The sequence below is a fragment of the Salvia miltiorrhiza genome, chromosome 3, assembly GCF_028751815.1.
Source record: "Salvia miltiorrhiza cultivar Shanhuang (shh) chromosome 3, IMPLAD_Smil_shh, whole genome shotgun sequence".
NCBI lineage: Eukaryota > Viridiplantae > Streptophyta > Magnoliopsida > Lamiales > Lamiaceae > Salvia > Salvia miltiorrhiza.
In genome coordinates this window covers 13,904,891-13,975,305 of record NC_080389.1, presented here as the reverse complement: position 1 = coordinate 13,975,305, position 70,415 = coordinate 13,904,891, and the positions used below count along the sequence as shown (strand labels likewise).

The 70,415-nt window shown below is 36.1% G+C and overlaps 9 protein-coding genes and 2 long non-coding RNA genes across 21 annotated transcripts in view; 7 read left to right on the top strand and 4 right to left on the bottom strand.

The window, feature by feature from the left end:
• Positions 1 to 1,606, top strand: part of LOC131017735 (uncharacterized) — a 3,268-nt gene extending 1,662 nt beyond the window's left edge. Inside the window, exons 6-7 of one of the 5 annotated variants that reach the window (XM_057946455.1) lie at positions 558 to 1,009; positions 1,078 to 1,606. In XM_057946455.1, coding sequence (XP_057802438.1) covers positions 558 to 1,009; positions 1,078 to 1,464 — 839 coding nt within the window. In that variant the 3' untranslated portion in view covers positions 1,465 to 1,606. The remainder of the gene's footprint in view (positions 1 to 557; positions 1,010 to 1,077) is intronic. The other 4 variants (XM_057946454.1, XM_057946453.1, XM_057946451.1 and 1 more) reach the window with 4 other exon arrangements.
• A 785-nt stretch (positions 1,607 to 2,391) lies between these two features.
• On the bottom strand, positions 2,392 to 3,370 carry LOC131017734 (F-box/kelch-repeat protein At3g23880-like). Its single transcript, XM_057946450.1, has one exon. It carries the CDS (start codon positions 3,316 to 3,318, stop codon positions 2,491 to 2,493), a length of 828 nt encoding a protein of 275 aa, XP_057802433.1. The 5' UTR covers positions 3,319 to 3,370; the 3' UTR covers positions 2,392 to 2,490.
• Positions 3,371 to 15,617: 12,247 nt separating this feature from the next.
• Positions 15,618 to 26,276, top strand: LOC131017492 (probable disease resistance protein At1g58602). Its single transcript, XM_057946242.1, has 4 exons — positions 15,618 to 16,214; positions 16,307 to 16,926; positions 23,926 to 25,704; positions 25,897 to 26,276. Exons 1-3 carry the CDS (start codon positions 15,745 to 15,747, stop codon positions 25,686 to 25,688), a joined length of 2,853 nt encoding a protein of 950 aa, XP_057802225.1. The 5' UTR covers positions 15,618 to 15,744; the 3' UTR covers positions 25,689 to 25,704; positions 25,897 to 26,276.
• A 2,316-nt stretch (positions 26,277 to 28,592) lies between these two features.
• Positions 28,593 to 32,984, top strand: LOC131017493 (probable disease resistance protein At1g58602). 7 transcript variants are annotated; one of them, XR_009099643.1, is made up of 4 exons: positions 28,593 to 29,852; positions 30,302 to 32,077; positions 32,154 to 32,286; positions 32,757 to 32,928. XR_009099643.1 is itself a non-coding variant. In XM_057946245.1 (3 exons), exons 1-2 carry the CDS (start codon positions 28,838 to 28,840, stop codon positions 32,059 to 32,061), a joined length of 2,775 nt encoding a protein of 924 aa, XP_057802228.1. In that variant the 5' UTR covers positions 28,593 to 28,837; the 3' UTR covers positions 32,062 to 32,077; positions 32,757 to 32,984. The 7 variants fall into 7 exon arrangements, 4 of the variants coding, with proteins under 4 accessions (XP_057802228.1, XP_057802229.1, XP_057802227.1 ...); XR_009099642.1 differs by lacking the exon at positions 32,757 to 32,928 and adding an exon at positions 32,472 to 32,678; XR_009099641.1 differs by lacking the exon at positions 32,757 to 32,928 and adding an exon at positions 32,472 to 32,678 and having other exon boundaries at positions 30,302 to 32,286.
• A 73-nt stretch (positions 32,985 to 33,057) lies between these two features.
• LOC131018408 (pentatricopeptide repeat-containing protein At1g62670, mitochondrial-like) lies at positions 33,058 to 33,756 on the bottom strand. The gene has a single exon (XM_057947133.1). The coding sequence runs from the start codon at positions 33,754 to 33,756 to the stop codon at positions 33,058 to 33,060; it is 699 nt and encodes a 232-aa protein (XP_057803116.1).
• Positions 33,757 to 38,341: 4,585 nt separating this feature from the next.
• LOC131017635 (uncharacterized) lies at positions 38,342 to 39,398 on the bottom strand. The gene is made up of 2 exons (XR_009099721.1): positions 39,087 to 39,398; positions 38,342 to 38,678 (listed from the first exon to the last, which is right to left on the bottom strand). It is a non-coding gene; the product is annotated as an uncharacterized LOC131017635 (long non-coding RNA).
• Positions 39,399 to 43,353: 3,955 nt separating this feature from the next.
• LOC131017723 (uncharacterized) lies at positions 43,354 to 45,801 on the top strand. Its single transcript, XR_009099823.1, has 2 exons — positions 43,354 to 44,148; positions 45,189 to 45,801. It is a non-coding gene; the product is annotated as an uncharacterized LOC131017723 (long non-coding RNA).
• An 808-nt stretch (positions 45,802 to 46,609) lies between these two features.
• Positions 46,610 to 47,334, top strand: LOC131017601 (6,7,8-trihydroxycoumarin synthase-like). The gene has a single exon (XM_057946408.1). It carries the CDS (start codon positions 46,657 to 46,659, stop codon positions 47,218 to 47,220), a length of 564 nt encoding a protein of 187 aa, XP_057802391.1. The 5' UTR covers positions 46,610 to 46,656; the 3' UTR covers positions 47,221 to 47,334.
• Positions 47,335 to 49,834: 2,500 nt separating this feature from the next.
• LOC131017553 (putative disease resistance protein At1g50180) lies at positions 49,835 to 52,733 on the top strand. The gene is made up of 2 exons (XM_057946349.1): positions 49,835 to 51,101; positions 52,170 to 52,733. Exons 1-2 carry the CDS (start codon positions 50,051 to 50,053, stop codon positions 52,511 to 52,513), a joined length of 1,395 nt encoding a protein of 464 aa, XP_057802332.1. The 5' UTR covers positions 49,835 to 50,050; the 3' UTR covers positions 52,514 to 52,733.
• A 253-nt stretch (positions 52,734 to 52,986) lies between these two features.
• Positions 52,987 to 55,355, top strand: LOC131017545 (probable disease resistance protein At1g58390). The gene is made up of 2 exons (XM_057946337.1): positions 52,987 to 54,963; positions 55,099 to 55,355. The coding sequence occupies exon 1, from the start codon at positions 53,432 to 53,434 to the stop codon at positions 54,932 to 54,934; it is 1,503 nt and encodes a 500-aa protein (XP_057802320.1). The 5' UTR covers positions 52,987 to 53,431; the 3' UTR covers positions 54,935 to 54,963; positions 55,099 to 55,355.
• Positions 55,356 to 57,752: 2,397 nt separating this feature from the next.
• On the bottom strand, positions 57,753 to 59,583 carry LOC131018407 (uncharacterized). The gene is made up of 2 exons (XM_057947131.1): positions 59,104 to 59,583; positions 57,753 to 58,985 (listed from the first exon to the last, which is right to left on the bottom strand). The coding sequence occupies exons 1-2, from the start codon at positions 59,581 to 59,583 to the stop codon at positions 57,753 to 57,755; spliced, it is 1,713 nt and encodes a 570-aa protein (XP_057803114.1).
• Positions 59,584 to 70,415: the final 10,832 nt, after the last annotated feature.

Genomic DNA, 70,415 nt, shown 5'->3' with positions numbered 1-70,415 from the left:
AATTTTAAAATTGTTACAAAAATATACGAACTTAACGAAACCATGATTGAGATTTTCGTCCAAATAAAATAAATCGTGTGAGTTAGCTTTGATTTGTCACTACTCCAATCGGACGACGTCGTTTTGGTTGTGAAAATTTATGCCACCGAGTAACACCAACTTTAATTTTTATGAAAATCTCATTAATTCGTGATAAAATTATTGCTGTTGTTAAATATGTACTCCCTCGACTTAGCATGTTTCTTTTTTTTAGTAACAAATTTTCACTACAATAGTTATGGGGCTCATATACTTTATACTACAATCTTACTCTACTTAATAATCGTGCCGAAAAGAATTAGGCGAAGTGAGGTAGGAAGGAGGGAGTGCATTTTTGTACAAATTTTGAAGTTTGTGTGCAAAATCAAAATCCAGCTAAAGTTAGTGTATTTTATGCCAATAACCGAACTTCAAAAAGGCCTTTTTTGTACCATTTTACACATATTTTATCAGTTTGTAATGTTATATTATACTAGTTTAGAATCTTGAGTCCAACTATTTATCATGCTCTTCAATAGGGCAAGGTTTGGTGATGGGAGAGAAATCAGCTTACAAGATTTCATCAAATCTTCAACCTATTACCTCTCTCTCTGCAGCCAAATTCTCTCCCATCTTCACACCAACATCTGCAGCAGCTTCTGCCCTTTCCAAATCAAAATCCGAATTAAAGAAAACTCAACCTTCTGCTTCATCTTCAACCTCCAAAATTTCAAGACTCTCATTTAGGAAAAAAGGGATTGGAAATATCAGTGCTTCAACTCATTCAACAAGCTCATTTGCGTCGCCTGCGAATCCGACCCGCCATTTCCCCTCTGCAACGCTCTTTTCGCCCGTTCACAAGCAGCGAAGATCCGTTGATTCGAAAGATGTGAAAGAAGCATCGAATTTGCAGAGCAGCTTGCAAATCCCGAAGAGTATGAGGCCTTCTGGACTGCGGCCACCTTCGCCCCGCCACAGATTCTTCGATGAGGTTTGTTTCCAAACAAATATTGATGGATTTTACATGTTTATAACAACCTGAATTAATTGGGATTGCAGAGCACTCCTCAGCACGCGGAAAGAAGCAGAAAAATGCCTCAGAGAAATCGCAAGAACCCTAGCTCAGAATCGAGTAAAAGGGATATTACAGCTGCCGCCATTGATGAGAAAAATGGGAAGAAGGAAGTGAATTTTCCCGTGCATCAACTTGATAATCTCTGCAGAAATTTTGAGGCCGTCGCTCTGGAAAGCGAGAAAATCAGTCGTGTGAAAGAAGAAAATAAGCAGCCGAGTTCAAGAATGGCTTCATCGAGGCCGTGTAGGAGAACTCCGCTCGCAGACAAAACACCCAAATGCAATTTCAGTAGAGCATTTGCATCGCCATTGATGGAACCAAAGAAAGATCAGAAGTTGGCGAGGAGGGCATCATCTGTTAGATATGCTTAGTGATATGATAATTTTTTCAGAACAAATTTAAAATAAAAGTTGTTTATTACTATCAAATTGGATTTGTTGGAGTTTATTACATGATGTTTAATAACCTCTAAGTAGGGGTGGTAATCGGTCCGGTCCGATTTTCCAGTTACCGGAACCAATTAGAGACGAAAATACTAACCGAAAACCCATTAACCGGATCGGTTAATCGGTTAACCGAATTAACCAGTTAAAACATGGCAGCTTATTCAGGCAGATCAGAATTTAAAAAAAATTGGACTTTAAGATTTCATGCCTTGATGTTTTCACTAGATAATTTCTGCTCAAATGCAAACATAGAATATTCACAAATTTGTGTGAAACTCTTTTAAACTAGTGACATTTGATGATGTAGCTAATCACTAATAGTTATACTTTAAAACGTCACTAATTTTTATGACACAAAAATTAACTACCAAGCCTCATGCCACTAATAATTTTTTTTTTTTTGTAGTGATAGGATGTGGTTTAATGTAGATAAAGCATAAACTAACAAAACAGAAAACCTACTATATGTCACCATATCCCCAGCTTCATAATCCAAATCAAGATTCCTGTGCTTAATTATTAATTACAAACAGATTATGAAGATCTATAAAGATATACAATGAATTCCTGACTTTGCTAAAGATGAATTGATTGCCAAGGATTTGAATCTCGTGAATGGCGACATTAATTCCATTGTTTTTGAAAACTTTTAATAGTGAAATCTTAATTTTTTAAAAGCAAATTCATGATGAAGTCATTTTATAGAATAAGTGGTTTGTATAATAATCACTCCCCATGCTAGATAAACTTAAAATTCGTATAAAGACCAACTAAAATAAATACATGAGATCTGATCCGTAGCTTCTCTAAGCAGTTGATGTGGAAGGATGATTAGTTCACAATAATAAAAGCATTTCAATAAGAAGAAATCGTAATAAACATCGTGTTCAAATTGTATTGTCCTACACAAACTAATTAACAAATCATAAATCCTAATTAAACAGCAAGAAATCAAAGATTCTGAGGAACTGGCGAGACTAAACTTTCAACGTAAACAAAATTATTCATGATCTGCAAAAACTCCTTCATTCTCTTGTTTACAATCGTGCGAGTCATGAAGGCGGGTTCATAACCGGTGTTCTCTTTCACCCTACGTGCCGTCCAAACCATATGCCTAAACCACTTGTTGGGACTTATATATTCAGCTCCAACTCCGACGGCATGGCACCCGAGCTTTACTGTTTTCCATGAATTCGTCTTCGAACTATAATGCTTACCTATCCACTCTCGCTTTTCCTCGGCATACGTCGACCCAACAACAAACACCTTGTATGCACCACTTTCATCGTCGTGGCCGAACCCAGATTTTGTGATTTTGAGGTCTATTTTGGGTAATTCCATGGAGATTCTAGTGGCTAGGTTCCACAAGAAAAAGCTCCCTGGTTTCTTGAGAATGCAAAGTAGCCCGTCACAGTTTCCGACGAGATAACCACCTGTCGTCAGATGATGATTGGTCGGATCGTCGATAGGGGAAGGATCGACGTCGGGGTCATCCAAGAAGGAACGCACAGAGCATTGCTGCAATCCAGATGTTGAAAATTTTGAACCACAGCCACAGTTGAACAGAACTTGCCAATGGGCGGCAGTTGGGTCATTGCTTGATTTCTCGAGTTGGGTTCTGATGAATCTCTCGCTACTCATTAAACAACGCCATGATTTCGAAACGCACCTGAATCTCAGCAGTGATTTCACCGCAAGTCTTGACAGTATTTCTTCGATTAATTCTTCGGGAAGATGGCAGAGTTTCCTGCTCGGAGGAGGAGCGTTTTCCCGATCCATCTGCAGCGGCGGCGGTGGTTTACAGATCTGTTAATAGGGTTTTGGTGAGTGTCTATTATTTAACAATCTATCTATATACCTATTATAAAAGAGCCTTATTTTACAAAATTTGATTTGGCTATTATGTCCCTACTTTTTAATTTACTTTACGGGCATTATTATTATTATTAGAAGAAGAATCCTACACTAATCACAATTCTTTGTATTCTTAAGTGATGCTAATAAATATACTCCCTCCGTCCACCAATCAACTTCCCATTTGCCTCTAAAATTTTGTCCACCAATTAACTTCCCACTCTGCTTTTTGGACTTATATACCCTCCCTTACTTTTTAAATTACTACACTTTATCAATTGGACCCACCACACTCTAACATTACTTGTCTAATTAATCCAATTTTGATTTTAATTAAATAGAGTAGGATATTTCAAAATTTTCAGTTTATTTTTTATTTTCTGAATTTTCAGTTTATTTATTTTCTGAAAATTTTATTTTCAGTTTATTTATTTATTTTCTGAATTTTCGGTTTATTTATTTATTTATTTATTTTCAAAATTTCAGTTTATTTATTTATTTTCTGAATTTTCATTTTATTTATTTATTTATTTACTAAATTTCCAGTTTATTTATTTATTTATTTTCTAATTTTCAGTTTATTTATTTCCAGTTTATTTATTTATTTATTTTCTGAATTTCCAGATTATTCATTTATTTACTTTCTGAATTTCCAGTTTATTTATTTATTTATTTTTGAATTTTTAGTTTATTTATTTTCTAGTTTATTTATTTCCAGTTTATTTATTTATTTATTTTCCAAATTTTCAGTTTATTTATTTATTTACATTCGAATTTTCCAGTTTATTTATTTATTTTCTGAATTTTAAGTTTATTTATTTATTTACTTTCTGCATTTCCAGTTTATTTTATTTATTAATTTTCAAATTTTCAGTTTTTTTATTTCCAGTTTATTTATTTATTTTCTGAAAATTTTGTTTTCAGTTTATTTATTTATTTTCTGAATTTTTGGTTTATTTATTTATTTATTTTCGAATTTTTCAGTTTATTTATTTATTTTCTGTATTTCAGTTTATTTATTTATTTATTTTCTCAATTTCCAGTTTATTTATTTATTTATTTATTTTCGAATTTTCAGTTTATTTATTTCCAGTTTATTTATTTTCTGAATTTCCAGTTTATTTATTTATTTATTTTCAAATTTTCAGTTTATTTATTTATTTATTTTCTGAATTTTCAGTTTATTTTTTATTTAGTTACTTTCGAATTTTCCAGTTTATTTATTTACTTTCTGAATTTTCAGTTTATTTATTTATTTACTTTCTGAATTTCAAGTTTATTTATTTATTTTCCGAATTTTCAGTTTATTTATTTATTTATTTTCGAATTTTCAGTTTATTTATTTTTGAATTTTCAGTTTATTTATTTTCTGAATTTTCAGTTTATTTATTTATCTATTTATATTCGAATTTTCAGTTTATTTATTTATTTTCTGAATTTTCAGATTATTTATTTATTTATTTTCTGAATTTCCAGTTTATTTATTTATTTATTTTTGAATTTTCAGTTTATTTATTTTCCAGTTTATTTATTTATTTATTTTCTGAATTTCCAGTTTATTTATTTATTTATTTTCAAATTTTCAGTTTATTTATTTATTTATTTTTTGAATTTTCAGTTTATTTATTTTCCAGTTTATTTATTTATTTTCTGAATTTTTAGTTTATTTTTTATTTTGTTACTTTCGAATTTTCCAGTTTATTCATTTATTTTCTGAATTTTCAGTTTATTTATTTATTTATTTTCTGAATTTTCAGTTTATTTATTTATTTATTTATTTTCGAATTTTCAGTTTATTTATTTTCTGAATTTTCAGTTTATTTATTTACCTATTTATATTCGAATTTTCAGTTTATTTATTTTCCAGTTTATTTATTTATTTTCTGAATTTTCAGTTAATTTATTTATTTATTTTCTGAATTTTTAGTTTGTTTATTTATTTTCTGAATTTTTAGTTTATTTAATTAAAGTGTAAAAAAAAAGAATAAATAAATAGCTTATAAAAAAAAATACTTTAAGTCAAGGCATTAAAATAATGTGAAATGTAGTTAGTGAAAGATTAGTAAAAGTAATCACAATACATTAACACTACCCTTTTAGTCTTTTACACCACCTTTACACCACATTTTTCAGCTTTCTTAGTTTCCGTGCCGACCACCAAATGGGAAGTTGATTGGTGGACGGAGGGAGTATAATATTATCATGCATATTGTATACGAATTTAACTCCAAATATGGTTGGAATAACTTTTTTTTCCTAATCCTATTTGTCACACGCGTACACTCAAGAAGAAATATGATTGAAATCACTCTTTTTCTAATCTTGTTTCTCTCCACACGAGTACACTTAAGAAAAATCCCACATTAATTGTTTGGTAAATTTTTCAAGTCACGTCCCCAACATAATTATATTGCATTGCATAATCTTGTACTTGAATCCAAGAGCATTTATCACCATCGACTCTCCTCACGTACATACAATATCTCGTATAGATCTTTTGTTTCTTTAATATTTTGATGAAACTTTAATTTAAGTGGAAGTTCGCCGCACTTGCTAGAGAAAAATTCAGGAGAAAATTACAGCTGTTATAGCTAGATAGACAAAGTTCATGTTATTGTATAGGGTTAATTTGCTATAAATACGCCAACTTTCATCGATTTTGAATTTAGACATGAGCTTGAAAATCTGCCTGACAATACATAGCCGTTGCACCCATTTTAATTTTTGGCCTGCCTAAATTTTCCGGCTAAATACGTGGCATAATCATCCGACGTGTTCAATTCTTATCTGACCTGTTAAGTTGTAGTGGTGACATGGCTTTTATTAATAAAAGAAAAACGGCCTCGTTTTGTATACTAAGGCTAGACCTACAAATTAGGGCTACAACCAAAAACTGAAACTTTGAAGAATCATTGAGGAAGTACGAAGCGGACAGATAGGTAAGTAAAGTTTGCAATTTTGTATGAAATTTACTGAATTGAGTGTGTGAATTTGTTGATTTAGCTGAGTTTTTCTTCTATTTTTTAATTTGCAGTACTTTTAGATTGTTTATACAACATGGTGGTCGATTTCATCAAATTAACAATGGGGGTGAAGCGTATTATGGTGGAAAAACCGAGTGTCGCAGTGGGCTAGGTACTTATTTCTTTGGCTACTTCGATTTAGTTGAAGAAGTCAAGAAATTAAGTTATGAGTCATTTGAACACATTTGGTGTAAGGATATGAATGGGAGTTCTTTTAGCTTAGTTGAGGACGACAATGATGTCCTTGCTATGTTAAGTGAGATGACTCCAACGTTAACTCGTAGATATGTTAGAATATATGTTGAGGGTTGTAAGAGAGCTGCATTGACAATTTCAGAGGGTAGTAATATGGTTATTGAGAATGAAACTGGGGATAACTTGGGTGGTGCACCATATGAGGCTAGTCCTGAAGTGCAATGGCCTACAAAAAAGTCTAAGGGAAATGAGAAGGTTGAAGAGAAGGGTAAGGTTAATGAGAAAGTTGTAGAGACAGTAAATGAGACTATCAATGAAAAAGTGAGGGAGAAATCAAGTGATAAACATGTTGAGAGGATTACTAAGAAGGTGAGTGAAAGCATAGTGAGCTTATGACTGAAAAGATTACAGAGAAGGTCAATGCAAAAGAGACTGAAACGGTTAGTGAGAAGGACACAAATAGAGTAACTGAATCAGAGAGGGCCGAATTGTGGAGAGAAGAGAGTGATACTGAAACTGATGATGAGTATTTTCCTAGGGATGGGGAGGAAATTGAGGACAGCCTAGGAGCAACGTCATTTTAAAATTTGGAGAAAAAATCGGTGTCAAAATTGAACAACTTACAAAGTTGGTGTATTTAATTGTAAAATCCTAACTTCACGTCAAATATGAATTTTGAGCAAAGTTTGTGCATTTACATGCAATTTTTCCAAATTTGTAATTATTAAAAAAAACTACTTTAGAATGAATTAATAAATAAAATTTACATTATTTGGGGGTTATGTATTTAATTTGGGGCTATAGGGTAAATTAATAAATTCATACTTATTTATAATATAAATATTATGAGTAAAATGAAGGCTATGAATAAAATTATCCATTCATTAATGAAACGCGACTACTTATCGCCCAATTGCAAAAGATGAGGCTAACCAATTTATTTCTCTCTCTTTTTTTTTAAAAAAAATATATTATTCTTCAAACCAAACAAGATATTAAATGTAGTCCCCACTTTAAATGATAAGTTTATACCTCATTATATTATCTCATAAAAAGCAAACACAACAGGGTAGTCTCCCACTTCCAATGCAGTGAGCGCCATGCCATCTTTGATCTTACGCCCAATTATATATACTTTTAAGCTAAATTTGAGCTAGGGCCCGATTAATAATTTAAATAAGCCCATGTCATCTTATAATCTTCTCATACAATTAATTGATCACTAATTAAGCCGGATTATATAAACTTTTATTTATTAGCCCAATTGCAAAGATGAGAGCAACCCAATTTCTCTCTTTTTCTTTCACTCCCTTTACTTTTCCCCCGGTAAATAATACTACTATTAAATCAAAAGGACTGCAACTACTCCACTAAATACTATTAAATCAAAAGGACACACTGAAAAGCAACTAAAGCGATAAACACTGATTTCTTAGTTTGAACTTTAATTACTTTTCAACAGCTAATACTAATAATTAAATAATCATAGTTGAGTGGGAACAATATTCAAGATGAGCTTGTAAATAAGAGATTGATTAATGGTTTTGTGTGTGATACACCGATCAAATTATAGCAAACTATCAAAGAGAAGCATCGAATATTTGTTGCAATGGCAGAAAGTGCAATGGCCTACAAAAAAGTCTAAGGGAAATGAGAAGGATGAAGAGAAGGGTAAGTGATAAACACTCATTTTGCATGGTTTATACGGTTTATATTCTGCGGTTTAAGTCGATTTTACGCCCGTTTTATTGTTGTTTGGAATTCATTGTTAAAACTTGGTATTAACATAATGCAGAGAATAAAGAGAAGCAAAATGATCTTTGTTGTATTGCTTGTTGTTCTATTGTATCTATTACAATCATCTGTTTTATAGAGTTTAAAGAGGAGCTGAAAGTCTACCAAAATCCCTATGATTAAGGGATTTTGGTTAATGTTTGAATGAATTTATTGCTGCTGTATTGCTGCTGCTTTTCTTGACTTCTATTTTCAACACTCCCCCTCAAGTTGAGTAACGGGATTCCCGATATTCAACTTGCCAAGAACTTCTGAAAAGCTTTTGAAGTCCACAGCCTTGGTTAGGATATCAGCGAGCTGATCTTCGGACCTCACAAACGGGAGCTCCACAATCTTTTCCTCAATCTTTTCCTTGATAAAGTGCCTATCTACTTCGACATGTTTAGTTCTATCATGTTGAACTGGGTTCTCAGATATGCTGATGGCAGCCTTGTTGTCGCAGTACATTTGGCACGTCTTTGTTGGGTGAAGGTCTAATTCCATCAACAATCTTCTTAGCCAAAGGACTTCGGTTAACCCACTCTTGATTCCTCTGAATTCTGATTCTGCACTTGAGAGAGCAACCACCTTTTGTTTCTTGCTTCTCCATGAGACAAGATTTCCTCCCACAGATGCAAAGTATCCAGCTGTTGACTTTCTGTCATTCGGGTTTCCTGCCCAGTCAGCATCGGTATAAGCTTGTATCTCAAGGTGTCCAGTCTTTTTGAACAGTATTCCATAGTCAAAAGTCTTCTTCAAATATCTCACAATTCTTAGCGCAGCTTCCATGTGGTCAGCCTGTGGTTGGTGCATGAATTGACTAACAACACCAACAGCATACGCAATATTAGGCCGAGTATGGGAAAGATAGATGAGTTTCCCTACCAAACGTTGGTATTTTCCTCGATCCGCCAATTCAGCTCCATTCACAATCTGTAGCCCATGATTGACAGTCATAGGCGTCTCAGCTGGCTTGCAATCTAGCATCCCAGTTTCTGCAAGAAGGTCAAGAGTATACTTCTTCTGATTGATAAAAATCCCTTTCCTCGATCTGAGTACTTCAATCCCGAGGAAGTACTTTAGTCTCCCAAGGTCCTTCATTTCAAACTCCTTGAAAAGATTTGCTTTCAACTTCTGGATTTCTTCTAAGTCATCCCCTGTTATGATCATGTCATCAACGTAAATGACTAAGCAAGAAATAAGATCACCTCGTTTCTTCAAGAATAAGGTGTGGTCTGAATTGCTTTGCTGGTACCCGAACTTCTTCATAGCTGTGGTGAATCTTCCAAACCAAGCTCTGGGAGACTGTTTGAGCCCATATAAAGTCTTTTTCAATCTGCATACCTTCCCTTCCTCGAACTCATCTGAAAAACCTTGGGGTGCATCCATGTATACCTCCCGTTCTTCTTCAAGCTCACCATGAAGGAAGGCATTTGTAACATCAAACTGATGAAGATCCCAATCCTTGTTTGCAGCAATGGAGAGGAGCACCCTGACAGTGTTCATCTTTGCCACAGGCGAGAAAGTTTCTGCATAGTCGATCCCATATGTTTGTGTGTAGCCATTTGCAACCAGCCGAGCTTTGTATCGCTCAATAGATCCATCGGGTTTTCGTTTGATTGTGAAAACCCATCTGCATCCCACAGTTTTCTTCCCTTTCGGCAACCGACACTTTTCCCATGTATGATTCCGGTTTAGGGCCCCTAGCTCTTTCTTCATAGCATTTCTCCAATGCTCGATCTTCAGGGCTTGCTCCGCTGTTTGTGGAATCTCCTCATCATATAAGGCTGCTTCATAGGCTGTTGCATTTTTGGACAAGTTTCCCTTGGCGATATTCCCAACTGAGTATCGGGAATTCCTCACAACTTTCTCTGGGGTATACCGTTTAGGAGGTACACCTCGATTACTCCTGGGTGGTAGCACATATCTCCCAGTATCTCCATCTACTGTATTATCCTCCTGTTCTTCTTCAATGACTTGAGAAATATTATCAGCGGAATCAGAAGCCACAATAGTAGGTTCAGAAGCTCTTACCTCAGATATCAGTGGCGGAGAAGATATAGGCTCATGCAGCGGACTAGATTGTTCTGGAGTGGATGAAACATGCTCGGTGGCAAGGCTAACTTTTTCTGTTGGGTCTGCTTCCGGGCCTGGAATTGGTAACCAACTTAACAGGTCGATCTCACTCTCCCCCTGACTGTTAAGGTGGGGACTGTAAAAATACTCAGTTTCAAGAAAGTCGCAGTTCATGGTAGTTATGATTTGACGGGTTTTAGGATTGTAACATCTATACCCTTTTTGGTTAACACCATACCCGACAAACACACACTTAATGGCACAAGGAGAGAGTTTAGTCCGTTCATGCTTGGGAATATGAACGAATACGAAACTACCGAAAACTCGAGGTTGAAGAGTAAGAGCGAGAGGTATATCAGAAAGAGTGGATAATTTCTGTAAAGGAGTTTGAAGCTGGAGGGTTCTGGTGGGAAGATGATTTATAAGGTAAGCAGAGGTGGCGACAGCTTCAGGCCAGAAGTGGGTGGGTACCTTAGACTCAAGCATCATAGCACGGGTCATTTCAAGGAGAATTCTATTTTTTCGTTCAGCAACACCGTTTTGTTCGGGAGTATGGGAACAAGTGGTTTGATGAATTATCCCTCTTTGTTGACAGAAGTCTTGCATGGATCGATTGACAAACTCCCCCCCATTATCGGTTCTAAGTGTCTGGATATGTTTTTGAAATTGAATTTGAATCATTTTAAAAAAATGAGTGAACTTTTCAAAAACTTGAGATTTATTTTTGAGAAAATACACCCATGTCATCCTAGTGCAATCATCAATAAAGAGTAGAAAATATCTAAAACCTTGACCCCCCACAACAGGTGAAGGACCCCAAACATCAGAATGAACAAGAGAAAATATGGAGTTCACTTGTGTGTCATTAGGCTTAAAAGTTTTTCGGTGGCTTTTAGCTAAAACACAAGTCTCACAAGATAGAGTCTCATTTTTCACTAATTTAGGAAATAAGAGCTTAAGATACCCCGTGGATGGATGCCCTAACCGACGGTGCCAAAGCCAGGCTTCCCGGTCAGCAGTTCCGTGAGCCAGCATCACCTTGCCTTGCTGAGCTATCTCATCCACATAGTACAATCCATCCCGCTCAGTGCCACGTCCAATAATCTCCCCCGTCCTGATATCCTGAAGAAAACAAAAGTGGGGAGGCATTATCATGGTACAATTGAGCTCTTTTGTAACATGGCTAATAGACAACAGTTTATGGAAAATAGATGGAACATATAGACAATTTGAGAGACGTAGTGTAGGAGAAATTTCTATAGTTCCGGCTCCTTCAACACGAGTCAAATCACCACTTGCAGTTTGAACATGTGTTCGGTGGGATATTGACGACTTAATAATATCAGTTTTATCAAAGGTCATCGAATCGGTAGCTCCACAATCAAAAATCCACCCTTCCTCTCTATCCCTATTATCACAAGAGGTTTGATATGCAGCGGAAAAATTTAGGGACTCTCTACATAATTGGGAAGTGATTTTAGTATTATGTAGAAGATTGGGGTTTTTCTGGAATTTTCGAGAACTTAGGGGGGCTGTTTGCATAAGATGGGGTAAGTTCTGCAATTTAACAAAACCTCGGGGTAGCCTTTGTGTTTTATTGAAATTTAGGGGGGCAGATTTTAAGGAATGGGGTAATTTTTGCAAATAAAGGAAAGGAGGAGGGTTTAGTGTGAAAACACTAAACCCTATACCTAATTTTAATTCATTATTTGCTGATCCAGGCGCCTCCCTCTCGTTCCTTCCATTCTGCCCAGCCGCGAGCTTTTCTCGTCGAAAAACCAATGGCCGAAGAGGGCGGAGACGACGTCGTTGAAGCAGCCGAGCAGCCCGCAACACTTCCTCTCCAGCCGCCTCCACCACGGGTCGTCGTCGTCGCGCGCCTCCCCCATCGGCTGCAGGTACGCCCATGCCGCGTGCTGCACCAGCAGATTCTTGATCGGGATCTTGCGCCAGCTGCCGCCCGTTGGCGACGCCGCAGCTGGCGGAGACGATGACGGCATCAGGTCCTTCAGGCTGGTGTAGCCCAAGCTCTCGAACGCTATCATCTCGATGTCGTCGGAGACGTCGGAGTGGTGGTGGTGGTGAATGCCGTTTTTCTGTGCGTGCACGTGCCGCTGCTGAAATGGCAGCATCAAGTTCTTTTTCTAAGGTCTCAACTCTTTGTTCAAGAACCTTGATCGAGCGGGCTTGTTCGGAGCTGAGCGAGGCTTTGGCAACTGTTTCATCGTCGACGTATACAGCTTTCTTGATGAGTAATTTCTGCAGAGAATCGAGATTCGACGCCATCTCTGTCAGATTCGCGATGGCTGTCGTCCATCGCTCCGCCCCTTTCACTTTCTCTCTCTCTTCCATTTTTTTTTTTTTTTTTTTTTGAGTTCCAAGGATTAAACCTGCTCTGATACCATGTTAAAACTTGGTATTAACATAATGCAGAGAATAAAGAGAAGCAAAATGATCTTTGTTATATTGCTTGTTGTTCTATTGTATCTATTACAATCATCTGTTTTATAGAGTTTAAAGAGGAGCTGAAAGTCTACCAAAATCCCTATGATTAAGGGATTTTGGTTAATGTTTGAATGAATTTATTGCTGCTGTATTGCTGCTGCTTTTCTTGACTTCTATTTTCAACATTCATTGCATATTATTTCATGATTTCACGGTCGGGTGTAGTTTTGACTATTTTGATGCAGGAATGAGTGGTATTGTAGCATGGATAGTAAGGAATATGCTTAAGAGAAGAGTTTTGAGAGAATCGAGTCCGAAAATCGAGAAAAGACGAAGATTCTAAAGTCGGGGCGAGAAAGATGGATTTCGGCGGTAAAACGTCGTTGACCGCCGAGTTTGGCGATGTGGAGAGTAAATTCGGCGACCAATTCGGCGGATGCCGAGTTGGCCGCCGAACTCTCTGGACGAATTTTGTGCTTGATTTTTATACATCGGCGGTCGCCGAGTTTGAAGAAGGAGCCGAACCGGTGTTGAGTGCGGGTTTATCCAATTTTTCAAGTTATTTTCGATTTCGAACTTTGTTTTTACCCTAAGACTATAAATAGGTCCTCTTTTGACCTATCTAGGGTTCCACACATTACATTCTAGCATTATAGCTTTAGCTTTACATGTATTTTCCAGTTTTCAAGGCTTGGATCAAGATTGAAGATTCAAGTCGCTACAATCGTTCTTATTCAGTTTTTATATAATTCAGTTATTTCAATTGTGTTCTTTTTTATTATGTTTATGCTTTCTTTTATTATGTTTGGCTAGTTTCGTTTAGCTGATTCTAGGGTTTGTAAATAGTTGATTAAATTCATGTGATTAATTTGTTTATACCTTTGTGCCTTCAGTTTATGATTCATAATTCCTTGTGCTTGTATTCTTGTGAATTATCTGATCAATAGTTTGCATGTTTAGCTATTCGGTTTGAGACCTAGTGGAGATAACTGTTTAGCGGATTCAGGAATGTATGATATAATTTTAACCTTGAGACCTAGCGGAGATAGGTGGATCATAGGGAGCTATTCTTAGGAGTTATTGGGAGTTAATTGATTTTCTTGAGACCTAGCGGAGATAGAGAATTTACTAATCTACGATCGTTGCTGCTCTAGCGAGAGTAATTGATTAATTAAGTGATCTCTCATCATAACTGGATTAAACTGGTACATAAGATTAATAGATTAATTGCATAAATTTAGTTAATGAATTTACTACCCTAGGATCAGTTGTCTTTAATATTTGATTCTTCTACGTGCTTTTATTTATTGCTATTTACGTTTTAGTTTAAGTCAATCAATCTCTACTTTCTGTTGCCTGTCTACTGTTATAGTCTGTTTAGGAGATAGCTAGAGTTGTTTCGTTGTGTCAGTCCCTGTGGATACGATACTTGATTACTGTTTATACTACGATTACACCGTGTTAGTTGCGGTATTTTTATTGCTAATAAAATAGTGATCAACTTTTTGGCGCCGTTGCCGGGGACTGATAAGAAGTTGCTTCAATATTTCCGATAGGACTTTATAGTACTTCAGGTTTTTTTATTTATTTTTATTTTTCTGTTCTAATTTATAAGTGGTGTTTTTGTAGGTTGCGCATGAACACAATATCTCACGGTAATCCTCTTTTTGAGTTTGATCCTGAAATCAACGCTACTTTGCGCAATCTCAAGAAGCAAAAGAATCAAGCTGAGTCAGATACGATGGCTACCCCCTGAGGAAATTCAAATTCGAGTTCTGCAAGAGCAATTGAAAAAGCTGCTTGATGAAAAGGATGCTGTAGAGGCTCAGAAGCAACCCGCTATTAATGAGGCGTTCATACCGCAGTATGTGTACCAGGAACCCCCACGAGTCAATGTTAACAATTTTGAGCTGAAAACGGGTTTGATTACAATGGTCCAACAGAGTCAATATGGTGGACATGCGATCGAAAACCCTAATGCGCACCTGGAGCATTTTTGGGGGTTATGTATTTAATTTGGGGCTATAGGGTAAATTAATAAATTCATACTTATTTATAATATAAATATTATGAGTAAAATGAAGGCTATGAATAAAATTATCCATTCATTAATGAAGCGCGACTACTTATCAGCCCAATTGCAAAAGATGAGGCTAACCCAATTTATTTCTCTCTCTTTTTTTTAAAAAAAATATATATTATTCTTCAAACCAAACAAGATATTAAATGTAGTCCCCACTTTAAATGATAAGTTTATACCTCATTATATTATCTCATAAAAAGCAAACACAACAGGGTAGTCTCCCACTTCCAATGCAGTGAGCGCCATGCCATCTTTGATCTTACGCCCAATTATATATACTTTTAAGCTAAATTTGAGCTGGGGCCCGATTAATAATTTAAATAAGCCCATACCATCTTATAATCTTCTCATACAATTAATTGATCATTAATTAAGCCGGATTATATAAACTTTTATTTATTAGCCGAATTGCAAAGATGAGAGCAACCCAATTTCTCTCTTTTTCTTTCACTCCCTTTACTTTTCCCCCGGTAAATAATACTACTATTAAATCAAAAGGACTGCAACTACTCCACTAAATACTATTAAATCAAAAGGACACACTGAAAAGCAACTAAAGCGATAAACACTGATTTCTTAGTTTGAACTTTAATTACTTTTCAACAGCTAATACTAATATTAAATAATCCGTCATAGTTGAGTGGGAACAATATTCAAGATGAGCTTGTAAATAAGAGATTGATTAATGGTCTTGTGTGTGATACACCGATCAAATTATAGCAAACTATCAAAGAGAAGCATCGAATATTTGTTGCAATGGCAGAAGAAGTGGTGTCGATTGCTCTAGGAACCTTACGTGATTTGCTGTTGGAAGAAGCAAGGTTTTTATCTGGTGTTGGCGATCAAGTGAGGGAGCTCGAGATCCAGCTCAAAGAGATGAAGTGTCTCCTTGAAGATGCTGACAAAAGACGGCATGAAAGCAAAACCATTTCTAATTGGATCTCGGAGATCAGAGATCTCGCATACAGAGCCGAATCCGCCATTGAATTACACGCAGCTCGAGTGTCTTCGAGGAGATCTAGACGAGGCCTCAGGCAGCTCATCCGCAGATATTCTTGTATTTTTGAAGAATGCTACTCGATCCACCAACTAGGCTCCGAGATTGCAAAAATCAAATCCGATCTTGGAAGAGTCACTCAAGACATGCGAGCCTATGGAATAAATAACATCATCGATCTCGGAGAGGGACACAGCCAAGCTCAAGGCACGACCCTGCCGTCGTCCGGGTATTTTTATTTTTATTTTTTATGGATAAAATAATAATTTTTTTTGTCTAAACTTGTTTTTTTTATAAAAATTTGTACTTTTTAAATCATAGCTCCATCTCTGGCGCGGGGGAAAGCTCGGCCGCGGACAACAACAAAACTTGGTCGCGGAAAACCTTTCCCGATTTCGAGATTGATGAGTGTTTCGTGGGCATGGAGGAAGAGCTGAAGCAGCTTGAATCTCTGCTAGTCGAGGACAAAGAGCATCGAGTTATCTCAGTATGGGGTATGGGAGGTTCGGGCAAGACCACCATTGCCAGAAAGGTGTACAACCACATTAAAGAGACCAAAAACGGTGGCTTTGAGTCATTCGCATGGGTTTGTATTTCTCAGCAATGTCAGATCCGATTGGTTTTGGAGGATATTCTGAGCCAACTAAGACCTCAAAAGGTTAATGAGAATATTGTGAGTGACACGGCGTTGATGAGGCAACTATGCGAGATACAAAGAGAGAAGCGATGCCTAATTGTCGTGGACGATCTTTGGGAGACTTCTCATTGGGATGGTTTCAAGCATGCCTTTCTTGTCCAAGATTTGCAGAGCAAGATCTTGCTCACCACGCGTGAGCGAATGGTTGCAGAGATTGGATTCCCAATAGAACATGGGCTTCTAAATATGGGTGAGGCTTTGGAACTACTCAAGAAGAAAGCATTTCCCCAAACAAACATTCCAGGTTAGTTTGTGTATGTGTAAATGGTGCTTTAGGGTTAATTGTGGTGCATATCATCATGAATTTGAGTGAAAATGTGCTATTCGAAAAAGTTTTCAATTTTATTCGGGAAAAATTATCCACCGAAAATGTGGTAAGAGTAGAAATATATTTTCACCCTTTTTCATTAGAAAGAACACTAGGTGTGTTATCTTTGATTGATAAATTTATCATTGAGAAAAATGAATAACAAAAATTTATCCCATTAAATGCCTCCGATCCTTTTCTTTTCCTTCATTTTCTACAAAGAGAATTTCATTCTTTCTTCACCCCAAGAATCGATGGTATTATCTTTATTTAAAGTGAAAAATGGTGAAATTCAATTTTGTAGAAAATGAGGGAAAATAAATAGAGAATTTAAAGGGATAATTTTTTGTTATCCTTCATTTTTTCATTACAAATTTATCAATTAAAGAGAATACATCCTTATAGTTTACAGCTCAATCTTTCAACAAATTTCAGGTTGTAGCCTCAATTGTAATTCATTTTCTATATGTTTTGAATTTTGATAAATTGTTTAGAAAAAATTAAGTAAACTCGATACTGTAGACTGAAATACTCTAAAAAATTCAGCATTAAGCTATAATTAACCCATAATACTATCACATTATAATGTAGCATCTCTTACTATATTCATTGATGATTGACATGTGGATCACGGTGTAAATTTCGGGGTGGGTCGGGTATTCGGGTACCCACCCAAGTTTTTGAAAACAAAATTAAAAATTATAAAACAATTAAAAAAAATACAAAATAAATAAATAAATATTCGAATATGCGGGTATACCTGCAAATCCGATATGGGTACCTGATACCCGATTTTAATCCAACTTAATACCCTCACCCGACCATCATACTGATTTTAGAGGATATTGGGTATCGTGGCAGGTGAGGGAGTACCCGATACCCAGGCCCGTACCTATGATGCACGGATTCTTCAAAAATTAGCATGTACGCCGAATCGGATTCTTTTAGGGTGCGATTCTCTCGGATTCTCGTCGGATTCGCACCCGATTCGCCATGTGGCGTATCTTTTACAATAATTTATAAAAATAAACCGGATTCGTAAATTTCATAGACGAAATTCACGTATCTCATGCACGAAAGGCCTACACAAGGTTATTTTGATAATTTTATTTTCAGTTATGACTTATATATTGGACTAATAATATTTGAATCGTTATATTGTTGCTCAATTAACTTATATAATTGAAAATGCTTAACTTTTGGGTAAAATAAAATGTAAATTACATATAATTTATTTAAGAAAATTTAAATTTTATATATTTTATAAGCATTATATATCATAAAATTTTAATAATTAGATGTATCCTTGCCGAATCGCACCCTATAATTTTTAAAAATCCGTATCCCCGTACTCGTATCATATCGCCCCCGCATCCGCACCTCCGCACCTATGCAACATAGGCCCGTACCTTGGCATAGGCACAATAAGCCATTGCCTAGGGCCCCAAATTTTTTTTGGGGCCCATTTTTTTAATATATATATATATATATATATATATATATATATATATATATATATATAGGGTTGGGCTAGGGTGAAAATACCCCTTAGTGTATAAAATAGGAATACATCCTAACCATTAAATTATAGATACAGACGGTCAAGATTAGATTTTAGATTAGTTTTTAATTCAAAATGGTGATTCGACTGATTCAAGCGAATCTGTGGACGAATGGGCATTATAGGCATTAAAATCAAGACCGTATATCTCCAAGAAACTCCTTCCCGAAATTAGTGTTGATTTAAAAGGAAATAAATCATGATATGATTGCAGATTAGTGTTGGGTTTTTTGGAATATCCTATGGTGAGAACTACGGATAAGTTATGTATGAATTAGGTAAAAAAAGATTGGACTCATATTGGGCATAAACAAATACGTGGTAAAATCAGATGGCAAAGTTTGAAACGCGAGTTAACACATAATCTCATCATTTATAACTTATAACAATATGAATTAATAAAAGTGAATATATGAATCACAAAAACAAATTCTAAGGAAAATATAAATTGAACGAATTCGTGTTCAATGCTAAATTAATTCATGCACTTATGTCGTGAACAAATATATTATCATGTATGAATTGAATATGTCTCTCAGCACAATTCGTGCTAAATCGTAATATAGTTCATAAAACTCATGTCTTGAACTACCACATCAAAGTGTATGAATTAAAAAAAAAAAACAATCAAATCACCCAAGTTGTATAAATTGAGCAATCCAAGAAATCTTTTTTGGCAATAATATGTATATATACTAAATAAATGGACACGGATAGCTTCAGCAGCGACTTCATATGAATCTTCAAGCAACGACGAGATCAAAGGAAATTATGCTTTATTGCGTTTTTGGTCTACAGAATTCTAATGCGCAGAAAAATTCGTAAAAGCTTAGAAGATAATCCACAGTTAGGTTAGAGATTTAATGATCAAAGAAGATTTGGTGTAGATATGGAAATAATTTGCTAATAAAAAACGTATCAAATTAATGATTTATAAAAAGCTAAAATGACATGAATATCCTCTAATCAATGGAGCGTGTATATTTGTGCTAGATTGAAGGAAAAAAATCTGACCTTGAGATCTATAAGAATCAATGGGTGATATGTGTTCCTATTTTATACAAAAAAAACTGTTTTTATTTTAGCCCAACTCTCTCTCTCTCTCTCTCTCTATATATATATATATATATATATATATATATATATAGGGGAGGGATAGAATAAAAGCACTCTTAAGTGTATAAAATATAAATGATTTTCAGCCCTTAGATCATCAAGATCTACGGTTGATTCGTAACCCTGTTTGATGAATTTGTGGTCCTGAGTTCGAACCCCAAAGGTAACAAAATTTTATTTTTCGCAATTCGTAACTCTGTTGGATAAATTCATACGTGTTCTACATAAAATTCGTACATTAAGAAACATTTATATTTTATACACTTAAGAGTGCTTTTATTCTAGCCCACCCCTATATATATATATATATATAGGGTGTGGTTATAATGAGAACCACACTTATCGTGAGAACATAAGAACCACTAAAATCAATGCATCTGCTATATAAATTAATGCATTCGCTATTAAATTTAATGCATCCGAAAATAATAAAAATTTTGCTCCCTTCAGGATTCGAACCCAGGATCTGCATTCATCCACCAAGATGATGCATCCACCGTAGATCTTGATGATCGAATGGCTTAAAATGGTTCTCCGTTCTAATTTTATTTAGTGGTTCTTATTTGAACCTCTCCCTATATATATATATATATATATATAATATAAACAATTTTCAGCCCTTAGAACATCAAGATCTACGGTTGATTCGTAATCCTGTTGGATGAATTCGTGGTCTTGGGTTCGAATTCCAAAGGTAAAAAAAATTATTTTTCACAATTCGTAACCATGTTGGATAAAATTCGTACATTAAAAAACGTTTATATTTATATTTTAAGATGTGTTTCACTGTAGCCCACCCCTATATATATATATATATATATATATATATATATATATATAGGGTCGCATTCAATGGAGACCATTTCTTATATAGAGAATGAAGATCAAATCAAGGCCATTCATCTCAATCCAATCAATGATCCAGATTATTTCATGATTTGATTTTTCATGTAATTAAATAATGGTTAATTACATTTATTTAATCCAGAAAGGGCAAAAACGTCCACTCAAATCTACTGAAATATGGGATCCTATTGAACAAATCCCGAAAATTCATCTTTTTCCATTCTGGGACCTAATCCGTCAATGAACATAATAGATGAACATTAGTATGTTCATTGTTTTCCTACGAACATTTCGACGAACATCAGTATGTTCATTGGTTTTTCTACGAACATATCGACGAATATCAGTATGTTCATTGGTTTTTCTACGAACATATCGACGAACATCAGTATGTTCATTGGTTTTCTACGAACATATTAACGAACATCAGAATGTTCATTGATATTTTCTACGAACACTTCATTGACGATATGCAGATATGCAAATCCGGCGACGGCGTGGCACGGCGGTCGCCACCACGAGCGTTCTACCATTGTCGTCTTCATCGGCTTCACCCTGATGACGCCGGGGCAGCACAGCCTCGAGAATCCTCCACCTGCGACGCCGACGGAGCAGCAGAAGGAGGAGGAGATGGAGGCGATAGGGGAGGAAGGCGGTGGAAGGAAGAATGGAGGGGATGGCAGCGGAGCAGCAGAGATGGGGAGGCGGCGGAGCAACAGGGGATTGGGGGAGGCGGCGGGAGAGGGGGGAGAGTGATTGAGAGAGAGAGATAGAGAGAGAGCGTGAATGAGAGAGAGTGAGTGAGATTAGGGTTAAATAGAAAATGACATGCTTAACCTTTTGATTATAAAATAAATTAAAATTAATAAATTTAATCAATTAAATTACCACCATTAGATTAAGTTAGATCAAGGAACCAGATTTGGTCTTCATTCTCTATATAGGGGAGTGGTCTCCATTGAACTCTCCCCTATATATATATATATATATGTGTGGGTTAATAGCCGGAAAATACACGAACTATCACCGAAATTGCATATTGCACATGTCCTTCAAAAATAGCTCCATAATACATCACCTTTTAATTTAATCGTGATTTGCACACGGCGAAAGTTCCGATTACCCTTAAGTTTGACCGGCGATGATGTGGACATTATTTAACATTACATGGCAGCCACGTGGGCAAAACGACGTCGTCACACACACACATACTCACATACTCCGGCGATGATTTTTGCCCAGAAACTGAATTTTCTTTTCTTCTCTCTCCTTCTTCCATCTTCTCTCAAATCTCTGTTCTCTCTCTTCTCTCAAATCTCACGCACACACTCACATACACGCACACCCTCTCACATCCTCACACCCACGCCGGAGTTCCTCCCCTCCAAACCGTCTGCTTCCCTTCGCCAGCGATCGTCTCCCATCTTTCGGCCGGAACAGCAGCCTAACAGCCACCGCCGCAGCCGCTCTTCCCTTTTCCAGATCTGGCGCCTCCCAGCCGCCTCATCTCTCCCTACTCTCTTTCTCAGCCAGGTCAGCGCCGGCAGCAGCGGCGCCCCCGCAAATCTGTTCATCCCTCTCTCGGCTCTTCCCATTAAGAGTCCACCGCCGCGAAAGCTCCATCTCCCTCGGCCTCTCTTATCTTCCGGCGGCGACGAGGCCGCCGGTTACCTCTCCCTATCCCAGTGTCATAGACGTCATCTTCTCTCTCTCTAATCTGTTTCTCCACCTTCAAATCTCCAATCTCTGAATTTTTGGGTGGATTTGATGTTTGTAGATTTGCATATCTAGGGTTTTTGTGTGGCTGAGGATTTGGGGATTTCCATTTTGGTTTGCAGATCTGTGGTGGTGTTGCGGCGGTGATGTTGTGGTGGCCGGAGATTCGTGACCACCCGGCACACCTGCAGCCAGCGGCGGGGGCGGGGGCGTAAAGCAACAACAGTTTTTTCTTTTTTAATTTTTTTTATTTAAAAAAGCTTGACAAAACGACGTCGTTTTACATGATCGCTGGTGCGTCCACGTCTGCAAATTCCGGGAGACACGTCATCTAAGATTTTAGGGATGGTCAACGCATGTGCAAATTGCAATTAAATCAAAAGGTGGTGTATTGTGGAGCTATTTTTGAAGGTCATGTGCAATATACAATTTCGGTGATAGTTCGTGTATTTTCCGGCTATTAACCCTATATATATAAAATTGAGATCAATTTTAAGAATATAAAATAGAAATAATTTTAAGTCCTTAGATCATTAAGATCTACGGTTGATTCATCACCTTGTTGGATGAATTCATGGTCCCGGGTTCGAATCTCATGGGTAGCAAAAAAAATTATTTTTCGCAATTCATACATTTATACATCGAATTCATACATGTTCTACATAAAATTCATACATTTTTGCTGGTTTGTATTTTTTATTTTAAGAGCTGTTTTTACGGTAGCCTCTCCCTATATTAATTGAATTATAGTATATTATATTTTTACAAGAATTCATCTCATTGTTTGATGAATTTACAGAGTATGGTTACTAAACTGGATAAAAATAAGAAATTTTTACCTTCAAAATTGCAAGACATATATTGTATTAGCTTTAAAGTAAGAAACATTTGTCTATTTTGGGTGAATTCATATTGTTTCTTTTACGATTACTAAAAGTTGGTAGTTTTTATGTTTTGCTAAATAGCAAATATTTTCTATAGTAATTGACAATATGAAATAAAAAAGTTACACTATATATGCATGTAATAGATAATGTCACACAAATTGGCAATTTAAAATCTTAAATAAAATTTTAATATTTTCCTTTCCCTCTCTTTTTATATGATAAGTTTGTCACTAAAATAAGCTCACCATAATAGGTAAAATAAAGGATTAATTGCCGATAAATTCACGAACTTTCATCATTTTCTGGTTTTTCTCACGATATTTAAAATTGACAAGTTTATCCTCCAATTGAAAATTCATTCTTAATGTTTCCACGGGGTATAATTATCCCAAATTAAAGCTGAGTTGGACTGTGGAAATGCCAACGTGGCGCGATCATCTGACGAGTGAAACAACCCTGGCCTAATACAATCAGGCCACGCTGGCAAATTCAAAGTTTTGATTTGGAGATAATTGTACGCCATGGGAACATTAAGAATGAAATTTCAATATGAGAGTAAATTTGTCTACTTTAAATATTGTGGGAAAAACTAGAAAACGATGATATTTCGTGCATTTATAGGAAATTAACCCAAGATAAACTACGATAGCTACAAATATTACATGCAAATTGAATCAATGTGGAGTATCTGCTAGATTTACCCGCTGGTAGTTTCTTTTGTTGCATCATCCAAATTAGATGAAAGGGTCTCACTAAGTTAAAGTTGTAGCACTATTCAATTAATTGTCATTTGTTATTATTTCAATGCAGAGTTTGTTTTGGAAGAAAATTTTGAGAAAATTGGGAAAGAAATGGTTAAGAAATGTGGGTATTTGCCGCTGGCAATTTCTTTACTCGGCGGTGTCTTGAGAAAGAAAAATTCGATGAAGGAGTGGGAGTTAGTAAATGAGGATGTCAAAGAATTCATATATAGATATGAAAAGGAGATCGATGGAGTACTAAATTTAAGCTATGAGAGTCTACCCTATTATTTGAAGCCTTGCTTTCTCTGCATGGGTTTATTTCAAGAGGACAAAAACATATCTCCTAAGGATCTACTTGGAATGTGGATAGCACAAGGCATGATTTCATACGTGAATATTCGAGACAAGGATAAAACTTTGATTGAAATCGCAAGGATCTACTTGGGCGAGTTGGCCTCCAGGTCCATAGTCCAAGTTGAAATTGATGATGCCAGCACACCTGGGGCAAAATATCTGAGTTGCAAACTTCATGATGTAGTAAGAGAACTATGTCTGAAATTGGGGAAACAGGAGGATTTTGGTGTCCTGAGTTTAGAGTATCAAACTGGGAAACTTAGTACCTTACTACAGAAAGCTTTATCGAATATGAAAATACGACATTTGGCTATCTATTTAAGAACAAGAGAAGTCAAACTGGAACCTGACGAGCTTGGAGAAGATACTAGCAAACGTTTAAGGTCTCTTCATATATTCAATTACATGAATCCAATTGAGTTTCCTCCGCAAAATATAGTTGATTTTCAGAAATTCGAATTGCTAAGGGATCTAGTTATGGTGGGAATTAAATTTGCAGGAAGAAAGTTAGAGAAAGGAATCACTAATCTTATTCACCTTAGACGTTTGTGTTTACAAAGATGTGAATTTGATAAACTACCATTGTCCGTAAAGAACTTTGTATACATGGATACCCTTGATTTATGGGCTTCAAGGAATGTTGAAGTTCCAAATGTTTTTAAGGAGATGCTACGTTTAAAACGCTTGTATCTTCCCTATTATGATGAGGAACATATTGGAAGTTATCAATTAACATTGGACGAGGGAGTGGTTGAGCTGGAAACCCTATGGAAATTGGATAGTAGAGTGCATGAATTAAAATTTATAAACAGAATGAAGAATCTGCGAAAATTTGGAACAATAATATACGACAATGAAAGCTTGTCAGTAATCATCGATGCCATTGCTATCTTGGAGAAGTTAACATATTGTATGGTTGAGATCAAAGAGGGTTGCGAGTTAGGAACAACTGAGTCGGTGTTAACATTGAAGAAGGCATTCACATGTCCCAATCTTCATGAGTTGGGTATTGGAATTAAGTTAGGGAAGGTGCTGGCAGAGTGCGGACGTGACATTATGAGCTCAAAACTCACGAAATTGGTCCTGAATAAATGTGAGATTGAGGATGATCCAATGTGGATACTGTCGAAGCTTCCTTGCTTAACAAATTTGTATTTATGGAAGAAATCATTTGTTGGGGAGGAGATGATATGTCCATCAAACAGTTTTCCTCGCCTCAAGGTGCTTTTTCTAAACATGTTACCAAACCTGAAGGAGTGGAGAGTGGAGACTGGAGCCATGCCCCTTCTCTCTCAATTACATATAGAAGCTTGTTCTAGTCTGAAGATGCTTCCGGATGGATTGAGTGGCATTTCTACTCTTCGGAAACTAGAGATCTATGGAATGGCGGAATTGGGGAAGAGGGTATCGGCATCAGGAGAGGATTTCCACAAAGTCAGCCATGTCCCTTCAATTATGATCCAAGACAATGTCTAGTCTAGTCTCCACCCGGGTAATATGCTTGCACCGATCTCATTCTCAATTCGCAATTCTTTTGTTTCAATTGTAGTTTGTCCCTAAAAGAAAGGTTAATGCCTAAGGCCTGAGGTTCGAGTCCACCGTCGTGCGGTCTTTAAATTTCTTTATTTATTTGTGTAATTCATCAAAAAAAAAAAGTTTGATTCGCTTTTTGTTTTTCCTGCAGTGTACTTTTTTTAATGGAAACTACCATGACATCACAGAGCAAGACTTCGGGGCTATCCCATTTGGATCGGGACGAAGAATTTGCCCTGGGATGTCTATGGGACTTGCAAACGTGGAGCTCACAATTGCTAGTCTTCTCTACAATTTCGACTGGGAAATGCGTCCAGGGTTCAAAGCTCAATATATTGATACCGTCTTGGAATCACTATGCATAAGAAAAACCCTCTCATATTTCCTTGTAGCTAGAGAATATGTTGTTTAGTTTGAAGCCTTTAATTATTTTTTCGAAATTAAGAGGATTATTAATGTTTTTCATTTCCCGTGCAATGATTCAAACCCTCAACTATTACGATTAGATAAGAAGTTTTTTACCATTTGAGCTACACTTCATTGTTTATTTAGTAAGCCTTTTAATGTAGTTTGTAGTTTGTACATTTTGAAGGTATTTTAATGTCTTTTTACATTCATTAATGATGATTTCGGGACGTAGAAAAAAAAATAGATTATGCATGCATATTGATGTATACATAGGTGGAGGCAGGGACGGAGCCAGGAATTAATTTCGGGGGGGTTGAAACTGTACAACCGCCCCCGAGAAAAAAAATTTGGGCATTCTGTATATTTAAGGTATTTTTTTTATTAAAATACGAGCATAATACTAATAATAACGAACAATATTTTCATAGATTATATAATTTCAATATATCACAAAACTTTTTTTGGACATTCCGTATATTTAAGACGTTTTTTATTAAAAGGCAAGCATAATAATAATAATAATAACAAACAACATGTTCATAGATTATATATTTTCTATATATTATAAATTAGTTTCAATACATTATAATTTTTTTTAGCATTTCATACATATTAGGCATTTTTTTATTAAAAGACAAGTATAATAGTAATAATAACAAACAATATTTCATAGATTATATAGTTTTAAATAACGGAATTATCCTTAAATTAAGTATATATATATGAGAGAATATAATAACCAAATACTCTTTTATAAAACAAAATTATTTTATAATAGGTATAAACATATATCTATATATTTTAAAATTTTTATAAAAAAAACTCAAAATTTGGGAGGGGGCTCTAGCCCCCCCTAGCCCCCCGGCTCCGTCCCTGGGTGGAGGTTGAAATGAAATTAATTAAACCTTATTTATTATGAGAATCGAGAACTATTCTCAGTCCTTTGTTCTCATATTCTTATGAAAAATGAAATTCTCACAATAACCAACTCGTATATATATAAATCATTCTATTTCAATATCTATCTCATTCTTTAATTTCTATTTCGAAGATATGTGATGGTTTTCTTTGTGAAATACTTGAAATAAGTATATATAATATATGTGTGAAATGTATGCATTCATGATCATGAATATAGAGAAGAGAGCAAAAGCAAACATTGTTCAAGGATTTTGCCATGAAGTAAGGATTTTGCAATAAAGTGAATGTGCAGAGATGATTTTGGTATGTTGTAAGGGATTTTGCTGTTAAGGAAATTTTGTAGTAAGGAATTATCCAACAAAAACGTGCGTCTTTAAAATTAAAATATTGAAATAATTGTAGAAATATCTGTAACAGAAAAGGTGGATTTTAAAAAATAAAAAAATTCGGCCCACTCTGAAAGATCCAACAAACTTAAATTTGTCCCACAAATTACAAGGCCCAAAGCACTTCAATTTCATGTTATAAAATCCAACTCAAAAGCCCAATGTGAATAAGAGGATTGTGTGTTCTCATAAGGGAAGATAAATGGATACTTAAAACACTCCATTTGCGGATTTGATTTGGTGGTGTTTGATGAAAAAAAATATATTAAAATTGAGTGGCAATTTTGTAGTTATAATAAAATTGAAGATTATTTATAAACTATTTTTTTTTCTTTTTCTTTATCTTCTTATTTTTTCTTATATTTCTTTATAAAATTATGAAATTATACTAATTGTAAAATATTTAATAATCATATTAAATTAAAGATCACAATAAGAGTTTTAATTTGATATATTTTATGTAATATTTGATCTAAAATGTAAAAATTATATTTATTTAAAGGCTAAAATTTAAAAAGTTCTCTCTTCTTTCTCATCTTTTTATGAATAAATCTAATTTTTAATTTTTTTTGCATTTTCATTATCAACTTTTATTATTGTAAATTCTTCTTTATTTTTTTTATTTTCCTAGCATTCAGCTTAAATATATTTAGTTAAAATTAATTTTTTATTATATTTATAAACATTATTAGATCAATTTTATAAAAAAAATATTTCCCGTGTATTTTACGAGATGCAAATGCTAGTTAATTAAAAGATCCAACAAAATAAATTCAACGCACAAATTAGCAGGCCCAACAACACTTCAATTTTCATGTTATAAATCGAACTCAAAACCCCAATTTCGTTTTCTATAAAATCGAAATTGAAAAGCCCAACAGCATCTTGCTCGTTGCTGTCGAAGAAATAATTGCAGGAGCTTTCGCTGTAACTGACCCCCGAGAAGAAATAACATTAATGAACTCTTATTGGCTTAATTACTCACAACATTTCATTATATTTATGCCAGCTAATGATAAATCACCTTATTATTAAGTTTAGTCGTCGAAGTGGTTGGGAAATGGCCTGAAGAGTTGCTACCTTGACTTAGAATAAGTATTTTTAATGCATATTCCCATTGAATGAGTGGAATAATGAGGTAGAATCATTGAATAAAGAAGAAGAAGACAAGGTAGAAACAGAACAAGTGGAATTAATAAAGATTATCTGCTCTCACGCGTTTCCCCACGAACCAAACATCTCTGTTCCAGAATCCAAATTCTTCGCAATCTCGATTGAAGAATTTGTATTCACCACAACGAGTTGAGTTCCTTATCCTTATTCCTCTCTCTATATACCCTCACCAATAGTTTATCAATTTGACCAAAGATATTTGCGATGGCAGAAGCAGTGGTGTCGACTGCTCTAGAAACCTTGCGCGATTTGTTGTTGGAAGAAGCAAGGTTTTTATCTGGTGTGGGCGATGAAGTGAGGGAGCTCGAGATCCAGCTCAAAGAGATGAAGTGTCTCCTCAGAGATGCTGACAGAAGACGACATGAAAGCAGCATGATTTTGAATTGGATCTCGGAGATCAAAGATCTTGTGTACAGAGCCGAAGCTGCCATTGAAAGACACGCAGTTTATCAAGTGACTTCAAGGAGAAGGCGAGGCCTCACTCAGCTCATCCGCAGATGTAGTTGTAATTTGGAAGAATACAAGTCGATCCACCAACTAGGCTCCGAGATTTCACCAATCAAATCCCGTCTTGAAAGAATAAACAAGGAAATGCAAGACAATGGCATAAAGAAGAGCATCATCAACAATACAGATGAAGGGGAAAGCTCGTTCGCCAACAACAGGGCAAGGAAGAGCTTCCCCGAATTCGAGATCGGAGAGTGTTTTGTAGGGATGAAGGATGAACTGAAGCAGCTTGCTAATCTCCTGAGGCACGACAACGAGGAGCGAGTTATTTCAGTGTGGGGAATGGGCGGATCAGGCAAGACCACCATTGCCAAAAAGCTCTACAACGAGAACAAGACTAGCTTTGATCTTTCCGCGTGGGTTTGCATTAGTCAGCAACGTCAGAGTTTTCAATCAGTTTGGAAGGATGTTCTCAAACAGCTAGAACCACAAACAAGTGAGGATCTGAGCGAGTGGGAGTTGAAGGAGCGACTATGCAAGATACAACGAGAGAAGCGATGCCTCATTGTTGTGGATGATCTTTGGAAAACTTCTGATTGGAATGAGTTGAAGCATCCGTTCCTTGTCCATGATTTGTTAAGCAAAATCTTGATCACCACACGCGAACAGGAAGTTGCCGAGATTGGATGCCCAGTAAAAGTTGGGATTCTAAAAGAGGAGGATGCTTTGGATCTACTCAAGAAGAAAGCCTTTCCACATACCAACATTCCAGGTCAGTTGTGCGTATGTATAATCTGCTGCTTTAGTTTTAATATTACAGTTAGTTGAATTTGACCTCTACTCTACAAATTAATGTTCTAAGTGGGCGTTTACTTTGCATGACTGATTAGATGCATGATTGATTATTTTTATCGTTCGTACTCTTTTAATTCCACTGTTTCAATGGGATATAAATAAAGCAAAACTAGCTCAAATGATAGAAGTTATCAAGGGCCTTGGGAGATAGCCCAAAGTTTCAAATCTAAGTAAACAAGGGATTAGACTTACAACTTTTATCTATCATGGTTGATCCTCCAAAGTAAATGCCCCCTAAAAGATTTATCTGCTGGTAATTTCTATTCTTGCATCATCGATTATGAATTAGTGAGAGGTTCTAATTAAGATAAAGTTGTAGACTAATAGTACTATTCAGTTAAATTGTCATTTGTTATTTTAATGCAGAGTTTGCACTGGAAGAAAAATTTGAGAAAATTGAGAAAGAAATGGTGCAGAAATGTGGGTATTTGCCGTTGGCAATTTCTTTACTCAGTGGGGTCTTGAGAATGAAAAATTCGATCATGGAGTGGGAGTTAGTAAATAGGGATATCAAAAAACACATATATAGAGACGAAAGTGAGATTGATGGAGTGCTAAATTTAAGCTATGAAAGTCTACCCTATTATTTGAAGCCTTGCTTTCTCTATATGGGTATATTTGAAGAGGACGAAGATATAAATATTCGGCGTCTATATAGCATGTGGATAGCACAAGACATGATTTCATATGAGAATATTGGAGACAAGGACAAATCTTTGATTGAAATCGCGGAGCTCTACTTGGGTGAGTTGGCCTCCAGGTCCATAGTTGAAATAAGCGACGACGATGATGTCATGCCTACAAGAAAATATAGGAGCTGCAAACTTCATGATGTAGTAAGAGAACTATGTTTGAAATTAGGGAAAAGGGAGGATTTTGGTGTGCTAGGTTTGGAGTATCAAACTGGGAAACTTAGAACCTTACTACGACAAGCTTCCTCGCATATGAAAATACGACATTTGGTTATCCATTTCAGAAGAGAAGTCGAAGTGGAACCTGGCGAGCTTGGAGAAGATAGTAGCAAACATTTAAGGTCTCTTCAAATGTTCAATCACATAAATTTAAGTGTTCCAGAGTTTACCCCACAAAGCATCGTTGATTTTCAAAAATTTAAATTGCTGAGAGATCTAGTTATGGTGAGATTCAAATTTGCAGGAAGAAAGCTACCGAAAGGAATCACTAATCTTGTTCACCTTAGACGTTTGCGCTTAGAAGAATGTGAATTTGATAAGCTACCGTCGTCCATAAGGAATATGGTAAACATGGATACCCTTAATTTAAGTGATTCGAGGAATGTTGGAGTTCCAAATGTTTTTAAAGAGATGCTACGTTTAAAGCACTTGCTTCTTCCGGAGTATGAGGAGGAAAATATTGGTAGTTATCGATTAACATTGGGCGAGGGAGTGGTTGGGTTGGAGACCCTATGGTGGTTGGATAGTAGAGTGCATGAATTAAAATGTATGAACAGAATGAAGAATCTGAGAAATTTCTCAACAAAAATACACGACAACAAAAGCTTGTCAACCATGATCGACGCCATTGCTATCATGGACAAGTTAGTGTATTGTGTGGTTGAAATCAAAGAGGGTTGCGAGTTAGCAACAAATGATGGAGTGTTGAACAAGACATTCACATGTCCCAATCTTCATTGCTTGAGTATTGAAGTTAAGTTAGGGAAGGCACTGGTAGATCGTGGGCATGACTTCATGAGCTCAAAACTAACGACTTTGGAGCTGTTAGCATGTGAGATTGAGGATGATCCAATGGCGATGCTAGGGAAGCTTCCTTGCTTGACGGCTTTGTGTTTAGGGAGGAAATCATTTGTCGGGGAGGAGATGACGTGTCCATCAAACAGTTTTCCTCACCTCAAGAGGCTTGAGCTATGTCAATTAGCAAAGTTGAGGGAGTGGAGAGTGGAGGCAGGAGCCATGCCCATTCTCTCGCTATTATATATCATTGAGTGTTCTACTTTGGAGATGCTTCCAGATGGACTGAGTGGCATTTCTACTCTTCAGAAACTGATACTTTTTAAAATGCCAGAATTGGGGAAGAGGGTATCGGCATCAGGAGAGGATTTCCACAAAGTCAGCCATGTTCCTTCAATTATCATCCGAGACGATGACTAATCTAGTCTCCATCCGGGTAATGCTTAATTGCACCAATCTCATTCTCAATTTTTAGTTGTAGTTTTCTAAATTGTATCATCTTTTGGTTGCAGGGTACCTCTCCCCCCCCCCCCCCCCCAATTCTTTTGTCTGAAACCTTTCTTGAAATAAATGTGTATATTTATTTTGCATGCGTGGTGGCCATATATATTCCATTCTCTGTTCGTTCCATATGGAGTTATTTTGGTAAGATTTGACTCTGGAGATTTAAGCTTTATTTCTGTTCTTGAATTGTGATTTAGTTTCTCGGTTGTTTAGAATCCAATAAATTGAAAACTGGGTTGCTTAATATGAATATACTATACTAATGGTAGTGTTGTGGTTTGAATTGATGGATATAAAATCACCATTGGTATATATGTAATTCTTAGCTCAAAGCTCAAGCATTTGGAGGAGATGGTTGTACTGCTGATTAAGCAAGAAAAATTGGGTTATGTTGAAGGATTTGAAGCTGCTTTAAATTGGGCTCTTTTTCCGGCCGACATGTAGGGAATTGAATTCGAATTCATGTTATGTTTGAACTGAATTATTGGTTTGTAATGATTCAAATGTGATTAATTGATAATTTTGTTTGTCAATTTTGTATTGTCAATTTTGTCAATTTTGTTAGCAGACAGTAAATTGTGATTAATTGATAATTTTGATGAATGAAATAGGTTTCTTTTAAACCTCAAGAGTGATGGCGATATCATCGATGCTCTTACAGTTGTTGGAGGAAGAGTTCAATACTTTAATTAATAAGAAGATGATCTAAACAGAGTCGCATGTATTTAGTTTGAACACACATTGTATTCTTGCCAGTTATACAATTATCTACTATTCTTCTCATATTGCAGGATCAAATGCATATTGAAACAAAAATCAGAAATATACGATTTATTTGAGAACTTTGCAAGTTTAAAATTGCTCCTGTCAGCTTGGTTTTTAGCAGTCTAAAGGTATTGAACATTACATTTTTTATACCTCTTTCATCCTTCCTTCCTTGTATAATCCATCAATTAACGCATTATATGCCTTAACGTTGGGACTCCACCCACTACTTTCTAATCTATGAAGCCAATCATGGGCTGCAATGACCTGTCCAGATTTGCACAACCCACCTATCACGTGCATAATCATAATATCATTAGGCTCACAAAGTTTTAAATCTAGAACCTTTTCAAACAATTTCACAGCTTCGGCCTCTTTCTCAACAAAGAACAACCCTTTAATGAGAGTCGCAACATCTGGTTCGTAACGGATCTTGAAAAAGAATCCCATTATAGAAAAATCAGAGTATATGTCTTTCAAGAGACAACAACAGTTAACAGCAATGTTCATTGTGTAATCATTAACCGGCACACCCATCCCAAGCATTTCATCGAACATGTCAAGGGCAAAAGAGTACTGCTCAATCTTTGCAGTAACACTCAGAAGATTGTTGTACATAAGAACACAAGGCTCTGGGGACATACTCTTCATTTTTTGAAACAATTCATTGGCATCCTTTAATTCTTTAACACAACTGAAATCGATTTTGGATGGCTTAGGTTGAAAAGCCTTGGAAGAGAAGAGAGAGAACGGAGGAGAGATGATACCCGATTCATGCGACCATCGATTGAGAAATCCTCTTCCATGAATGAGATCAATTGCAGAAACAGCTGCTCTTCTGCTCATCTTCCTTAATCGGTCACATTGGATTTGTAAAAAAGGATGAATGGAGTTTGCGATTACCCATTTCTTATAATGTGCTAAAAGCTACTGATTTCTTCAATTTAATATTTGGGCTTGAAAGTAATCTTTGGGCTGAAAATGTTTTGGGTTTCAATAATATGTTGGCCCAATCATAAATTTTATGAAATAACATTTTCAAACACATTTTCAAAGTTACTTTAAATTAGGGGCACGACTTTAAAATCATGATAAATATTTTAGGAGTATTAAATATATAATTAAATTTATTTTCATGAAGATTTTTAATTTAATATAAAAATCATACTAATATATAAATTTTAAATGAAGAAGTTATAATCATTCAAAGGTTCTTTAATTAATTAAAAAAAGAGTGGATTTTGAAAATAGCCACTTTTATATAGTAAAAATAAATTTTACCCACTAATATAAAAACTTAAAAAAATACCCACATTTACCATTTTACCCTTGCATATAAAATTTTTACAAATACCCACGAATTCACAACCAGTGAATTCACAACCAAAATAAATTTTGGTTGTGAATTCAAGCTTTAAAACTCGAATTCACAACTGAATAACAAGTATTGGTTGTGAATTCAAGTTTTAAAGTTTGAATTCACAACTATAAATAGTGTTAATTGTGAATTCGCGTGAATTCACAACCCACACTATTTCAAATGTGAATTCACAACCGATAAAACTTGAATTCACAACCAACATTTTTTCAAGTTGTGAATTCACAACCAATTAAACTTGAATTCACAATCAACACTAATCAACAATATTTCAATTGTGAATTCACAACCAACGCCGATAATTCAGTTGTGAATTCATAAACTTTGTTGTGAATTCAAGAACATTTGTACAAAATTGAGCGATTTTCATCAATTTCTTCAATATGTGATCCAATATACTTAGTATTCAATCAAAGCAAAGCTTACGCAGAAAATTTATTACATTTCCTTTCTTGAAACGAAATACATCGCTTGTAAACATCAAAATTCCCCAAAATAAGAAAAATTTAAAAAAGCCCCAAGTTCATCTCAAATTAGGGCACGATTTCCCCAAATCAGGAAACTAAATCACCAGAGACTTCGACCTCTGTAGATCCGGGGCGGCGCGGCGCTGAGGCGGCGGCGCGGCCGAGGCCAGGCTCCGCTGGACGCGATCGGAAGCAGAAATCGAGAGAGATCGAGAGAGAGAGAGACATCGGCGCCGACTGAGATCCGACGGCGGCGTCATGGACGAAGGCGTCGGCCGTTCGCCGGAGTTCGGAAGAGCAATAGCCGTGATTTCAGATTTAAGGGAAAGAGAAGAGAGAGCGAGAGCGAGAGCGGAGAGAGAGCGAGAAGAGAAGAGAGAGATAGGATTAAGATTTCAGTCTTTTCACCCATTTATATATAGGGGTATTTCAGTCTTTTTGCATAAAAAGTGGGTAAAATTTTATGTTTTTATTGTAGTGGGTAAAATTTATTTTTACTATATGAAAGTGGGTACTTTTATATATTGACACTTAAAAAAAACTGTTTGTTTTTTCATTTTCTATATTTTTGCTCTGCTCACATCCACGCTCTTTTTGTTTTTCTTTTCTATTTTGATTTTATTTCATTTTGTAGATTATTATTTGTATTTATTTTTATGCTTTTTTATTTTAACTATTTTTTTAGTTATATTGATTTTTAATGCAACTAGAGTATAGCAAATTCCAAGAATACTAGCAAGTGCTATACTTTTTGGGAGCGTTGGGTTTGGTGGATGGAATAGATAGGATTGATAAGATTGATATGATTGGAGGAGTGATTAAATAATCCATCCAACTTTGGAGTTATAAATAATCACTCAACTGGTTGATTAGATGCGGGCCGAATTATCAATCACGGGCCCAATCATGCAAACCAAACACTTGATTAAGGTGAATTATTTTATTAATCATACCTTATCACTCAAACCAAACACCTCCTTTTTGGATGGAGAGGGAGTACTAACTAACAACTTACGACCAGTCTCATGCGTGACGAGTGCGAAGAACGCCGAAATCTCCCGCTTCGAATCATCGGCAGAGCTTGCCGTCCCAAAATTCGGCTACAACCCGATTGCCTATAGAAAAGTGGAGCAGATATAGAAGCTCCGCCCCGGGCAACCCGACAGAGCCTGATTTGCTATCTCATTGTAAACACAAATTTTATTGTATTCAATTTAATGAAATACAAAAATGTGTACAATTCCAAAATATATGGATTGAAATGAATTTGTTGCGGGTTGCGATTCTCTACTTTAATCCTCTGATTCTCCTCTTCAATAATTTCGTGATCTCCTTGAACTTGAACGTTGACTTGAATTTGATTTGATAACGTCAATCCAGAGGGCCTCCATCTTATTTCTGAATCAAACGTTGACTTGGATGAATTTGATGAAGAACTCGTTGACTTCCTTGTAGAACGCCTTGAACCTTGAGCTTTAGACTTTATAACGTTGATGCAGAGGGCCTACGCCTTATTTCTGGATCGAGCGTTGAATTTGACTTGAGCTTTGGGTTGCTTCCACGAAGAACGCCTTGATTGTTGGAGATGACTTCGTCGTAGAGAATTACTCCTTCAATGCCTGAGCTCTCAAAATGATTTCTGTCCTTTGACTCCACAAATGACCCATATTTATAGGTGAAGAATGGAGTGGGCTGTGGGCTTTGGCCTGTCATATCGGGCTTTTAGGGCTGAGGTGGCGCGATTTGATTGGCTCCTCAATATTTGTATTTATCTACATAAAATATTTAATATTTTATGTAGATTTTCCACGTGTCAATTTCTGATTGGTCAATAAATCCACATAATCAAATATTAATTATATATTTATTTAATCTTGGAATAATATTTAATTTAATTCCAAAATATAAAATAAAATATATAATTTCAGATTTAATCTATAATTTCCACATGGCATGATTTAATAGGCTATAAATTTAATTGCATACACTCATAAACCGTCACAACGTCAGCAACCCTAACTCTGTTTTGGCCGAAAATCCATTTTTAGGAGGCCAGAGGTAGGGCTAGGAGCATGTAGGTGGCGAAGAATATCTTCATTTATTTGGAGATTTTACATAAGAAAATGTTGTTTTGGTGTGGAATGAGAAGGCAGAGATTGATGAGTATTTACAGTGCATGCATATAGTGAATAATTGATTAATTAATTTAATTTTTAAGGCATCTCTTTTTATATAGTATATTTCATGAATTAATATATTTATCTAAATATAAAATATAGTATTTTATATAATTACTTTTAATTGCAGATTTATAATTATTAATTTGGGGCTATAAATTTTTGAATTCTAGCGTATTTTTTTTGCTCTTAGAATTTAGCTTTTAAAGTTTTAATTTTGAGGGTATAAGGATAAAAAAGTCATATATTAATATTTTATTTTTTCAAAAAATTAAAGGCTATATTGAGTAAAATATGAGCTATGTATATAATCACCCTTTCAAGAATACATCTACCGGATTCGTAATGGGCCTATTTTAAAAAATTATGCACACCTCATACCTGTAATATTTGCATCATAGAACTCTAAAAAGAGTTTTAAGCTACAAGAAAAAATTAGGGAAATCAACCGATATTTCACGTGGTTCTTATATGTATTAACATTTTTCTTTATAACAATATGGAAAAGTAGCAAATAGCCCCTTATCATACAACCCCCTAACACGTTTACCTCCCTATCTTTTGATTTTGGGCTGTTAGCCCCTCAACATGTCATAAAGAGTGCAAAATGCCCCCTACTCTTAACGGACACTTAGCACCGTTAAGTATTTTTCATTTTTTTTTTATTTCTTACTAATATTTCTTACTATAAGTGATGGAATATTAAATTGAATTAACGTTCCGTTTGCCCGATGATCGTTTCTTGGATTATTATTAATTTATCATACAACGATTAATCTTAAACATGCTCCTATGAATTTAACAGCTGCACATAGGTGTTAGGAATTACTTACTTGAGAAGCGGATGCAGAGATCGTTGATGATCGTATCCAAAGACTACAGTTCTGATCTTCTGAACTGTATCCCACTCAGCTTTCACCGTTGGATGGACAACGAGCTATGAAAGTGTAGTAGCCCCACCGTATTTATACTATTATTGATTATATAATTAAGTTCATATATTAGATTCTAATATAGATAGTCGTCAAATAGAGGAATGTAGTAATCCAGCTTCTATATGTAGAGTTAATTGATTAAGTAAAATAGATTATTTTCTTTTATGAATCCTAATAAACCTTTTAACTGAATTAAGAGTTCTTTATTTTTTTTAGAAGAGGCACAATAATGTTGTTGGACCAATAATCTTATTTGGAAACCAAAGCCCAGTATCTATATATATGAATTCAGATTTTAATTGAGCCCAATAGCTGTTTTGGGTCAATAGTTGATAATGATAGTAGGAATCCAAACCAGTTAATTTCTATAAGCTTTACTGATTATATTTGATCATTAGAGCATATTTGATCATTAGAGCATACGTGACTCAGCCACTCCCTCAACCGACTTAAAACAATATAAGAAAAGAGGAGTTGAGCGTGAAACAATTTTTCCCCATTCTGCAAATTCCCAACAGCAAACAAATATTCATCAGAATACAAACATCCCGGCAGCAGTTCACAGCAAAGAAGGTAGTCTTCTTTTGTTCAATACATGTACAGAATGCTATTAGCAATAGGGAAGATGGACCGAACTACAACAAACAAGTTAAGTATAGCATAACTAACAACAGTATACTTTCTTCTATCAAAACTTTAGCTTTCCAGTAAGCAATAAGGAAAACAATCATAAAAATAGGATCTTGAGCTGATAAAGGACTGTTGCGCCGAAGACGTCTCAAGCAACGACGACGCCGGTCGATTCCTGAAACTGAAAATAATTTGAGATTTATTAGTTTGTGATGTTAAAACTGAAATAGAAATTAAATTGGAAGTTTGCTGGAATGGGATTTTGAACTGGAAATAAGGGAGAGGGGGATTAGCAGTAGCAGCAGCAACAGCCGCAAACCATCGCGGCGGAGGCATGGCTGACGGTGGTGGCCGTCGGCGCTGTTCACGCCACGGCGGCCGCGGTGGCTACTGACAGTAGAAGATAGAGAGGGGAGAGCCAGGCGGCGGTGACCGCCGGCGCTGCATGCGCCGTCGCGGCTCGCGGCGGCCGCCGCGATTATGGTGCAGAGAGAGAGAAATCGAGAGGGGGCAGAGAGAGGGAGTTCGAGGGAGAGAGCAGAAAGAGGAGTAGAGAGAGAAAGAGAGGGAGAGAAAGATAGGGGCTTACCTGAGACAGAGGAGGCGGCGGCGCGACGGAGACGGCGGTGGTGGAGGCAGACCTCGCCGGAGAGACGAATTCCAGAGGGGAGGAAGGGAGGTAGAAACCCTAGGAATTAGATTTTATGATTTGGGGATTTAGATATAGGGAAAAGAGGAAAGAAGGAGGGGGAAGAGAAGAGGCCGGCCTCGCCGCGCCGGAGGCAGCGAGGGCCGGCGACACTAGCCGGAGTACAGGAAAGAGAGAGAGACGGTAGGGAGAGAGAGTGGGGGAAAGTATATCTGCGTAAGAAAAAAAATGAAGGGGAGAGATAATTAGTTTGAAAGAAAATTCTAGATCATTAGATTATCAAATCAAAAAATAGTACTCCCTCCGTCCCAATACAAGTGGCCACTTTTTTTTGGGCACGGAGATTAAGAAAGTGATTGTTATGTTTTAATTGAGTGTGACCCATCAAAATTAGTGAATAATTTTTAAAAGTGGCCTACAATTGTTGACCAAATTAGTGAGTAATTTTGGCATTTTTAGAAAGTGGCCTACAATTGTTGACCAAATTAGTGAGTAATTGTTGACTTAATTAAAATAAACTTTTGCCATTTTTAGAAAGTAGCCACTTTTAATGGGACATCCAAAAAGGAAATGTGGCCACTTTTATTGGGACGGAGGGAGTAAATAATTGGGTTTAAATCAGTTCTTGGGCCTATTTATTTTCTTCTGATGGGCTTAGTTTAAATCAAATTACTAGTACCTTGATTATAAATTAGATGATAGATTAATTTATATAGTTGGACCTCTAACCTATTTAATTAAGCTGTAACTATTTTAAATATAGTAATTATCTATAATTGATTATTAACTGTTCACTAATAATTAGAACTAGTTCACTAAATTATTTAAACATATGGAATTATTTTGATTTATTGTCCTAATTATTTATGCATAAATTAGATACTATTAGACAACCAAGTTCTAAAAAAGAGGACTTATATCTATTTTAAGTTCATTAATTAGAATGGGTACAACATTTGAATTTATGTCGGTATTTGTTGATAAGGTTGCCAAATGGCAATTAGTCTTCAGTCCATATTTAAAAAGGAATATCCCCTAAGACCCACATAAGTATTCTTTAAGTTAAATCCATATTAATTTTCTCATTATTTACTTAGTTAATCTATATTGAAGGTCATATACAAAAGAAGGTGAATCCTTAGTTCAGAATCACCTGAATCATCAGACCACGATCAGGTGGGCTTTCTTATATAAAAATCAAAGTTTAGATTATGTTGCAGTTGAATAAAATCTTGCGAACTATTATCATTGCCTATCAATTTTAAGATTTATGTATGATACCTATCTGACACCAGCAGTTAATCGAATTCGGGTCCTATTCTATCCAGATGTTAGACAGGATTAGTGTACACAAGGGACCGTGAGCCAGTTTAGCGTATCGGCCGGTCTAGGACCGTGAGCCGGTTTAGCGTATCGGCCGGTCTAGGACCGTGAGCCGGTTTAGCATATCGGCCGGTCAGTGACCGTAGAAGGTGGCCACCTTCTCGGCACACAGTTATCATTGCAGATATGGTAGAGTACAAAAGAACATAGTCTGATCAGATGAACTTTAGAACAAATAAATGACTAGTGGGTGCAGACTTTCTACTAAAACCTCTGTACGCCATGAGAAAAGGCATGATAATTTACAGCTTTAGTATGCATGTACATATCTTTGGCATGTGTCCACTGAGTATTTTATACTCAGCCCTGTATGTATTTATAAACGTGCAGGTTGAGCAGAGACGATGATGAGATGGTGTCGAGCGGTCTTTTGTTTTGTTTGAATGTATATTTCGAGACGCATGTCTTCAACATGCCTCTCCAGTCAGTCTTCCGCTACGAACACTTATTTTGTGTAAAGATCACAATAGGTCTTCTCTATTGTGATTTTCTTATGTAAATTACATCTTTGACTTGTGAAATCCTTTCAAGTTTATAAAGAGTGACTTCTTTATACATTAAAATTTTCTTTCGGTTCAGTATAAACTTTCGATCCGCTTCTACAAATTAATCCCTTTCTTATTCCCGCTTCTTAATTCCGTCCATTGGTCATGATTCCCCGGATTAACTATCCTTAGTTAAGCCCGGTCGTGACAGAAACTCCCAAGCTAGAAATCTCCTACACGTTTTCTGCGCCTCCTACAGCTCTCAAAACCCTAATTTTTATCAGTGTGTTTCCCTTGAGAGCTGACAGCTGTATTTTATAATAAAATACAGAAGATGGGGCGCCAGTTTTGAGTGTTGGGCGATTTCTAGCCCTTCTTGGGCTAGGAGACTTTGGGCCAGTCCAGGGACCAGATACAAGGAATAAAGATGGGCCTCAAATAAATTAATTTATCCATGGTCAGCCCAGACCATAATTAATTTATAAATATCAGTTCATTCCACTAGAGAACCAATATTGACTTACCCCTTTATTGCCGGTGTTGAGTCGGGGCTTGTATTTAGACTTATTAAATCATTGTATTTAAAATATCCGACATCCACCAATTAATTAGAGCTCTGACAACTTAAATTAATTAATCTCTTTGTAATCTTTAAGCAGTACCACTCAAACCTTATTATTGCGCCTGAACTTAATCAACCTGCAGGGTTTAGCGCAATAAACATTATTGAGCTCCTTAAGGGGATGTCATTATCCTATACCGGATACGAGTACTAATACAGATAATCAAATATCATATATTAACCGCTATCACCCAAGATACAAAGTACTCAAGTTACTATATAACTCTCACTCATAGTAAATCAAAGTGATACACGAATCAACATATATATCTGAAATCTTATTAGTATTAAGATCTTATAAGTTACCGAGATCTTGATTCTTCACTTAAGTCAGATAGAAGAATGTATCTCACTGTGGTCCTATCAATACGTAATGACATACCAGTATAGATAAGTAATCAAGACAAACTACTTCCATCTATACCGCAGCCTAAACCAATAACTTGTCCTAGAGTTATTTCGGCTGTGATTATTTTATATCTCTTAAGGTTATTCCAATTATACGGTCTTCTGTGATCTACAACACACCATATAATCTACTTATGTAGAGATAAAGAACATACATATGCAATCATGAACACAATCAGATAGGAGATAAAACAGTGAACACAGGAATCATTGTATACAAGCATAAAACGTTCTTGCTTTCAGTATACAAATCCAACAATCTCCCACTTATACTAAAGCAAAACTTTTAGTATACAATGCGTCTAAATACTAGCTATTACAACAAACACTTCACTTCTTCTCCCACTTATACTGAAAGTTTTTTCTCTAAGTGGGTGGCATATTACTTCTACAAAAACATGCATTGTTTAGAATTTTGGTTATACGTAATATTTTAAATATATTAATATCAAAGATTTAGTCAATGTATATATATATATATATATATAGAGTCAGAGGATTTCTTAGGACAGTAACTTAGATTGATTTGAAAATTAGGACAATAACTTTTGGACTTGTAAAAATAGGACACTAATTTTTTTTAGAGTAAAAATAAGACACTAATTAATAAACGTCGTAAAAATAGGACATTTCTCGGCCGAAAAATGTCCTGCGGATGCAACACTTATTAATTAGTGTCACAGCCCAAAACCATTTACTACCTTTGCAAATTTTATTTGAAAATTTTTATATTTTCGAGATATTAAAAATATAAATCTATGAGTCGAGTTTGTGGAGAATTATCTAGTCGCGCCCCTAGCTAGATGTATGACTCTAAATTCTAGGTTATACCTATAGAAATAAAGTTTTATATTCCAAAAATATTTTTATATAAATTTGGGCCTAAATAAATTTATTTACTTAAATATATTTATCATGGACATTATATTAATTTTGGATTAAGAATAAAATATTTTCATAAATTTTGTTAGTGTTGGGCTTATTGTTATTAATGTGCCAAATTCTTTTGCAATGATCTTAAAACAATTATTCAAGTTTCAACATTTATAGTTTATTAATGATTTCAAGGATTTGGATACCTTATTTTCGTATCTGTAAATTAACAATTTCTACTCTATTTATTTACATTTGTTTAAAGAAGTCTCCAAGCCAGCCATTCCTATTTTTATTCTTATCAGATATCTAACCGCCCTAATTAGATAAATGACTTTGAACTATAGATTATATTTATAAAAAGATACAAATTTATATTATCAAATATTTTTAATAAATATGTTGGGCCATAGTTTTTATTCGTTTTCTATGATAATTGGGTTAAAATTTTATTATTTGAAAGCCCATTTATCATCTTTAAAGCCCAATTATTATTATAAGTCCATATGTCTTTCTTTAATTAAAATGAGATGTTACGTGGTTCAGTTTTTCCTTAGCCACATATTCGGATTTAATCACCTTCAGTCACCTAATTTTATTCAGCCACGTATCACTCACTGCTATCACATTTAAAATTCACCCAAATAACTTGCTAGGTTTCATTTCATCAAAATTTTCCAGAGCACAAATTTCATTCAAGTTAACAGACTTCTCATTTCTGATATTTCCTTCACAAAACTTCAGCCGGTAATTTTATTGTTTCTGTGAGATTTCATGTTTTAATTCATCACAGCAAATTACTACGTTTTTCTTTCATTCTCATTTATTTTGTGAAACAACAAGCCCATTTATTTATCATACATTACAAGCCCATATATATATTATTAACGTGTAAATAAATTTTTACGAAAATGACTTCAGCTACATATCCACATTTACTCAGCTTCAGCCATATATCACTGTAGTACCTTTCCGTCAGATTTGATCAAAACTACAGCAAAACTTTGATTTCAAAACTTTGATTTCAAAAGCAGCATGCAGCAGCAAAACTTTGATCAAACTTTGATTTCTTTCTTTCACACGTTTATGTTCAAACAAGTAAATTCAATCTATTTAAACCTCATTTATCATCCTCAAATTCACAAATCAACTCATCCTCAAATTCACAAATCCAACAAAAACTCAACTTTTATAATCCATCCGGTTTTCTTCAACTGTACAATTTCAACTGGTAAACTTTATTTTTCCGCAAAGTTTTCATGATTTAATTTCATTTTCATATGCAAAAACACAAGTGCATATAGACACCTCAATTCTTAAAAAAATCAAATCCCCAATATTCATTTTTTTGCTGAAAAGAAAATACAATAGATTGAAAGAGAAATAGTAGCTTAGAATTTAGACAGGAGATAGAAGGGAGGGGAAACGGTTGAGCAGCAATACCGCCGGATCCGACGGAGGTGGAGACAGGGGCAGCGGCGCTAGGTCTCGGCGTTCTGGTCGGACAGAGGAAGGAGGCGGCTGGGCGGCGCCGCTGTCGACGCAGGGGCGGCGATGGTGGTGCTGCTGTTGGCCAGGAGAGAAATAGACGGTGAAGGCGACGCCGGGCAGGAGACGGTGGCGGCAGGGGTCGCCGGAGAAGAGGGGCGCAGATGCGGCTGGTGCGGTGAGGACAAGGGCAGGGGAGGAGGAAAAGGACGAGAAGTGAGGGGTGAGAAGGAGATAGGAAGAAGGGGGAAGGGAAAGGAGGCAGAACCGCCGGCCGACGGGGCGGTGGCGTGCCGCCTGGTGGCGGCGGAAGGGGGAGACCGAGGGAGAGAAGAGGAGAGGGAGAGAGGGTGAGCTGCGTGTGAAGTGCGTGAGTTGTGTGTATGTGTGTGTTGGATGAAAGTTAGATTAGGGGAGTTGGAAGAGTGGGCTTGGGCCAAAGGGGGATTTTAATGGGCTGATTTTATTTAAATAGTTGGGTTTAATTTTTAATTACCTCATGGGCTCACTTTCACCTAAGTAATTGGGTTTAATTTTAATTATTTTGAGCTACATATTTCTTTTAATTAAGTTGGATTTATCCTTAAATTATTTTACTAATCAAAATTTTCATAAGAAATTATATCTTATTATTTAAATTATTAAATCATTTCTTAATCCAAATTTTCATGAGAAAATATATTTTATTACTTAAATTTATTATTTTTATATGATCCAATAATCTAAATTATTTTAAAGTTCAAATAGGCCCTTATATGTTATTATTTGAATTTATCTGACTAGGTGCGGCGCGACTAGGACGTGAACTTTAAATTCTTGCTGTTAATTTTCAAAACTCAAAAGTTCAAGTTTCAGGTGTGGGATTTATTTCAGTACATGCACGTGGTTAATATTTGTCCATTTTAATATTATGTGTTTACCGTATGTGTTGTAAAAATATTTATCGCTAGGGGCCAGCATAATTGGTCCAGGACTTCACCGTCCTTGGTATGCCACAATGCGATTTCATGTTACAGGGTTGCAACCATTATATTGTCGCCAGGGGCCCACATATAGGGTCCGGGACATTAAAGTCCTTGGATTGCCACAGTGCGTATGGAATTTATGTTACATTATGACAATATGTGTTACCATTTTATTAACATGGACAATTATTGCATGTTCCCACACTGAGTGTACCCTGTATGCTCATCCCATATTCAACAGTTTCAGGTGATTGATATCGGAGGCGCGTGGAGAGTCGAATGGGCGCGTCAAATCTATTTAAAGATAAATGTTTCTTAAAACATATTATGTTATTTCATGTGATATCTTTTGGTTATGTAAACTCTGAAATTCTATACTATTTGAGATTTGTGTGTGATTTATTTAAATAAATGTTGTTATATTATTTTAATGTCATGACTTGTTTAATTTATATTTTTAAATTCATTTCAAATATTTATTTAAGAATTTATATCTTTACGAAAATATATACATGGATACATACATAATTTTTAATTATATAAAGATTTTATTTTGTTATATTTTCCGCTGCTAAAAAGATATTATTTTATATTTAGAGTTTTTCCTTAGTACAAGTTTTATTAATTAGTTAATTATTTTTCTGACATCTTCATGTCGTGCTTTGAAAATAAAGTTGTTAAATTTATGAATTCAAAATCAAGTTTTATATTTGAATACATTATTGAAAATTTTGATATCTTATAAATTGTTTTAAAAGTGCTTTAAAAACCAATTTTATTTAAAGATTTATTTTTCTTAAAATTATTTTCGAAAATATTTATTTTAAAAGTGAGTTTTAAATTATTTTAAAAGACTTCCGCATTAAATATTTATTTAAATTTTATATTTAACTCCTTATTTAGATTAGGGTGTTACAATTAGTGTCCTATTTTACTCTTAAAAAAAATTAGTGTCCTATTTTTACAAGTCCGAAAGTTATTGTCCTAATTTCCAAATCAATCTAAGTTACTGTCCTAAAAAACCCTCGAACTCTATATATATATATATATATATATACACACATATAATTGTTATTCAAATCAATACTTTTATGTAGGTGGCATGTAAAGGAAGAATCCATAAGAAAGAATAGTATTTGAAGTATTAATACTCATTTTGACACAACACTTAGTATTTCTAGGTAAATAAATATTGGAACATTTCACTATGATCCGTTTCTTTTTTTTCTTTGCAGAATATTTTTATTGCTGCAACTGATACGACGACTGTCTCAATCGTTTGGACGATGACGGCACTAATGAAAGCGCCCATCGTGATGAAAAAAGTGCAAGCAGAAATCAGAAATTTGATAGGTGAAAAGGGTAAATTAGATGAAGGTGATTTGCCCAACCTTCCCTATTTGACAGCAGTGATTAAGGAGACATTGAGGTTGTACCCTCCAGCTCCACTGCTTGTACCAAGACAAACAATAGAAAAATGCACTCTAGAGGGATACGAGATTCAACCTAATACGGTGGTTTTTGTTAACGTGTGGGCGGTTGCAAGAGATCCGAAGTACTGGGAAAATCCAGACGAGTTCATGCCTGAGAGGTTCTTGAATAGCAATATTCATGATATCACGGGGCAAGACTTCAGGGCGATCCCATTTGGATCAGGACGAAGAATTTGCCCTGGGATGTCTATGGGACTTGCAAACGTGGAGCTCACGGTTGCAAGTCTTCTCTACAATTTCGACTGGGAAATGCCTGAAGGGATCAAAGCTCAAGATATCGATACTGATACCGTACCTGGAATCACTATGCATAAGAAAAACCCTCTCATCCTTGTAGCTAGAGACTACGTTGCTTAGTTTGAAGCCTCTTTTTTAAAAAAGAGGATTAATAAGGTTTTTTCATTTTCCCCTGCGATGACTCAAATTCTCAACTATTACGATTGAAGGAGAAGCTTCTTACCAAATGAGCTAGCTACACTTTATTGTTTATTTAGTTTGAAGCCTTTGTGTTCATCTAAATTATTAAATAAATTTATATTAATCACTGTCTAGCATCACGAATTACAATCTTGTAGTTTGTGCTTTTAAGCCAATAACTCGGATTGAGAGATTCAGTGTACCGCACCTGGTGTCACATTTTGTTTCTCACTTTCAATTTTATTTATTTCTTATATATATCAGCCCAATTTCAAAGATGAGCCCAACCCAATTTCCATTTTCGGTCCACTATGAAAGAAATGGACTCATACATTAATTAAAAGATCCAACAAATATAAATTCAGCCCAAAATTTATCAGGCCCGACAGCACTTCATTTCATGTTACAAAATCGAACTCAAAAGCCCAATCTGATTAACTCTTACGCAAATTTAATCCTATTGACTAGGAAGAAGACTGAAATTTCCATGTTTACAAAGAGGGTTTCTATTAATTGGGTATAAGGATTTTTCCATATGGAGTTGTTTTGGTGAGATTCCACCTATGAGCCTTTGTTTGTAATTTCTAGAGATTTAAGCTTTATTTCTGTTCTTGAATTGTGATTTTGTTGCTTGGTTGTTTAGAATCCAATAAATTGAAATTAAATTGGGTTGATTAATATAAATATGAATAAGCGAATTTACCCTTGGTGAGGTCAAATGACCAAGATCTACAAACATAAACTATACCTATTAAAAATGAATTTACCATACTTAATTAGTAAACACTACTGCAATATGATATTATAGACTATAGGTTATAAGGTAAAATAATAAATTCATAATTATTTATGAGTAAAACGAGGACTATGAATAATGCGGGAGGACCATTGAATAAAGAAGAGGAAGAAGACAAGATAGGAGCTTGGTATATATTTATATATAATAACAAACAGATGAATAACTAATACTCTCTCCGTTCACATTTTTTTTTATCATTTTGAGACGTCCAAAAAAATTAGTCCATTTTCATCTTTTAAAACTTGTTGTTACATGGTCGACATTTTTCTCTATTTACAATATAATTAATCATCGTTATTAATACTATATTTTAAATGGAACCTTCTGCACTCATAATACATTAACTATTTTTATTAAAATTCGTGTCGTCCATTTGTAAGACTATTTTTTATGGACAGTGAAAGTATATGTGCTTTTCTAAAAGGTGAACTGCTTTACTCACGCTTTTTTCCCACGAGCGAATGTCAAAGCTCTCAATATCCCTCTTTTCTCATCAGTAGTATATCAAAGTGTTCACCAATCAATTAAAATTAATGATTTTTTAAATTGACGCAAGTTGGGAAATAAGAAATTTATTAATTTATAGAGTAATATATTTTTAAAAAGGGTTTACTATAATTGTAGAATTAAATAGGCTAAATTGTGTAACTTCAAGTTGTGAATTGTGAGAATATAAAAAATAGTACAAGTGTGATTACTTTTTTATATTAAAAATCCACTCATTAATTAACCTTGTCTTAGTTGTCGTTTATGTCTACTCATGAATAATTCTTATTATCAGCAAATATTTAATCACAATGAAAAACTGAAAAGCATCTTTAATTGTTTTTACTATATATTCTGCTCCATACTTCAATATATTGACGGCTTCAAACAAACTGCAAGTTGGATTTTAGTACAGCAATAAAATTATTATAATAATTTTTTGTGAACAAAATTATTATAATAATTACTATAAAGACAAGTTGGCTTTCTCAAACGCGTATACAATGTCACAAAATCTATCATATATTGGTTTCGAAGTCAATTAAAGCGATAAACATTGATTTCTTATTTGAATTTTAATTACTCTTCAACAGCTAAGTAGGGTGTGAATGAGTAGAATAAGTATTTTTAATGCATATTCCCGTTAAATGAGTAGAATAATGAGGGAGAATTATGTTGAGCAATTTCCACTTCAATTCATGTGGAATGGCCCACAATAGCCAACAGTTTTTGACATAGATTGTGTAGATGCAATGTTGCATTTATTGCAACAGTTTGCAACAAAGACTTTGGACTTTGGAGTGAAATTGGTAGCAACAAATGAGGGATTCACATCTCTCAATCTTCAAATACATATGTTTGGGATGAACCTCCGGCTTCTGTGGAGGGTAAAATCATCTTTTTCATAAAAAAAATAATAATTTAATTTTAATTTGTGTGCCGACGGAATGGGATTCAGTGTACCATACTTTAAATCTCATTTTGTGTTCCACTCTCAATTTTGTATGCTTTAGTTTAATTTTATGATTATTAACTAGGATTTATTTTATCATTTAATTTCACTTTTATAAGCTAATAATAGGTTGATAAATTCAAAGTCATGGTATATACTTTTTAAAAAATTTAATTTTTATTTCAAAAAATTAAATATAATTCATAGTATTATAATTAATTTTATTTTTATAAAAAATATTTTTAAAATAATAGATGTACTTGGACAATGGATCTCATTCCGTGTTCCTGACTCTTTAGGTGTAATGACAAATTATTTAATATGTATTGACTATTGGCGATCGAAGGCAGCAGCTGTACAATTACGACCACAACTTCCTTATCTTTTCTAATGAACTTCCCTCTCACCACTACCAAATCAAGAGTGTTCAACCAATCAATTTGATATATCGGAGCTTCCCCAAATTAGCAAATCAAGAGTGTTCCACCAATCAATTAGACCAAAGAAATCTGAGCTTCCCCCAGATTATTGCAATGGCGGAAGCAGTGGTGTCGACTGCTCTAGAAACCTTGCGCGATTTGTTGGTGGAAGAAGCAAGGTTTTTATATGGTGTGGGCGACCAAGTGAGGGAGCTCCAGATCCAGCTCAAAGAGATGAAGTGTCTCATCAAAGATGCCGATAGAAGACGACATGAAAGTGAAACCATTTTGAATTGGATCTCGGAGATCAAAGATCTTGTGTACAGAGCCGAAGCTGCCATTGAAAGACACGCAGCTTATCAAGTGTGTTCAAGGAGAAGACGAGGCCGAGGCCTCACACAGCTCATCCGCAGATGTGCTTGTAGTTTGGAAGAATGCTACTCGATCCACCAACTAGGCTCTGAGATTTCACCAATCAAATCCCGACTTGAAAGGATAAACAAGGAAATGTTAGAAAGTGGCATAAAGAAGAGCATCATCAACAATACCAATGGAGGGGAAAGCTCGTCCGCCAACAACAGGGCAAGGAAGAGTTTCCCCGAATTCGTGATCGGAGACTGTTTTGTGGGGATGAAGGACGAGCTCAAGCAGCTTCTTCATCTCCTAGTGGAAGACGAAAAGCATCGAGTAATTTCAGTGTGGGGAATGGGGGGATCAGGCAAGACCACCATTGCCAAAAAGCTCTACAACGAGACAAAGACCAGCTTTGATCTTTGCTCATGGGTTTGCATCACTCAGCAATGTCAGAGTTTTCAATCAGTTTGGAATGATGTTCTCAAGCAGCTAGAGCATCAAAACACGAAGGATAGGCCAAAAATAAGGGATGATGTTACAAGTTTGAGCGAGTGGGAATTGAACGAGCGACTATGCGAGATACAAAGAAAGAAGCGATGCCTCATTGTTTTTGACGATCTTTGGGAAACTTCTCATTGGGATGACTTCAAGCATCCCTTCCTTGTCCAAGATTTGCAGAGCAAAATCTTGATCACCACACGCGAACGGGAAGTCGCGGAGATTGGATGCCCTGTGAAACTTGGGTTTCTAAAAGAGGAAGATGCTTTGGAACTACTCAAGAAGAAAGCATTTCCCCACACCATCATTCCAGGTTAGTTGGATTTGATTTCTAGTTTGCAAATAATCTATTTATTATATGAAAACACAATTTGTGGCAAAATTGTAATTAAAGAATCAATCAAAAGGTATTTATAAAACTCAACAAATCTCATATCTCATATATTTTCTCTCTCCTCTCTAGTCTCTTTCATCGTATGCATTCTTCAATTTTCTATTCTCTCTCTTTCTCTTTCTCTCATATTCTCTTTTTCATATTTTGATGATTTAAAAAAAAATCAAATTTTATTTATAAAAAATATTCTATATATATCTTAAATTAAAGATGAATGCAAGATCTTTGATTTCGTATCAAATAATTATTCAACTCTTTTATTAGTATTCTAATAAATTCTAATAATATAATTTATTTTCCTTTTATCAATTGAAGCTTTTCTAATAAGATGACATCGGTAATGAGCTAACTTAGAAAAAATTAATTTTATGCATGATTAGCTTATGTTTTAAAACTATATATTGACTATTGTGATGTGAAAACTCTTTTTTTATTGTTTCTTCGTTTCTTTTAATTTGAATGATGTGTTTATTCTATAATTTTAAGGAAGAAAATAAAGTTTTCAATCAAATAGATGGAAAATTAAAAATGATACTTTTCAAAATTATAAAATAAAATTAAGGATATTTATTGTGTAATTGATGTAGATTATTTTATTTTTTAAGAAAAAATAATTTACATTTACTTATATTCTAACTATATTTAATATTTATTTTTTATTTATTTGATACATCATTTAATTTATTTATTTTTGATAAATTAACATGATTAAATAAAGAAATTTACAAGCCGCGCCACAGGGGCTCGGACCCAAGACCTTCGGTTTTAGACATTAACCCCTAATCGCTTAACCGATACAAACGTTACATCGTAATTTTGATGCAAAACTATGTTCGCCGTGCATCGCACAAGCGAATGTACTAGTATTCTAGATTTACCTGTTGGTTAGTTTCTGTTCTTGCATCATCGATTCCAAATCAGATGAGAGGATCTGAATAAGTTACAAAGTTACTATACAATTAATTGTCATTTGTTTTTTGGATGTAGAGTTTGCATTGGAAGAGAATTTTGAGAAAATTGGGAAAGAAATGGTGCAGAAATGTGGGTATTTGCCGTTGGCAATTTCTTTACTCGGTGGGGTCTTGAGAAAGAAAAATTCGATGATGGAGTGGGAGTTAGTCAAAGAAATCATATATAGAGATGAAAAGGAGATTGATGGAGTGCTAAATTTAAGCTATGAAAGTTTACCCTATTATTTGAAGCCTTGCTTTCTCTACAGTGACGGAGGGAGGGGGGGTCCAGTGGGGGCACTGGGCCCCACTGGAAATTTCAAAATAATTACTATATATATAGTAATATTTATATTTTTAGTTAAATATATGTACTTTTAATTCTAAAAAAAATCTCTTTTTTTCCTTAAAACAATCATAAATTCACAATATTTTTTAATTTAGGTGGATGTTATTTTATATCGTTTGTTATTATTTTTAATTGAAAGAGTAAATTTGAATTTTCAATTATCTATAATGAACGATCATAAAGAAAACAGTAAATTTTGAATTTTAAATGTAATTACTTTTTTTATAATCACCTTGCAATTTACTTTCCTTGATTATTTTACTTTTTATATTATGTTATAGATTGTTTGTTTTAGTTTCTTTATTAATAATATTTTTTAATTATAACTTGATTTTATTATGTATTACATATTATAGTTTTCCTTAATAAAATTCCCATTTAATATTAGATATTATAGTTAATATATTTAAGTAATTAATCTTAGTTCAATATCAGTTATTAGCTCAAACCATATGCTAGTGAATTAGTTTTCATTTCATTTTTGTATATATGTTATTCGTATTTACATTATTAATGAGGATTTAGTATTTCTTTAGTTATGTGAAGTAGTGCGTTAGTGAATGAATCCAATTATTACTTTTATTTTCAGATATCAAGTTATTAATTATTATTAATAATCCTATATTTTGTTATGTAAGTTATTAGGACATATTTTGATTAATCTTAGTACCTCAAATTGAAAGAGATTTTTTTATTCCACATCGAAAGAGATTTATTTTAAATATTACAATGAAGTTTTTATATTATAATTTTAGAATACTAAATGTAAAAAAAAATACTATATGTTATAATATAGCAATGCCTAGCTATTAATTTTAAACGATGCATTATACATAAAATAAATTGATAAAAAATAATTTTATTTTAATTTATATATATATATTATTTTAAAATTATTACAAATTGGGCCCCCCTGAAACAAAATCTTGGCTACGTCACTGTTTCTCTATATGGGTATATTTCAAGAGGACGAAACCATAAATCCTAAGGATCTATTTAGGATGTGGATAGCACAAGGGATGATTTCATATGAGAATATTGGAGACAAGGACAAAACTTTGATTGAAATCGCGAAGCTCTACCTGGGTGAGTTGGCCTCCAGATCCATCGTCCAAGTTGAAATTGACGATGCTGTCACACGTGGAATAATATATAGGAGCTGCGAACTTCATGATGTAGTAAGAGAACTATGTTTGAAATTGGGGAGAAGTGAGGATTTTGGTGTGCAGTGTTTGGAGTATCAAAGTGGGAAACTACGGCAAGCTTCCTCGCATAGGAAAATACGGCATTTGACTATACATTTCAGGAAAGAAGTTCAAGTGAAACATGACGAGCTTACAGTCACTTGGGGAGAAGATAGTAGCGAACATTTAAGATCTCTTCAAATGTTCAATCACATAAATTCGGGTGTTGTTGAGTTTCCTCCGCAAAGTATCATTGATTTTCAAAAATTCAAAATGTTGAGAGATCTTGTTATGGTGGGATTCAAATTTACAGGAAGAAAGTTACCGAAAGGAATCACTAATCTTGTTCACCTTAGACGTTTGTATTTAAAAAGATGTGAATTTGATAAGCTACCATCGTCCATAAGGAGTTTGGTATACATGGATACCCTTGATTTAACTGATTCGATGAATGTTGAAGTTCCAAATGTTTTTAAAGAGATGGTACGTTTAAAGCACTTGTTTCTTCCGGAATATGAGGAGGAAAATATTGGTAGTTATCGATTAACATTGGACGAGGGAGTGGTTGAGTTGGAGACCCTATGGCTGTTGGATAGTAGAGTGCATGAATTAAAATGTATGAACAGAATGAAGAATCTCCAATATTTTTCAACAAGCATACACGACAATGAAAGCTTGTCAGCTATCATGAATGCCATTGCTACCAACTGGAACAAGTTAGTGTATTGTAGGGTTGAAATCAAAGAGGGTTGCGAGTTAGGAACAAATGAGGGAGTGTTGAACAAGGCATTCACATGTCCCAATCTTCATTCCTTGTGGATTGTAGTTAAGTTAGGCAAGACGCTGGCAGAGTGCGGGCGTGACTTCATCAGCTCTAAACTAAGGAATTTGGTGCTGTCAGAATGTGAGATTGAGGATGATCCAATGGGGATACTGGAGAAGCTTCCTTGCTTGAGAGATTTGTATTTATTGAGGAAATCATTTGTGGGGGAGAAGATGACGTGTCCATCAAACAGTTTTCCTCGCCTCAAGAGGCTTCATCTATTGCAATTACCGAACCTGAGAGAGTGGAGAGTGGAGGCAGGAGCCATGCCCATTCTCTCGGAATTATGGATCGATGAGTGTTCTAGTCTGAAGATGCTTCCAGAGGGATTGAGTGGCATTTCTACTCTTCGGGAACTGCATATCTATGGAGAATTGGGAAAGAGGGTATCAGCATCAGGAGAGGATTTCCACAAAGTCTGCCATGTCCCTTCAATTATCATCTGAAACTACAAACCAGTCTAGTCTCCACCCGGGTAATGCTTGCACCAATCTCATCCTCAATTCCCAATTTTTAATTAGCTTTTCTTTAAAAGATAGGTATCTCGATAAGGTTATAACTATGAAGCTCGACCCATTCTAAACTTGTATCGTCTTGGTTTTGATTGCAGGGTACTTTTGCACCCCGGCCCCATTCGAGCTACAGTCTTGTTGTTTCATGTCTCAAGTGTTTCTCTTTAATTATTTGCATTCTTTTCTCTGCGTCCTTATTTCGCTTTTATCGCGTTTAAAAAAAATAAATGTGTATATTTCTTTTGTACATGGCTCCAAGCCTGACATGGCCATATTCCATTCCTCGTAAGATTCTTGACAATTTATTCTAGACTTCTTAGTTCCATATGGAGTTATTTTGGTAAGATTCAGTCCATGTGCCTTTGTTTATAATTTCTGCAGATTTAAGCTTTGTTTATGATCTTGAATTATGATTTTTGCTACTTGAAAACTGGTTTGCTTAATATGAATATACTATAATAATGGTAGTGTGTGGTTTGAATTAATCTATACTAACAGAAAAAGAGCCTAAGGCAGCCTAAGACACAACTTGTGGATTGCCTATTTTACCCCTGTTATATATTTATTATTATATATTTATAAAATATAAATCTATTTTGATTTACATTGTTTGTCACCCAAAAAAGAATACTTATTGCATTCTATTCCTCTTCCACATCACCAACGTATGTTGAAGAACTCCATGACCTAATTAATTCCACACGCTTTGTTCTCCTCCCTAGCCGACAAACTCCAAGATGTCACAAGAGGGAAAAGGGAATGGAGAGAAGTTTACTCACAATTTGTTGTAACGATGTTGAAACAACTGCAACACACGCACACAGAAATCCTTTGGCATTCACCTTTACGTCAGTGTTACAACACCTTAGATAGAACTCATCCTCAAAAACCAGGCTATCAAGGAGAGGGTGCCTAAGGTGTTATAAACCACACCAATAAGCCCATACTTGACCGATGTGGGACGGAATCATGACAAACCACCACGCTTCCGATCCGCAGCCCACGGCGGCCCATACCACCGCAGACAACCTGTGGCAGCCTATAACGCCCCGGGTGGACCAGAGCATGGGGTGGCTCTGATACCAATTGTTAGCCAAACACGCAGGATTCAACAACCTTAACATTCTCACTCTAAAGCTTAGCAATTCCACAACAATTTCACAAGAATCTACGTGCAAAATAGTGCGCGTGTGCTATTGTGTTGAGAGAGATTGAAGAAAAACGATGGTAACTGTATTTGATTCAGATTTGAGATGCCTTACAAAATGGGTTTCTCCCCTCTTTATAAGCTGAGCACCTTAATTTTAGCTCGAGCTCTAACTGCCTAACTAATCTAGCCCTGATGGTGACGTGGCTTGAAACAATACACTATGCGCTTTTACAAGTGAAGTAGCACTTTCAATTTATTCTCTTGTTTCTTGTATCCTAACAGTCAGTCACAGTGCAAACACCCACACCTATAACCACAATCACCACAGACAGTTTAACTTCTTTCGAATACTGCTTATTGCCGATCAACAATCTCTTGCCTAGTCTACACCCGCGCCGTGCTTTTCCGCCGCTTTGAGCCTCCCTTCTTCGAAGGCCGTTTGGGGTTAGTTTTGATTCTCGCTCCGTCTGTTAATAAGCATTATTAGAATACAGTGAAGCGTCTTCCTATACGATCTCTTTTATTTTTTTATTATTATTCCTGGCGTTGCTTTCTTGGTATATGAAATTGTACCTATCCAAGAAAATAATATCTCCCACAACCACACAGTCAAAACTTTTAAAGAGACTGATAAAGAAACTCGTGCAGAAAAATAAAGAACACAAGAACACCAACAATGGTTACCCAGTTCGGTGATAAAACACCTACGTCTGGGGGGCCACGCCCAGTTCAAATAGTTCACTAGAGATGATAAGATATATAAAGGGCTTACACGCGAAGACTCGATCTTCCTAGCCTCTATATCTTCCCAAACCTTCTCCTACGTGAACTATGCAGAGTAAGATAAAACTTACTACCTTAACGTGATTGCTGCTCAATCCACGCTGAAAAGCACAAACGATATGCTCTATGAAGATGCACGAAACACTCTCTGAATATACTGAGAATAATAAAAAAGCAGCAGCCGTGTAGGTCCTCTTTGATAGATATATATAGGTGCAAACCCTAGATGTCACTCCACATCGAATAGGACTCTTCCAGAAAAACCTAGCTGAACGGATAGGCTCAAAGAGAATATTCTGACTTGATAACCACGCACCAAAAAGAATATTCATAAAGAATATATCCAGGAAGAAGATAAAGCTTATATCTAACTTTATCCCAAAAACCCGCAAGTCACAGCAGCAGTGTGTCTCAACAACGGAAGCAACAGATGTAGCAACAGTTTAAACACATACATAAAACTCAAGAAGACACACACAAAATAAGTCTACACAATGACTAACAATAAGGGTATGAGAAATACCTTAACAATCTCCCCCTTTGTCATTGGTGTAGACAAAACCACTTTCTGCTCAACACATGAATACACAAGCAGAAATAAATCAGAGAGATTCACAAATAAAACTCCTCCTTAATGTGAACAGCTCCCCCTAAAAAACAAGCCAACTAAACCAACAAATATGCACATATCAAAGTAAATGCATAATCGGTTTAGGGAGTTCATACCACCAGTAATCACCACATCAGATGACAAAATAGTTAGCCTAAGCTACTACTGGATGTCGAATACAGAACCACCAAATACTCAAGCCACAAACTTCATACGCACAACCAAAAACCAAGAACAACAAATCTACTCCCCCTTTTTGTCACAACAATGACAAATGAGTACGAAACATCCGAACCAGCATCATCATCATCAGCTCCATTAACTGAACTGGCATCATCAGCTCCACTAGCAGCTTCGTCTTCAGTATCCTCATTCTCTTCAGAATCAGTAATCTCTTGATCATTCCGAGCACTTGTATCACCAGTAGCATCACCAGTTCTTGCTGCAGCTGGACCATGTTTAAGATCATAAAGTAAAGACTCAATAGCTGCTCTCATTTGAGTAACTTTCACCTGAGCTTCATTAAGATGAATGAGCTCCCTTTCCAGTTCTTGAATGACTCGAGTAGACTGAGCAGATATAATAACTTCAGGAGGGATAGGTCGAGAGATAACATTGAACCGACCTCTTGCTCTTCGATGTCCTTGAGTATTCCCACCAACATCCTTAATATGCAAATCTTCATTGAACAGTCTTGGACTAATATAGATCGTCTTGGGCTTTGAGATGAGAACATCATCAGTAGTGAGGACATTAATCTGACTGGAGAGAATACCATATATAAGCCCTGGATAACCCATAGCTGTAGCTCTAGATGAGCTTTCTGCGTGCTTCCCAATAGCATTAAAAATCATATTCCCAAAATTGAAAGGAATATTACGCCCAATCTTGTAGAGAACAGTGGCAACATCTGGAGACACGGTTGACTTATGAGAGGTAGGCAGCCAATTTCTCACGGCTATTTTGTGAAGAATAGAGTATTTCTGAGACAAATCTGAGTTGGGAAGATTAACTTTAGAAGGCCAATGAGAAAGCTTCCCAAGAGTCAGTTCTTGAGCCAGAATATGTTCACCAATAGGTTCATCAGGATGTACAACCGACTGTCTACCCACGAATTCATCAATGGTGGCAGGAGAGAAAGTAAAAAATGGACCTCGCACAAAAGCCTTAAACTTATTCGGAGAGCAATCATCAAACATTTCTTCGGAGAGATTACAGTAGAATTCTATCACAATCTTGTGCACATATGGCCTGGTTTCCCTCACAGTGTTTGCTAGCTCATTCTTAACAAGAATATCCATAATACCAGTCCCCAACAAATTTTTCATATTAAGAGCACCATCAGGAATTAAAGTTTTAGCATTGAAGCTCTTCCACAATTTCTGATGAATAACAGACCGAAACATATGAGCATCAAATACAGGGCCAGAGCCCAGAGGTACCTGAAGGGCAAGATTTGCGAGCAGAATTCATCACTAATTTGCCTTTTCCTTTGGCTGACTTCGAAATACCCTCTTGAGCTAACATCTTCTCTTTCTGAGCACGGGTACGAGTGGCTACCCCAGTGGCAATTTGATTATTCTTAGAAGAACGTGAATTAACCCCTTTCTTTTCCACATTTTTCGATTTCTGAAACTTTGGTGGGGGAGGATGAGAAATTTTACACTTTGGTACAGGGGAGATTGACCTCGTTCTAGAACTATCTGAGAGCACCGATTTTCTCTTCCTCGATTTACTGACTTTGTCGGCACCAACACCCTTTGAAGAAGCAGGATCATCCATAGTCTCTTTCTCCTTTGGTGACTTATCACCTTTCGATTTTGACTCAGAAGATTGCAGACGAGCTCTAGGTTTGAGAGTCACTGACATGTCTTTCCTAATCTTCATAGCGATTTGAAGCAATGTAGGAGAAGGAGGGTTTACATCTTGAGCCTTTTCTGCTTCTGCATCATGAATCGAGGGAGTAGAGATGGTTCCCTCTTTAGACGTTGGGGGATTTTGAGAGTCCGATTGATCAGAGAGATTTTTGCCTGACGCCATAGATCGAAGGATTTGAGAGAGAAGGTGATCGGTGATGAAGAAACTGAGAGATAGAGCTTCACTGATGAAAGAGAAGTATGACCGATCAGTTTTGGCGCGATGATCTAAGAAATAAGTTGAAAGGGCATTGGGCTTGGGCTTCCCAATATATATATGAGCCGAGAAAAATTCCCATTGACTTTTTTTCTCAGCATTGCAAGTATTAAAGCCCAAAAAGGACTTGGACATTTGATCCATAATCATGACACAAGAATTGTTCACATCTGCACATGAATAAACAGTGAACCAATTTCCACAATAACAATAAAAAATAAACTGATCTAAAATACTCAACTTCAGAGAGTTGAGACATTGAAAGAAACACCTGATGACTGTAGATTCAATAATCGTGAATCAACTAAATGTTGGGAACGAATTGTCAAAGAAAATTGAAGATCAAAAACTTAAAACCAAGAACAACACAATTTACGTGGTTCGGATATAATATCCTACATCCACGGACGAAACAAGATGAATCCCTTTATTGAACTTTGAGGAGAAATTACAGACTTCAAGATTGAAGAAGAAGACAGCCTTCAGCTGATAATTCTCTCTACCTCTCGCTACTGTTTTCACTCACCAAAACCCCAGCCAAAAATGAAAAATGTAAAGTGTAAATTGACAGCAGCCAACCTTGCGTAAAACTCATGCAAATACCATAACAAACTTTTTAACTAATCTTTTCACACAAGTCCCTCTAGTAGAACTTATTTACTGACTAGTCCTTCAGTTATAGAAGTAGCACAAGTAAGGTCACTCACTCTACAAATCTCCACCTTGACCGAAACTGTGATCTTCATCCTTTCGTCTATTTCAAACTTCAGCCTTTGATACTTCACTCAAGCTGCCTTTCAAGCAACTTGATCAGCTCCGTGCAGTGATTAAATTTTGATGTTGGCAAAGGCTTTGTCAACATATCAGCCGCATTCTCCTCGGTTGAAACCTTGACAATCTTCACTACACCTTTACTAACCTCATCTCTCACGAAATGATATCGCACATCAATGTGCTTCGATCTTTCATGAAAAACTTGGTGCTTGGATAAGTGTATAGCACTCTGACTATCACACCTTACTTCCACAGCTTCCTGCTCCACACCAAATTCTGCTAAAAAACCTTTCAACCAGATTGCCTCCTTTACGGCCTCAGTAATAGCCATGTATTCTGCCTCAGTTGTAGACAATGCTACAACTGATTGCTGCATCGATTTCCAGCTAATTGCTGAGCCATTCAAAGTAAAAACATAGCCTGACTGAGATTTCCTAGAATCAGTGTTAGCATAACCAGAATCTACATAACCAAGTAGAGAACTTCCCTTTTGTAGCTGTACTTGCTGAAACAGAATTCCACACTTTGCTGTTCCCTTTAGATACCTTAAGATCCACTTCAAACCTGACCAGTGCTCCTTTCCCGGATCTGCCATGAACCTACTCATAACACTTATTGCATGAGCTAGGTCTGGCCTTGTGCAAATCATGCTATACATGATTGAACCCACAATGTTGGAATATGGAATATTTTCCATAAACCTCCTTTCATCATCAGTTTTTGGCTTTTGAGCAACTGTAAAATTGAAATGTTGACCAAGAGGTACCTTTACTTCCCTTGAATCAGCCATGTGAAATTTCCTTAAAACTTTCATGATATAGTCTGTTTGAACAAGCCATATATTGTTGCTTCCTCTGTCTCTAATCAAATCCATTCCAAGTATCCTTCTTGCTTCACCTAGATCCTTCATTTCAAACTCATTTTTCAGTTCAGCTTTTAACCTCTGAATCTCTGCCTTATCTTTGCTTGCAACCAATATATCATCAACATACAAAAGTAAGTAAGTCAATCCTGATTTCTGATTTCTTCTTAGGTAAACGCAGCTGTCATAATTCGATTTTTGAAAACCAATCTTCATCATATATTTGTCAAATCTGAGATACCATTGTCTTGATGCCTGCTTTAATCCATATAATGACTTTTTCAGCATGCAAACCTTCTTTTCATTTCCAGGCAGTATAAAACCCTCTGGTTGCACCATAAAAATATTTTCTTCCAAATCACCATGCAAAAATGCTGTCTTCACATCCAACTGTTGAAGTTCCAATCCTTCTTGCACTACTATAGACAATAACACTCTAATGGAGGTGTGTTTAACCACAGGTGAAAATACTTCGTTGAAATCAATGCCTTTCCTTTGAGTGAACCCTTTGGCGACTAGTCGTGCTTTGAATCTGATAGAACCATCAACCTCAATTTTTTTTCTTGAAAATCCATTTACAGCCTATGCACTTTTGGCTCTTGGGTTTATCAATCAGTTCCCATGTTGCATTCTTCATCAGGGAGTCAATTTCTTCATTCATTGCCTCTATCCACTGATTTCTTTCTGGACCATTCATAGCCTCTTTATAATTCTTAGGCTCAGTGTATTCTACATCTTCTGCAACATTTAGTGCAAATGAAATGAGGTCTGCTTCTGCATATCTACTAGGTGGCCTGATCTGCCTTCTGCTTCTGTCTCTAGCAAGAAGATAATCTGCAAGATTATCAGCTTCATCTTCACTTAGATGCTCAATATCAGGTGTATGATCTGGCCCATTCTCTGAATTTGCAGCAGCAACTTGATTCTCAGATAGCTCCACCTGCACTTGAGTACTCTTCACATTTTGAATTTCCTTGTCCGGTGTCTTTAAGAAAGGCATTACATCCTCTCTAAAAGTAACATCTCTACTTATCACAGCCTTTTGCTTCCCTTGCTCTATACACCAGAGCTTATAGCCTTTTACTCCTCTGGGGTATCCTATGAGTATGCACTTTAGAGCCCTTGGCTCTAACTTATCCTGTCTTATGTGTGCATATGCTAGGCATCCAAAGGTTCTGAGATGTCCATATTCAGGTGCTCTACCAGACCACATCTCCTCTGGAGTCTTAAAACCTATGGCAGAAGAGGGGCTTCTGTTTATCAGATAGCATGCTGTTGTTGCTGCATCACCCCAGAACTTCTTAGGCACTCCACTTACTGCAAACATGGATCTTATTCTCTCAAGAATGGTCCTATTCATCCTCTCTATTATTCCATTTTGCTGAGGATTAACTGGAACTGTTTTGTGCCTCTTTATTCCTTTACTTGCACAAAATTTCTGAAACTCATCTGAGAGAAATTCCAATCCATTGTCAGTTCTCAAGTATTTGAGCTTGACATCAGTTTCTGTTCTCACCTCATTATACCATTCACAGAACTTGGCAAAGGTATCTGACTTTTGCTTCAGTATATATAACCACAACTTCCTTGAATAATGGTCAATGAGTGAGAAATACCATCTTCCACCACCTATGGTTTCAGTCTTTGAAGGACCCCACAGATCTGCATGTACATACTCAAGAGGACCCTTGACTTGCATCTGACTTTTGGGGAATGGCAGCTTACAACTCTTTCCCAATATGCAGCCATCACAAGCTTTTATTGAAAAAGATTGGTGATGTTGTAGCAGCCCTTGCTTCAACAGTTCATTTAAGCCTTTCTCTCCCAAGTGTCCCATTCTTTCATGCCACAATAGTGATTTATCAGCAACATTGATTTCAGATTCTCCAACTACTGTGGTTGCTTCCAGATAATAGAGACTCCTGTGTCTGCTCCCTTTCATGACACATTTTGAACCCTTCATCACATGGAGTGTTCCATGATCTGAGTAATAAGAGAAGCCCTTTGATTCGAGTTGACCAAGTGACACCAGATTTCTTTTCAAATCTGGAATATATCTGACTTCCTGCAGAGTTCTTACAACTCCATCATGCATCTTCAATCTAATGCATCCCACTCCTCTCACAGGGCATACCTGATCATTGCCTAAAATGACTGAGCCTCCATTTCTGTACTGCAATTCAGTGAACCATTCTTTATGTGGGCTCATATGGAAAGAACAAGCTGAGTCCAGCACCCAATGATTTCCTATGGTATGATTAACCACATTGAGCATTTCTACCTCCTCCACTTGATCTGCTGTAGCTGCAGCTTCTTTATTTTCTCCTTGCTTTGCTTGTTTTCTCTTCCAAGCATAACAATCCTTTCTCAAGTGCCCGGGTTTTTTACAATGATAGCACTTTTTATCTGTGGAATCCTCTTTATCCTTCTGCTTTCCCTGGTTTGGTTTGTTCTGTTGCCCCTTTCCTTTCTTGAATTTTCCTGATTTAGCTTTCTTGACATTAAGGCTCTCTGCTTGAGAATCTTGCCTTCCTTCAACTGATTTTTGAAGCTCCTTTGCTCTTAGTGCATTCAGAACCTCATTAAAAGTAATAGAGGTTTCTTTACCAAAAACCATAGCATCCTTAAGATGTTCATAGCTTTTAGGTAATGCATTCAGCAGGAGTATAGCCTTATCCTCGTCCTCAATTTTTCCATCAACATTTTCTAAATCATCTAGAGATTTATTAAATTCATCTAGCTGATCAATCAGGCTCTTATCTTCAGAGAATTTATATGAATAAAGCAACTGTTTCATATAAAGTCTATTTGCAACAGATTTAGTCATGTAGAGAGAGTGCAATTTGTTCCATACCTTCAACGCTGTATCTTCTTTTGCCACTTCTCTCAACACATTATCTCCCAAACAAAGAATAATGGTGTTGTGTGCTCTTTGATCCATTTCTTCCATACTGAGCTTGCCAATACCTTCTTCCTTCGGCTTCTCCTTCATTTTCTCTGCATCTAAGGCTGCTGAAACTCCTTGTTGGATGAGAATAGCTCTCATCTTGATCTTCCATAGGGTGAAGTCGTTCTTGCCATTGAACTTCTCCGCCTCGAATTTCGCCGTCGACATCTCTGCCAGCGATCCAATTCCACTACCGATGAGCAGGCTCCGGCGAAATCAAGATTCAGCCGTGGATCCGTTCCCAATCAACGGTTCCCACAGACGGCGCCAAATGTAGATTCAATAATCGTGAATCAACTAAATGTTGGGAACGAATTGTCAAAGAAAATTGAAGATCAAAAACTTAAAACCAAGAACAACACAATTTACGTGGTTCGGATATAATATCCTACATCCACGGACGAAATAAGATGAATCCCTTTATTGAACTTTGAGGAGAAATTACAGACTTCAAGATTGAAGAAGAAGACAGCCTTCAGCTGATAATTCTCTCTACCTCTCGCTACTGTTTTCACTCACCAAAACCCCAGCCAAAAATGAAAAATGTAAAGTGTAAATTGACAGCAGCCAACCTTGCGTAAAACTCATGCAAATACCATAACAAACTTTTTAACTAATCTTTTCACACAAGTCCCTCTAGTAGAACTTATTTACTGACTAGTCCTTCAGTTATAGAAGTAGCACAAGTAAGGTCACTCACTCTACAATAACTTATACTTTTGCTGAAACAAGTCAAGAAATAGCAAAGTATCCGTGCTGTGAGGGCGGTTAGTCATAAGATGCAGAGACCAAGTTCCCCACGTAGTTTTTCAAATCTTTCAACGTCCAAAGGTTTTGTGAGGATGTCAGCAATCTGTCTCTCAGTAGGCAAAAACTCCAAATTCAGAATTTTCTCCTCAGCTAATTCACGGATAAAATGATGACGTATCTCAATGTGCTTAGTTCTTGAGTGTAGAACTGGATTCTTCGTGATATCTATAGCGCTCTTGTTGTCACAATATAGAGTATAACCTCGGGATGGTATTCCATAATCCTCCATCATATGAGTCATCCATATAAGTTGCGTACAAGCACTGCCAGCTGCTATGTATTCAGCTTCTGTGGATGATAGAGATACACAATTCTGTTTCTTACTGTGCCATGAGGCCAGATTATTTCCCAAATAGAAGCAACCGCCAGTAGTACTCTTACGTTCATCGGGACTTCCTGCCCAGTCAGCATCGGTGAAACCAACTAAAGATGTGGAGCTGTCTTTTGTAAACCAAAGACCCAACTGACTGGTTCCTTTGATGTACTTTATTATATTCTTCATAGCTGTCAAATGACTTTCCTTGGGATTAGCTTGATATCGTGCGCACACTCCCACACTGAAGCTTATATCCGGCCTGCTTGCTGTAAGATACAATAAGCTTCCTATCATGCTGCGGTACAGGGACTGATCAACACTCTTGCCACTTTCATCCTTCGAGATTTTAGTGTTAGTACCCATAGGTGTGCACCGAGGCTTAGAGCTTTCCAATCCAAACTTCTTCACTAGATTCTCGGCATAGGTGGACTGACTAACAAAAATTCCATCGTCACTCTGTTTCACTTGAAGTCCAAGAAAAAATCTGAGTTCATCGAACAAACTCATGTCGTACTCACTTGTCATGAGATCTACGAACTCCTCGATAAGCTGCTGAGAGCGTGATCCGAACACGATGTCGTCCACATATATCTGGATGATTATTATATCTCTGGTGTTGTGTTTGACAAACAAGGTCTTGTCAGCTCCTCCCCTTTTGTATCCTTTTGACAGGAGAAATATAGAAAGTGTCTCATACCAGGCTCTAGGCGCCTGTTTCAAGCCGTAGAGTGCCTTATTGAGTCGAAACACATGGTTAGGAAACTTCGGATCCTTAAAGCCCTTTGGCTGCTCAACATACACTTCCTCTTCAAGATCTCCATTGATAAAGGCACTTTTAACATCCATTTGATATAGCTTGAATTTCATTGCACATGCTAATGCAAGCAGAAGTCTAACCGACTCTAAGCGAGTAACAGGAGCGAAGGTTTCCTCAAAGTCTACTCCTTCCACCTGAGAATACCCTTGAGCTACCAGACGGGCCTTGTTTCTGACGATAATTCCAGATAAATCAAGTTTGTTACGAAAAATCCATTTGGTTCCAATTATGTTGGCAGCAATAGGACGTGGAACTAAATACCAAACTTTGCACCTCTCGAACTGAAGCAATTCTTCTTGCATGGCAACTATCCAGAACTCATCTTGTAGAGCTTCCTTTATACTTTTTGGTTCCACTTTAGAGAGATAACACATATAAGCTATATGAGCAACCATCTTTTGAAAATCAATTTTGACTCCACGAGTTTTCCGTTCATCACTCAATCCTCCAATTATATCAGCTTGTGAGTGATTCTTTTCAACCCTACTAGACTTGGTTGTCTGCTTCTTGTTCTCCTCATAATCATTTTCAGACTCACTGTCAATTTTCACATCTGTAGACACCTCAGTCTTAACATCAGAAGAGACTTCTGTAGTGACTGCCAGAACTTCTTCTTCGTCTGAATATATCTTGCTTTCCTCATCAAAAGTGACATTAGTTGACTCCTGGATAGTTTCAGTATTCTTGTTGTAAACCCGGAATCCATGACCATCTGAGTAACCCAAGAAAATCCCCTCTGAACTTCGATCATCTAACTTCTTTTTCTGTTCCCGATCATTGAGAATGTAACATGTACATCCAAATATGTGTAGATGCTTCACGCTTGGTTTCCTCCCCTTCCATATCTCATATGGTGTAGATGACGTTTTGGGACGCAGGTAGACCCTGTTGATAATATAACAGGCAGTATTCATAGCCCCAGCCCAGAAATTTGTGGCTATGTTATTAGCTTTCATCATTGTGCGAACCATATCCTGAAGAGTGCGATTTTTACGCTCCACCACGCCATTTTGTTGTGGAGTTTTTGGAGCAGAATATTCATGTGTAATCCCCTTCATCTCACAGAAGTTGTCAAAATCAACGTTTTCGAACTCTCTTCCGTGGTCACTTCGGATACGCTTGATCGACACCTCTTTATCTTTCTCAAGCTTCAAGCACAATTTCTTGAATTTTTCGCAAGTTTCTGCCTTATCCCTTAAGAACTCCACCCAAGTATATCTTGAGAAGTCATCCACACAAACCAAAACATACTTCTTCCTGCCAAGACTCTCTACTTGCATTGGCCCCATGAGGTCCATGTGAATCAACTCAAGAATGCGAGATGTGGTTATCCTTGAAACCTTTTTGTGACATGACTGAGTCTGCTTCCCGATCTGACATGCTCCACAAACATCTTTCGTGTTGATTATCAGCTTGGGGATACCTCGAATAGCATCAGTTTTTATGAGCTTCTTCATATTTCGCAAACTAGTGTGACCTAGTTTTTGATGCCAGACTTTGGTAATGTCGGTTTGAGCCTTGAGACATGAAATATCAGGAGTAACAATATAACAGTTGTCACTTGAACGTTTTCCTGATATGTACTCTTTTTCACCGTTTTTCACCACGCACTTATCTTTGTCAAAATTGACAATCATTTGTTCGTCACAAAGTTGACTAATACTAATCAAGTTAGCTTTCAATCCATCAACAAGCATTACGTTTTTCAGCTTTGGCATACCTGGAACATTAAGAGTACCAGTTCCAATTACCTTCGCCCTAGCACCATCGCCAAAGATAACTCCTTCATCTAACACCTTCTGAAGGTTCTCAAGATTTTTCTCCTCTCCTGTCATGTGCTTAGAGCACCCACTGTCTAAGTACCATGATTGTAGAAATCCAGACCACAGAGAGTTGTGCACAACATAGCTCCTGTTCAACTTGGGTCGATATTTTTGGAATTGTCTTTTGCTGTACATCATGTCAGAGATGAAAAAACGACATCTTGGCCTGATATGACCTCTCCGTCCGTAGTAATGGCATGTTGGAATGAAAGATTTGTTGGAGTTCCTTCTTGGCTGAACATTTCTACGTGCTTTTGATTTCTGAACATTCTGTGAGCCTTTTTAATTATTCTCCTTCAGATGAGGAGGATTGAACTTGTTGACCTCGGTTTTAGGAACCCAACCTGTACTTTGAAATCCCAGGCCAGTCTTGTTACTAACATCACGCCCATGTTCAAGTATCTCTTCAAGTTTGTCTGTTCCAGAGTTCATCATCTTAACTCGCTTCTGTTGATGCTCCAATTCTCCCATCTTTGATTTCATGATCTGCTTAAGAACATCAAGTTCTGTCTTTTGCTTCTCATACATCTCCTTATAATCATCGCATTCTCTGGAAACATCATTAAGTTGCGTTGAGAGAGATTTGTTTAATTCCAGCATCGCCAAACATTTCTTATAAATCATCTCATAATTTTCCGCCAGGTAGCTTTCATCAAGTTCCTCAGTGTCACTATCAGTCTCTTCACAAGTTACAACATCCACAGCAACAGTTTTTGTGACATCTTCAACCTTGGCAGTGAACGCAACAGGATCTATCTCAGTATCTGTATCAGTTTCAACTTTCAGTGGATCTTCTTTGATATCTTTCTGCCTTAGAACATCAGTAGAACTTATAAGAGCAATTGGATCATCATCATCCGAATCACTTCCACTGTCATCAGTTTCTTCATCACTGTGAGAAACATTGAATGATTTGTTTTGCTTGTTCTATTTTTTCAACGTATTGGCACATTCTGCTTGAATATGTCCGAAACCGTGACATTCATGGCACTGTATCCCCGATCTGGATGAAGATCCACGAGCAATCTTGGTTTGAGAAGTTTGATTGTCTTTAGCATTTTCAAATCCTTTGTTGACACCATTCCTCTTTTTATAACGATTGAAGGCTTTACCAAAATTCTTGGTAAACAAGGCAAATGATTCCACTAATTCATCTGTATCAAATTTTTGTGACTCCTTGTTGTTACTGCTCGAATCTGCAACAAAGGCTAAACTCTTTCTTTTCTCTGATTTTTCCGATCGCAGATTCATCTCAAATGTCCTCAAAGAGCCAATAAGTTCCTCTAGCTTCATGTCAGAAACGTCCCTTACCTCGTCTATCGCAGTAATTTTATAATCAAACCTTTCAGGGAGAGCCCGCATAACTTTTCTCACCAGCTTTTCTTCCGACATCTTTTCACCAAGAGAAAAACATTCATTGGCAATGGAGAGAATTTTGCCGTGAAAGTTACTTATAGTCTCGTTCTCATCCATTTTTAATTCTTCGAATCTGGTGGTAAGTTGTTGTAGCCGTTGTTTCTTGACCTTAGAATTCCCTTCGTAAGTGTTCATTAAAACTTCCCAGGCTTCTTTTGCAGTGGTGCACATGGAAATAAGAGCAAACACCTCCATTGTAACTGCATTCTGAATGGAGTTTAGGGCCTTTTGATTGGCATTAGATGCCGCCAAATCAGTTGAGGACCATTTGCTTCTGTGTTTTGTCTTTCCCTCCTCATCACACGAGGCATTCCATCCTTCCTCAACTGAAGTCCAGGCATTCTCATCAACGGCACGAATGAACGAGACCATTCGCATCTTCCAGTAGGAATAGTAGCTTCCATCAAGCAGAGAGGTGGTCTAGAGACTGAGCCACCTTCCTTTTGTGATGCCATGAGGCACACAATCACAGCAGCAGCGGAATAAATATGATAGATACTCCAGGAAACAACACCGATAACTTGGGTGATCCCGCTCTGGTACCAATTGAAATTGTACCTATCCAAGAAAATAATATCTCCCACAACCACACAGTCAAAACTTTTAAAGAGACTGATAAAGAAACTCGTGCAGAAAAATAAAAAAACACAAGAACACCAACAATGGTTACCCAGTTCGGTGATAAAACACCTACGTCTGGGGGGCCACGCCCAGTTCAAATAGTTCACTAGAGATGATAAGATATACAAAGGGCTTACACGCGAAGACTCGATCTTCCTAGCCTCTATATCTTCCCAAACCTTCTCCTACGTGAACTATGCAGAGTAAGATAAAACTTACTACCTTAACGTGATTGCTGCTCAATCCACGCTGAAAAGCACAAACGATATGCTCTATGAAGATGCACGAAACACTCTCTGAATATACTGAGAATAATAAAAAAGCAGCAGCCGTGTAGGTCCTCTTTGATAGAT

Excerpts from the sequence above, each read along its gene's own strand:
- LOC131017734 (XM_057946450.1), bottom strand. The coding sequence starts at position 3,318 with ATGGATCGGGAAAACGCTCCTCCTCCGAGCAGGAAACTCTGCCATCTT.
- LOC131017492 (XM_057946242.1), top strand. The coding sequence starts at position 15,745 with ATGGCAGAAGAAGTGGTGTCGATTGCTCTAGGAACCTTACGTGATTTG. Across the intron at positions 16,215-16,306 it reads ACGACCCTGCCGTCGTCCGG|CTCCATCTCTGGCGCGGGGG; the intron begins GTATTTTTATTT and ends TTTAAATCATAG. Across the intron at positions 16,927-23,925 it reads TCCCCAAACAAACATTCCAG|AGTTTGTTTTGGAAGAAAAT; the intron begins GTTAGTTTGTGT and ends ATTTCAATGCAG.
- LOC131017493 (XM_057946245.1), top strand. The coding sequence starts at position 28,838 with ATGGCAGAAGCAGTGGTGTCGACTGCTCTAGAAACCTTGCGCGATTTG. Across the intron at positions 29,853-30,301 it reads TCCACATACCAACATTCCAG|AGTTTGCACTGGAAGAAAAA; the intron begins GTCAGTTGTGCG and ends ATTTTAATGCAG.
- LOC131018408 (XM_057947133.1), bottom strand. The coding sequence starts at position 33,756 with ATGAGCAGAAGAGCAGCTGTTTCTGCAATTGATCTCATTCATGGAAGA.
- LOC131017601 (XM_057946408.1), top strand. The coding sequence starts at position 46,657 with ATGACGGCACTAATGAAAGCGCCCATCGTGATGAAAAAAGTGCAAGCA.
- LOC131017553 (XM_057946349.1), top strand. The coding sequence starts at position 50,051 with ATGGCGGAAGCAGTGGTGTCGACTGCTCTAGAAACCTTGCGCGATTTG. Across the intron at positions 51,102-52,169 it reads TCCCCACACCATCATTCCAG|AGTTTGCATTGGAAGAGAAT; the intron begins GTTAGTTGGATT and ends TTTTGGATGTAG.
- LOC131017545 (XM_057946337.1), top strand. The coding sequence starts at position 53,432 with ATGGGTATATTTCAAGAGGACGAAACCATAAATCCTAAGGATCTATTT.
- LOC131018407 (XM_057947131.1), bottom strand. The coding sequence starts at position 59,583 with ATGGCGTCAGGCAAAAATCTCTCTGATCAATCGGACTCTCAAAATCCC. Across the intron at positions 58,986-59,103 it reads ATAATCAAATTGCCACTGGG|GTACCTCTGGGCTCTGGCCC; the intron begins GTAGCCACTCGT and ends CTTGCCCTTCAG.